Consider the following 72,089-nt stretch of genomic DNA (forward strand, 5'->3'; position numbering starts at 1 on the left):
TTGGGCTCTGTACCGCCATTATTTATTATATTACGAATACGTCTGCCAAATATCTCTAAAAAATATTTAAAATTACAGCCGCAATCATGGAACGCGTTTTTGCTACCTGTTGATCGCTACTGTTTCCTCTTAATTAATAATAATTTAATGTTAATGAATCAATACTTATTTTAAAAATACTTAATACATATTTACTACGCTGGCTTCATATATTCTCTGGATTTGTAGCTATATGCACATCATTAAAAATTAGAATTGCGAGAATTGGGATATTTTAATGATATAGTAAATAATTAAAAAACTGCTATATCTAATAAAACAAAAATTCGTTACAATTCAACAATTTAACATAAATTAAAAGTATTTGAACTATAACAGTTGCTTAAAATGTCCACCATTTTGTTCGATGCATTTCCTTGCTCGTTCTAAAATATTTCGAATCGATTTTCTAAGTACATTGGGATTGTTCTTCATTTTTCTGGTAGCTTCTTGTGACCTTGACAGAATTAATCAATATGATTTCAAAATTGCTGTAATTAAGTTATGTGCGTAAAAATTTGAGATGCACCTTTTAACGCAGTTTTTTATGCTCTTTTAAAATACACAAACAAATTTTCAAAATTTCAATATACAAGGTGTTGTTTCAAGGTCACAATTACTTTATATTTTTCTCTTAATCCGGCCCTGGATTTTTCTTGTCATTACTAATTGGGTCGTTCCAATGTGGTAAATAAATATTGATTATTTTTAACATTAGTATCTATTCATTAACTTTAATAATTTATAACTAAAAGTTAATAATATCTGCTTTTTAAGGTCAAAGTTCTTGAAAAATTCAATATAATTTCAAAATGAAAGTCATAAAATTGTCTGGCCGAAAAATTGGAGCTAACCATTAAACTTCCTTTTTTGTGCTCCCTTCAAATATGCAAACAGATTTTCAAAATTTCAATATACAGGGTGTTGTTTTAAGATCACAATTTCTTTATAATTTTTTGTTAATCCGGACCTGGATTTTTCTTATGGTTAGTATGTCGGTCGTCTGGGTTTTGAATGAGACATATGTGTACCAAATATCAAAAAAATATACAGGGTGGTTCTAAAGTTATGGCTTAGGAAAGAAATGGGCAAAATCGATAATACACCCTGTAACTCGGTTATAAAAGTTGGTAGGGCAAAAAATGTACTATATCTAGAACCGGCTCGGTGACCTCTATTCACCATTAAAGTATTTCCGTTTCCCAATGAAACACCCTGTATAAGTGCTTATTTGACCTTCCTGTCATGCTTATAATCCGGGGTTTAGTCATAATTTTTTACAGAATATTTTCATACAAATTTTTAAAATTGTATAGCATATTTTTAACGACCTTATGTTATTATTATTCAACAATTTACCGTTTAACCCTTTTATTAAAGTAAATGTACAATAATATCTTTAAAGTTAACCGAAATACCCTTTAAAACAAGATCATAAAAAGAGAGTATAATATGGAGATATATTTATAAGAAACTTTAAAATAATAAACTTTTTCTTCCTGGTAGATTTAGCTCTTAATATCCAATAAAAACAATATTTTTGAGTTGTACGACTATATAAAGTTATTATTACAATGCAAATGAGAAGTTAATTTTACATCTCGTTCGTAAGTAATTAATTATACACTTCGTCTGTGCATCCCTGAGTTTCAGTGAAAACACGCCATCAAGTTCTATTTTACGCTAATATCTTCACATCATTACAAGAAAATTTAATAAAAAGTTAAAGATAAAGGCAGTTTTTGTTTATATTCGATTCAGAGTTGGACCACCATCTCCACATAGCTATTTCAGCATCCTCATGCCTCCTCAGTGAAGCTATGCAGTCACAACTCTGAAAGGAATATAAACAATCTGCCTATTTAAGGGAAACCATCGCGATACAATGATTCCACCTTTTGAGACACAATATAGCGACATCTCTCGCATTACGAGGAAAACAACGAAAAGCCCTAGATACAAAGTTTAATACCTTTTAAACAATTAGAATAATTGAAATAAAAATATAATAAACAATATTTTAAATCCAAGACTTTTCGCTAATAAACTGCTTTCTGGCTGCATCTCGTATCTCCGGATTTTACAATATATAATCACAGAGACGACGAAAATAGGAGAAAGCAAATAGAGGACACTTAGGCAACGCATTTACCTTCTCTCCGTCTAGGAAAAGGACTGAAAGACAGTTTCTAAATACTCAAAACTGAGTAAAAATGGAAAAGATAAAGGCAGTTTTTGTTTATATTCGATTCAGAGTTGGACCACCATCTCCATATAGCTATTTCAGCATCCTCGTGCCTCCTCAGTGAAGCTATGCAGTCACAACTCTGAAAGGAATATAAACAGTCTGCCTATTTAACCCTTAAACGCCCAAGGGCGGGTAAAAAATGTCCACCTAATGCGTATTCCCTTGTAACATATTTAATACGTGTTTAAAAATTAAAAAAATATATTTATTGTTAAAAAGACAGACCTTTATCGAATGTTAGTTTGGTTCTACCGATATTTTTGAAAATAAAAGTAGCATCTTGAGTTAAATATGGGTGGGCATAAAAAGTACACCCTTGGTAAAACTTGTTACTAAAGGTTTCTATATAATTTCTCGTTGTTAGGAAGATAATGCGTATAACTATCGACGTATAATTATATAATCTACATAATTATCCGCCAATGAGGAGGTTGAAGGAAAAATGTGGAGAAAATTGACAAATCTGAATAACTGGCATTTACTTGTATGTTAATTTTGATGTATATTGTAATTTTGTTGTAAGGTATGTTAATTGTTTATATTAATATTTTAGAAGATGCTGTGTTTATTAAGCATAAGAATCTAAGTTTAATCCATTTCCAACAACTCTTAATAAATATATTAGCTATTTTCGAGGTAGATATTTTTTACCCACCCTTGGGCGTACATGGAACCTAAAAAAGGTTGGGCGTTTAAGGGTTAAGGGAAACCATCGCGATACAATGATTCCACCCTTTGAGACGCAATATAGCGACATCTCTCGTATTACGAGGAAAACAACGAAAAGCCCTAGATACAAAGTTTACTACTTTTTAAACAATAAGAATAATTGAAATAAAAATATAACAAACAATATTTTAAATCCAAGACTTTTCATTAATAAACTGCTTTCTGGCTGCATCCCGTATCTCCGGATTTTACAATTTATGATCACAGAGACGACGAAAATAGGAGAAAGCAAATAGAGGACACTTAGGCCACGCATTTACCTTCTCTTCGTCTAGGAAAAGGACCGAAAGACAGTTTCTAAATATTCAAATCTGAGTAAAAATGGAAAAGATAAAGGCAGTTTTTGTTTATATTCGATTCAGAGTTGGGCCACCATCTCCATATAGCTATTTCAGCATCCTCATGCCTCCTCAGTGAAGCTATGCAGTCACAACTCTGAAAGGAATATAAACAATCTGCCTATTTAAGGGAAACCATCGCGATACAATGATTCCACCTTTTGAGACGCAATATAGCGACATATCTCGTATTACGAGGAAAACAACGAGAAGCCCTAGATACGAAGTTTACTACTTTTTAAACAATAAGAATAATTGAAATAAAAATATAATAAACAATATTTTAAATCCAAGACTTTTCGTTAATATACTGCTTTCTGGCTGCATCCCGTATCTCCGGATTTTACAATATATAATCACAGAGACGACGAAAATAGGAGAAAGCAAATAGAGGACACTTAGGCCACGCATTTACCTTCTCTCCGTCTAGGAAAAGGACTGAAAGACAGTTTCTAAATACTCAAAACTGAGTAAAAATGGAAAAGATAAAGGCAGTTTTTGTTTATATTCGATTCAGAGTTGGACCACCATCTCCATATAGCTATTTCAGTATCCTCGTGCCTCCTCAGTGAAGCTATGCAGTCACAACTCTGAAAGGAATATAAACAATCTGCCTATTTAACCCTTAAACGCCCAAGGGTGGGTAAAAAATGTCCACCTAATGCGTATTCCCTTGTAACATATTTAATACGTGTTTAAAAATTAAAAAAATATATTTATTGTTAAAAAGACAGACCTTTATCGAATGTTAATTTGGTTCTACCGATATTTTTGAAAATAAAAGTAGCATCTTGAGTTAAATATGGGTGGGCATAAAAAGTACACCCTTGGTAAAACTTGTTACTAAAGGTTTCTATATAATTTCTCGTTGTTAGGAAGATAATGCGTATAACTATCGACGTATAATTATATAATCTACATAATTATCCGCCAATGAGGAGGTTGAAGGAAAAATGTGGAGAAAATTGACAAATCTGAATAACTGGCATTTACTTGTATGTTAATTTTGATGTATATTGTAATTTTGTTGTAAGGTATGTTAATTGTTTATATTAATATTTTAGAAGATGCTGTGTTTATTAAGCATAAGAATCTAAGTTTAATCCATTTCCAACAACGCTTAATAAATATATTAGCTATTTTCGAGGTGGATATTTTTTACCCACCCTTGGGCGTACATGGAACCTAAAAAAGGTTGGGCGTTTAAGGGTTAAGGGAAACCATCGCGATACAATGATTCCACCCTTTGAGACGCAATATAGCGACATCTCTCGTATTACGAGGAAAACAACGAAAAGCCCTAGATACAAAGTTTACTACTTTTTAAACAATAAGAATAATTGAAATAAAAATATAACAAACAATATTTTAAATCCAAGACTTTTCATTAATAAACTGCTTTCTGGCTGCATCCCGTATCTCCGGATTTTACAATTTATGATCACAGAGACGACGAAAATAGGAGAAAGCAAATAGAGGACACTTAGGCCACGCATTTACCTTCTCTTCGTCTAGGAAAAGGACCGAAAGACAGTTTCTAAATATTCAAAACTGAGTAAAAATGGAAAAGATAAAGGCAGTTTTTGTTTATATTCGATTCAGAGTTGGGCCACCATCTCCATATAGCTATTTCAGCATCCTCATGCCTCCTCAGTGAAGCTATGCAGTCACAACTCTGAAAGGAATATAAACAATCTGCCTATTTAAGGGAAACCATCGCGATACAATGATTCCACCTTTTGAGACGCAATATAGCGACATATCTCGTATTACGAGGAAAACAACGAAAAGCCCTAGATACAAAGTTTACTACTTTTTAAACAATAAGAATAATTGAAATAAAAATATAATAAACAATATTTTAAATCCAAGACTTTTCGTTAATATACTGCTTTCTGGCTGCATCCCGTATCTCCGGATTTTACAATATATAATCACAGAGACGACGAAAATAGGAGAAAGCAAATAGAGGACACTTAGGCCACGCATTTACCTTCTCTTCGTCTAGGAAAAGGACTGAAAGACAGTTTCTAAATACTCAAAACTGAGTAAAAATGGAAAAGATAAAGGCAGTTTTTGTTTATATTCGATTCAGAGTTGGACCACCATCTCCATATAACTATTTCAGCATCCTCGTGCCTCCTCAGTGAAGCTATGCAGTCCCAACTCTTTAATAAAAAGTGTTGTCCTGGTAAAAGGTATATTAGTTTGAAAAGCCCCTATAGGGCTACAAACATATAAACAACACATTTTCACTCTGTAGCAAGAGCATCATCAGTGTTACCTAAAATTAGTATAACCGTATTATTTAAAGCAAAATGTTAAAGTTAAAATGATGACCAAGGTAAAAGCAAAGTTTGGTTATATTTACAAGCACATGGTGAGCAAAAATACAAAGGTTGAAACCTTTTACAAATAGACTAAAAGTCCTATATAAATATAAGCAAGCACCCCTTGCCTAGGGCTGCTTGCGGTACTCTCTGATTGGACTAGAATATGGTTCGGCTGTGTTTTCGTTTTGCAACGAAATTGAAAATGGTTATTCATTTTTGATTTACATTTACTCTGTGTGGAGTATGAAGGGAACCATTCTCGTTGGAACTTTACCGCGCTGAGCAGATGGGACGTGAATTGTAAATTGTAGAATTCCCTCATCTTCCTTAGTCTTAGTGTCTTCCTTAGTGTAACCAGAGAAGGTTCCCATTGTTTTCATTCTGGTGGGATGTAGAATAGTATTATGTTGTTTTATATGCCATTAGAGTGAAAACTTAGTCTTTTTAAAATATTTTATTTCAAAACCAGCTTTCTCAATTGTTGATATTGATAACAAATTTGCTCTTAAACCAGGCACACATAACACATTTTTAATACTAATAACAACTTCTTTGTTATTCACTTCACCTATCACTTTTAAGTCCCCGACAAAGATTGCCTCCATCGACTTTCCTTTTTCTGCTAACTGTATTGACCTTGGCTCCGCAAACTGTCTTCTGTTTATTAGGTTCGACCTATCATTAATATAATGATGTGTGGCTCCTGAATCAGCGTACCATTCTATTTTATTAGATGTTGACAAATACGCACTCGAAGTACATAATGCAACAGATTGCGATGATGTTTGAATACCACTGTTTTGATCATTACATAACTCTTCAGCTAAATTTGCCCTATTGTCAACTTGATTTTGTCTACTTTTATTCAGATACCAGTTTTTCGATTTGTGTCTCATCTTGTTACACGTGTGACATCTTATACCACAAACATTCTTTAGATGGCCCATCTTACCACACCGAAAGCATTTAACACCTTTTTGAGTCACACTAAATGATGATGGCATAACTTTAGCTGCATTTTTATTTTTATTTGAGTTGAATTCTAATAGCCTACTCTTTACAAATTCAACTTTCAGGTCTGCTACGGATAAGGTTTGTATAGCTGTGACTATCCATTCAAAATCATCTGGCATGGATAGCAACAAAAAGCATGCAATATCTGTCTCTTCAAAAGTGCTCCCCAGACTTTTAAGCTCTCGAAAAACACGATCACACTTTGCAAAATGTTCTTGCAAATCAGTACCATAAGTATATTTCAAATTTATTAGTTCCTTCAGTAAATAAAATTTAGAGCACATACCTTTTGTGCTAAAAATAGCTTCTAATTTGGTTATCATTTCAAAGGCTATTTCTGTTTCTTTTACATACTCTAAGTGGGAGTGTGAAACACTCTGAATTATCACCATACAGGCCTTATGATTCCTCTTAATCCAATCATAATTTCTGGTACTAGCTAGTACCTCATGTAAGACAACATCCAAATCCATTGCTTTCAACACAGAGTACAGACGAAATTTCCAATTTTCAAATCCATTTTCATTGAATGAAATAATTCCGTGTTTATTTTCCATACTTATCAGTAGTAATTCCACAAGAGCTCTGAAATTCTATATTAATTTCAGAGGTCGAGTGCAATTTGTTGCGATTATTTCATGAATAAAACTGTTCAAAACCAAAATTTTATTGTAATTTATTTATGTAAGTATCATTAAACACACAGTTTTTATAAATATTTGACGATTGAAAGTCATCACTTTTTTAATTTTTAAAACTTAATTGTCATTAATGTCACTGAATGTATTTTTTCGTAGCAACGAAGGGCATCTGACGTAATATACTTAACGACGAGAGATTATCAAAAATTATCGATTTAATTCAGATTTCTGTAGCTTTCTATTGGTCAGAATCTCCTATGAATGAAATAATCAGTAGTAATTGCACAAGACCTCTGAAATTATTGAATTTTTCCCGAGTGACACTTTGACAGTTTTACAAGCCGAAGGCGAGTGAAATTATGTCAAAGTGTCACGAGAGCAAAAATTCTATATTAATTTCAGAGGTCGAGTGCAATTTGTTGCGATTATTTCATGAATAAAACTGTTCAAAACCAAAATTTTATTGTAATTTATTTATGTAAGTACCATTAAACACACAGTTTTTATAAATATTTGACGATTGAAAGTCATCACTTTTTTAATTTTTAAAACTTAATTGTCATTAATGTCACTGAATGTATTTTTTCGTAGCAACGAAGGGCATCTGACGTAATATACTTAACGACGAGAGATTATCAAAAATTATCGATTTAATTCAGATTTCTGTAGCTTTCTATTGGTCAGAATCTCCTATGAATGAAATAATCAGTAGTAATTGCACAAGACCTCTGAAATTATTGAATTTTTCCCGAGTGACACTTTGACAGTTTTGCAAGCCGAAGGCGAGTGAAATTATGTCAAAGTGTCACGAGAGCAAAAATTCTATATTAATTTCAGAGGTCGAGTGCAATTTGTTGCGATTATTTCATGAATAAAACTGTTCAAAACCAAAATTTTATTGTAATTTTTTTATGTAAGTACCATTAAACACACAGTTTTTATAAATATTTGACGATTGAAAGTCATCACTTTTATAATTTTTAAAACATTAATTGTCATTAATGTCACTGAATGTATTTTTTCGTAGCAATGAAGGGCATCTGACGTAATATACTTAACGACGGGCGATTATCAAAAATTATCGATTTAATTCAGATTTCTGTAGTTTTCTATTGGTCACAATCTCCTATGAATGAAATAATCAACTTAATTTTTTCACACACCACGCCCAGCAGCAGACTTTAATTTTCAGAAACTTAACCTCACAAGCTTCACACTGAAAAATAAACTTTAACACATTACTCTTTCTGGGCCCATAACAAATGTTAGGTTCTTCAAATAATGTTTGGAAATGTGTTAAATATATTCTTTATTTTATATTAGGCGTGTTACATATTACTATTAATGTAAAAAGGACGCGATGAATTTTCTTGATATTATTATATATTGTGTGACATGACAGTTCTTACAGAGAACAGAGAAGAGGAACTTGTCATTCACTGTTGCCAACACAACATTTTAAAGGTTTGTTCACACAGTTCAGTGTACTCTAACAGAGAGAAAATAGACTGCAGCTATTTAAAAAAAAAACGGAGAAAGCACGTATCCCTGTTTGACACAAGTAAGTATGTTAAATTCGTCACTGTTAATTTTATTGTGTGTCACGCTGCATTTCGCCTCAGTGTGCTGTAACTTTATAATGGAAATTATTTTTTGCCGGATGTTTTTGAGCTCTAAACTTGACCATATATCCAGGCTGTATGCTCGCCCCTGTTAGGTAAATTATTCCGATTCATTTTTTGCACAGACTTACTCAAAAGGGGCTCTTATAATAAATCCACAGGGTGCCAGGTGGTACCTCGGTCGGAAAATTTTTCAAACAATTTTTTAAACAAATTCAAAAAATCAGTTTTTTACTTCACACATTTTTTTAATTCTTTGTTTATTCTGAGCAAAAAAGTTTTCTTTGACTATTGTCGAGTTTATAAGCGATTTAAAATTTCAAAACCCCGAAAATTGCCACTTATTGGCTTAATAACTCCGTTAAAAATTGTTACTATTATAAAAGTCAGAAAATGACCGAATCAAAGTTTAAAGTTCCGCGCCCCCCTACTAAATCGTGAAAAAATGTTTGTTATTATTTTATTGCTAAACTGTTATTTTTATTTATACACAATGTGCGCTAAGGGCATATTAGGCGGCCGTCAATCATTGGACGGCCAGAATGGTGCATCTCTTTCGCACTCACCATTCACGGCCCCCTAATACGCACAGTGTTAATCATTAAAAATAACAGCTTGGTAATAAAACAATGACAAACATTTCTTCATGATCTTGTAGGGGGCTTTAAATCTGATGTGGTCACTTTCTGACTTTTGCAATAACAATTTTTAACCGAGGTATTAATCCTTCAAAATGTCAATTTTTGCGCTCTTCAAATTTTAAGTCGCGTATAACTCGACAACAGTAAATTCTAGAGAAAAATCACAAGAGAGCTTTTTTGCTCAGAATGACCGAAAGAATTTAAACAAAATGACCGAAGTTAAAAAAATGTTTTTTTTTAATTTGTTTAGAAAAAGTTATTTAAACAAATTTCCGACCACTGTAGCTCCTGGCACCATGTGGATTAGTTATAAGGAACTTTTTGTTAGTGCAAAATAAGTTTGTGCAAAAAAGAAACGAATCGGAATAACTCTCCTAAAGGGGGCGAGCATACAGCTGGACTAATAGAGCAGCGTGAGATAAGCTGTCAAAGGCACGCTATAGTCTTAGAGCTAGTGAACCCTCCGACTAACGGTCGTCCTGTAAGGTTAGAAATTTGTCTAGTGATAATTCATAGGACACCAAGGCTAAAAACCATGACGTGGCAGGTATCAGCGGTGCACGTGTATCTACCAGGTGAATGGAAAATTGCAAATTTAGGGGGTAAAATAAACTTTCCCCTGTAAGGTTTAAATTTAAGTATGGGTTTGAGTAAATCATTTAGAAGAAATGTGTGCAATGACAGGCGATTCTGAAGAGCATAAGACCTTGCCAGGCAAGGGGAAAGATTAATGGTTTTTCCTAAAATTATTCTTTTTGCATCGAACAATTTTTTTTAGGTTTTTTGAATCATTCCAAACAAAAAAGGTCTGTAGTGATTTTTCTCTTAAGTTAATAGTTTTTGTTATATAAGCGATTGAAAATTTTGAAAATTGCGAAATCGGCCATTTTTAACCCGAAATCGAACATTTATCTAAAAATTTCAATGTTGCCAAGGTACGTGGATATTCTTTAAACATTGACTGATGAAATCCCGAAGAGTTTTTTGCAATAAAACGAAACCGTAAATTTTCTTATTTTGTTAATGCCATACTCTGCATAGAGTACAAAGACTCGTTTCATATGGGCTCTCTGAACCGCAAAGTGGAATGTTTTCCTGGCGGTGCCTTTTAGTATGTTATACCTGGGTTAAGCAGAAAGCTTGAATTGAGTCGAAATTCATTTCGCTTACTCCCCGTTAGAGGGCGTTCTATCCATACTGCGATATAAATTATTTTAATTTATATCGATAATCTACGGTCGGAATGGTAAAAATCTGTCTTCCTTAGAGCCTCCTTGACAACAGGTAGACCTAGAAATAGTGCTATCGGGGGATGGAGGAAGACAGATGTTAATCAAAACGAAACCGTAGATTTTCTTATTTTGTTAATGCCATACTCTGCATAGAGTACAAAGACTCGTTTCATATGAGCTCTCTGAACCGCAAAGTGGAATGTTTTCCTGGCGGTGCCTTTTGGTATGTTATACCTGGATTAAGCAGAAAGCTTGAATTGAGTCGAAATTAATTTCGCTTATTCCCCGTTAGAGGGCGTTCTATCCATACTGCGATATAAATTATTTTAATTTATATCGACAATCTACGGTCGGAATGGTAAAATCTGTCTTCCTTAGAGCCTCCTTGACAACAGGTAGACCTAGAAATAGTGCTATCGGGGATGGAGGAAGACAGATTTTAATCAAAACGAAACCGTAGATTTTCTTATTTTGTTAATGCTATACTCTGCATAGAGTACAAAGACTCGTTTCATATGGGCTCTCTGAACCGCAAAGTGGAATGTTTTCCTGGCGGTGCCTTTTGGTATGTTACATCTGGGTTAAGCAGAAAGCTTGAATTATGTCGAAATTCATTTCGCTCACCAACATTTTTGTTTATTTTAATAGTATTTTGTATTTTGACAACGAAACCCTATTTGGGCTTCGAAACGTTAATAAATTCATTTTTTAGTAAAATTGTGGCTTATTTCCCATAGAAAATACTTAAATATTGTAGGTAAGTTGTACAAAAAAAAGTTTTAATGACTTTGTACAAACATTTTTTTAACTGATATTTTTCGGTTGTTGTATTACATTTTTTATGTTTCGTAATTTTCTCAAATAGAAATTCTTTGTTCTACGTCTAAGGTAAAATAATGTAGTGCATTTTAAAAATTACATCTTAAGCTTTAAAAGACACATACAAAATTGTAAATATATTTGTTTAAACATGAGTAATACCCTCTTAAAGTAGTAGTAATTCTGTAAAACTACGATGCATTCAAAAATTACATTTTTTGAGACGTCATTTCATTTGAATGAAATGTTTAAAAATTGTTTGAATAATTTAGTAAGTACCTAAATAGTAATACATTTAGCAAGATGTTTGGAAAGTAACGTTTGCAAATTTCAGAGGTCTATAAGGACAATTGTATTAGTTACACATTTTTAAATAATTTGTAAACAAAATTCATGTAAGTCTCATTTTCCGCCCACACCGTACTTATGCCCATACATTTTATTTCTATTTTTTATAAGTATAATATAGCTTCAATAATCTTGTTTCATTTCCAATTTGTAGAATTTCATTTGATCCATTAGTTAAAGAATTATATTAAAATAACTCAGCCGTGCGCTTCGCCGAACGCTAGTAAACAGTGCGCCAATGTTTGTGAGAAGAGTGACTTTATCGGTATAAATAAAAAAATATAGAAGCTACAGATTTAATTTAAGAAAAATCTATATAGAAGGCTTTTGTGTAAAATTTTCTGAGTTTTTCAATGGTCAAGTCAATTTTTTACTAAGATTTTTATTTTCGTAGTTATTTAAAAAAACAATTAATTTCGCAATTCGCAATTCATTTGTTTAATAAAAAACACTTTTGGAGTAGAACTTTTTGACATGTTGTTTATTAAACATTTCTGAATCAAATTACAGAAAGTTCTATCTTGTTTTATATTTTCCGAAGTCAAAATCTCAATTGACTCCCCTATAAACATCTAAAAAACGATAAAACAAAATGCATATTTTAGAGGTGCGCGACCTAATTTGTAAAGAATTACAAAATCGATAAATTACTAATTTAAAAAAGTACTGCACAACAAGCTTTTCAGTAAATCACGGCATGTTATAACAAGTCAACCCTTTCACAGTCAGATATGTGTAAGCAGGAAGCGGAATGAGGGAATACGCTCTAATGCCTAATTGGTACAAGAGTCTCATGCAAACTTCAATATTGTACACATAGTCGATTCAACACTGTATTAATACTTTTTTTTTCTCTTTTGAAATCAAAATGGCAGACGAATATTACGTGTTCACAAATTAAATTATTAAGTATGATACAATAGTTTTTATTATTGGTGTATCTCTGATTTAGTTTTAAATTTTTAAATTTAAGTCCGAGTGGTAAAAAGGTCCATTGGTAATGTCCTTCTTGCGTTACAAATCCAGTTTTGTGTCGGTCTGTAATTTTTAACGGAATAGACCAAAAAGCTGAATTTATATCCAGAATTGTAAAATAATTACAATTTATGGTTTTTGTTATTAAATCTTATATGAGTGGAATTGGTTGTGATTGAGGTATAATTATTTTATTTAAATCTCTGAAGTCTATGCATAATCTACTCTTTTTCCCTCGTCCCTTTTAAAAGCTAAAGTATCAGGTGCCGCAAATGGACTTTAATATTCCTCAATCAATTCATGTTTTAGTTGTGAGATTTGATTTTCTATTTCTATCTTGTCTTGGACTGAACATCTATATGGACTTTTATAGCAATATTATCAACTTGAAAATCTATACAGGCTTCATATTTCTTCACTTGGCCAGTATCATATTTATTTTTAGCAAAAATTTCAGTGCAACTATCCAATACTGTGTTTATCTGATTTCTTTGATCAGTGTTTAAGAGTTCTGTATCTATATTAAATTTGTTGGTACCTACACCTTCATTAAAGTTCACTGCATATTCTTCTTCTTCTATATTTATTTCCATTTTTCAGTTTGTTTATCTTCAAACATATTTTTACTACTTATTTTGAAATTATTTGTATTTTGTATTTGGATATTTAAATTATCATCATGAGTCAACCCAAATTTTTGCAATGAATCTAATCCTAGTATTAGATCATACTCAAAGTTTTCATTTTCAAAGATAAATGTATTTATTTTCTTCTTTATATGTAATAGCTCTGCACCCAGCCTAATCAATCCTTTAGTTTTACCTCCTCCACTTATTATTTTTATTGTGTCATAACAATAATTAGGTTTTATATTCGTCACCTGAACTAATTTTGAATTTATTAATGTTATTCGTGAACCAGGATCATACAAAAAATTGGCTTCTAATTTATCATTTAACATCACTGAAATCTCAATTAGTAGAGGAAAGCTTAGTTTTTTGGATCTTCGTTACTCAGTTCAACTCTTAGTATTGAATTAGAATTTAGGTTTTTATCATCTGTCTTTTTTTTTCATGTTTATACCAGCAAACATTATCTGCATGAAATCGATTTAATTTTCCTTTCTTCTCACAAATCCTGCACGACTTTTTTCAGTTTGTTTTATTTCTTGGCTATGGTATTATTTCCAGTGCTTAAGTTTTTCTTTTTGTTGTTTTTTCTTGTTAAACTTTCGAGTCCTCTTATGCAGTTAAATAAGTCGTCTGCATCTTTAAGACTTTCTCTGTCTATTCTATCCGTTATGTATTTTGGTAACTAGTGGCAATCAAATAAATCAGGGTCGGTATATCTATTGATCTGTTTATTTCTAGTAACAGTCTTTCTTTTTTAGGGAATATTCTAACATTGATCCTTTTATATATTTAAAATTCATAGCGTACCTTATTGGTGATCAGCTTTTATCAGCAAATGTTTCACTTAAACTTTCTTTCCATACAGACCAATCAGAATCTATAGTATGTTTGATAATCATTGAAGTGTACCAATCTACGTAAGTAACGTCTAATAGTAGTTTTAGAATTTTTATTTTTTGTATATCTTCATCTATTTTTAAACGTGTACATTCACTTTAAAAATTTTGTAACAATAATAATTTTGCATTTATTGAAAATACCTCTATTGAAAATTCTGCTGCTAATCTGATCTTATTTTCTGGATTGTTTGTCAATATTGGTTTTTTTCGATAACAACTCATGACTTTCTTCTAACTTTTCAAGTAAAAACCCATCAAATTGTACATTGTCATTATCTAAATATGTTGACTTCATTTCCTTGGTTAATGTTATCCAAACTTGTCTCTTGTCGTGTCTTCTCTGCAGGGATTTTTTTATTTTGTCAAATATTTCATGCTTTAATATTTTTTTGTGTAAATGAACTGGTTGATACTCTATAGACACAATAAGAGTTTGGTTTTGTGTATCCGTAATGGAAGTTATGGCATAAATATTTGTCTTGTTATCATCTGGATTGGCTTTTACATTAAATTCAAATCGTAATTTCTCCATTATGTAGGTATACAATTTTAATTTTTCCACATGTATACGAATGGTTGATTTATAAGATTGGATTTTTTTCAAAGCATAACACAATATGATTCTCGTCTAAAACAATGTTTATTTAATTTTTACATAACTAATATTAACTAATGACACCTAAAACATAGAATCGACAATTAAATGTTCATGCTTTACATTTCTTGTTATAAGAATTTGAATTGTCATTTAAACTTTTAAAAACTAAATAATATTAAAGCAAATTCATTTATAGCCAGGGAGGTAGTGTCAAATTTGACCGGAGCATTTTAGCATGGCTGCTTTCTTTTTATTTAGTTAGGTATTCCAAAGCTTATTAACAAATGATGTGTCAGCTGGCCCAAAACCGGGGATTTTAGACAAGAAAAGGTAAAATATGAAACTTGATGGAAAGACGCTACAACTTATGTCAAATATTTATCTACGTGACTTACAAGTCTTAATAGCCTTGCTGACTCCTCTCCTAGCTTTCACTCAGGCAATCCGGGTTCAAATCCTGGCGTTGAAATTCTTTTTTTTGTTTTTAAAATTGACATTTTATTTTGAAAAATAATTATTTTTATAATAAGGGCGTTATTCAGCGAAATATTGGATTTATTGTGTTTTGATTGATTTGCACACTTTCGATAGTTATTTTCTATTGGATATATTCCGTTTGGAAGGAATTGGCTGTAACCACTGGATATATTTTATGACAAAGCTATTTAGTATTAATTTAACTCGCTCCCCATACAGACAAACATCCATTTTTATATACCTATTATAGAGAACAGGGAAGTATTTAGATTGCTATTAAAAAATGGGGGTTGGCGATAGAAAAGTGAAAAATTAGGGTTGTATGTATCTTTTGGTTCTACATTACATTTAGAAAAAACAGTTTGTCTAAAAAATAAAAGAAAATGTCGGGAGAGGGTGGGGAGGGCAACCATTGGTCGTACTCACTCAGGAAGCTTCAGGGGTTCATTTAAAACAACTTTACTTATTAAGGTTAATCATAATATTTATGATAAAATGCATAGTTCTATTTCATAAGTTCTATACATAATTTTGTAAAAGACATACAGATTTTTTTATATTGTCTGTAAATAATACAAACGTGGTATTATAAAAATAATTATTTTTCAAAATAAAATGTCAATTTTAAAAACAAAAAAAAATCAACGCCAGGATTTGAACCCGCATTGCCTAAGTGAAAGCTAGGAGAGAAGTCAGCAAGGCTATTAAGACTTGTAAGTCACGTAGATAAATATTTGATATAAGTTGTAGCGTTTTTCCATCAGGTTTCATATCTTACCTTTTCTTGTCTAAAATCCCCGGTTTTGGGCCAGCTGACACATCATTTGTTAATAAGCTTTGGAATACCTAACTAAATAAAAAGAAAGCAGCCATGCTAAAATGCTCCGGTCAAACTTGACACTACCTCCCTGGCTATTATGATTGTAATGAAAAATTGCCAACGTCAGTGTCACCACAAAGCTTACATAAATATATTTATTAATTTATTTGCAGATAATTAGAATGATTCTTTCGAAAGAAAATCTTATTTAGCATATAATCTGTGTAAAAGACAACAATGCAAAAGAACTTTTTTCTGTTGACACTATTCCTGTTGATCAAGAAGGTGATACTGCATCCATCTCACCCATGTCCGCTAAATATTATACACTACCTTACATACATAATGTCACACCGAAACTGACACAAACTTTTATTTCTGTTGGTGACTTTAAGTTTGCTACTAAAACATATTTAACAATAAATTCAGTTTTCTCTAAACTCAAAGTCAAAACCTTAAAATACAGTATATCAAATATTGTGTATAGCATCCCTTGCACTAATTGTAATCTACAATATATTAGCCGCTCTTCGAAATGATTGAGGGACCGTATTACCTCCCACAAGAGTGACTCTAACAAATACCCAGAGAGGTGCAGCTTATCCATGCATGTCCATCAAAACAATCACATAATGAGAATCACATAATACAAGGTTCTAGCAGTAGAAAACAATTATTTTAAAATGTTGTTCCTTGATGTGGCTTTTATTTCTGAGACTAATAAAACCATTAACAAAAAATCAAACATCAGCCACTTAAGTGAAATTTACTCACATTTGCTTCACTAAGATAAAAAATTTAATACAAACAAACTACATCATAACACCGTAGTTTCTGACGAATTAACTGCTGAAAGCTGTTGGTTGTTGTTTTTCTCTTCATTTCATATTCAAATACCCACATGTGAGAATTCATCTAGTGAGAAATAAGGTTAGGGTAAACAAACTACAAAACAACATGTCACTGTTGGACACCGTCACCTATCATTTGTTCTACAATAGAACATAGAGTTTATTACCGCCAGTTTAACTGAATTTCAAGATTCTGTTTAAGATAAAAAAAAGTGACTAGAAGATAAATATCTTGAGATATCAAGAGATCAATATCAACTTGCACGAGCATCAATACTACTTATTTAATGACTCAGGATAAATGTTTCGTGGACCGGACTAGGTTTACTTATGTTTCGTGGACCTTAAGAAGGTATTTGACAGGGTCAAATTAAAGGACGTTATCCATTTATTGTACGCAAGAGAGTTACTTCTAAGAATAATTAAAACAATCGAAAATATCTACCAGAGCAACACAATAAAAGTAAAAGTAGATGAAGAACTAACTGACCCAATTTAAGCTGGCAATGGGATAAGACAGGGAGATTCCCTGAGTCCTCTGTTGTTCAACCTGATCAAGGACGAAATAATAAAAAAGTAAGAACAAAAAAGGATACCAAATGGGAGAAAAACAACTCAAAATAATCTGCTATGCAGACGACGCAATACTAATCTCTCAAAGTGAAGATGATTTACAACGTATGCTGCACGAATTTAATATGACCGCTAGAAAATTTAACATGTAAATTTCCCCAAAAAAGACTAAATGCATGGTTATAAAAGCAGATCTTATAAGGTGTAAATTAGAGCTGGAGGGTCAAATAATAGAACAAGTCATGAGTTTAAATATCTAGGCATCACACTATGCAGCTACGGAAAGCTCGAAACAGAAGTGGAGGATCAGGTGAATAAAGCAAACAGAACCGCAGGTTGCCTGAATGAAACAATATGGAGAAATAAAAACATCGGATAAGTAGTGAAAGCCAGAATTTACAAAACAGTCATCAGACCAATAATGACATATGCGGCAGAAACACGACCTGATACAGAAAGGACAAAAAGAATGCTAGAAACAGCAGAGATGAAAACATTGCGAAAAATCGATGGTAAGACGCTGTAGGATAGAGCTAGAAGTGCAAAAATATGAAGGAGATGCAAGGTGGACAACATTAATGACTGGGTGAAAAGCAGAAGGGTAGAATGGAACAGGAATGACAGCAAATAGAGTAGTAAGGACGGCGAGAGACGGTTCCCCAATAGGAAGACGATCAGTGGAAAGACCACGAAAAAGATGTAATGACAACTTACTGGAGGCACATTGAAAAACAGATAGAGTAATGTCTATATAAGAAGAAGAAGAAGAAGAAGAAGAAGAAGAGGAAAAATGTTTTAAAATCATGTATCTCGTTAACGGACCAGTCAAATCTATACCAAATCTAACCAACTTTAGCAATTCTTCAGAAGTACATATAATGCACCTATTAATGAAACCGCAACATATGTATATGTCGAGTATTTACTAGAATATATTAGGTATGACAGAGAAGAAATATTACATGAATGACTTAAATATGTTTATAGTTCTCATGAAACAAGCCAAGGCCCAAATATTTTAAAAGGTTCTGTATTCAAGAATATACATATGAAGAAGTCAGCGACAAAACTAAAGTTGGTTTTAAAAACACAATGGTAGGAGAGAACACTACGGATAATAACCCCGCACATCAGCTACTTCATGTTCAAGTACCTAGCCGATCACGATCAACAGTTTGAGCACCATTCGCAGACAGGTCAGCATTGGTCGCTAGGTCGTTTTGTACGCGAGTGGTCGCGCGTGAGATTTTCTCTACCATATCCAACCTTTGCCTTTATTTACAAAATAAAACTTTTAAAACAGATTTTAAACTTTTTTATCTACGACTGATACATAATATATGTATTATACTTGTGGTGTTTGCAATATAATGCCATATAATAATCCCTTAGGGATTAATAATGCGGGATTAATAGCTATTAATCCCTCTGGCACAACAATCACAAAATTCACCACGGAAACAAAATAATCAACCTCAAAAAGTGTCACTGTCAAACGAATAGTATATTTGACAGTTTGTGTTGAGATGGACGAAAATGAAGAATCTTTTAATTGTACACCACCAGAAATTGTAGAACTAGCTACAGCAACAGCATCTACCTTAATACCTGAAACATCGAAATCCATTTATAATAAAACGTACGCAACCTTCAACGAATGGCGTGTTCGAAACAACGCGAAATCATTTTCCGAAAATGTTCTGCTGGCCTATTTCGCTGAATTAAGTGCAAAATATAAACCGTCTTCATTATGGTCATTATATTCAATGATTAAATCTATGTTGAGAATAAACCATGACGTTGATCTGGAAAAATACGGTAAACTAAGAGCGTTTCTAAAGAGAAAATCGGAAGGATTTCAAGCAAAAAAGTCTTCCACTCTAACCCCAGAGCAAATTAGGAAATTTATTGACAAAGCTCCTGATGAAATTTATCTTTTACATAAGATAAATATACATATTTAATTTGATTTATTCAAAAACTCATATGCTTATTTGCTTCAGGTAATATTGATCATTGGAATTATGGGTGCATGCCGCTCAAACGAACTTTATCAAATGAATATACAAGACGTGAAGGATCTCCAAACAGATTTATTAATAACAATCCCCAAGTCTAAAACCAAGATTGTACGAAAATTTACCATAAACAGTACGTTTTACAATATTGTGAAGAAATACATCGATCTCCGTCCGTCACATGTGAAAATAAATTCATTCTTTCTAAATTATCAAAAATCTAAATGTACAATACAACGTATAGGAAAGAACAAATTTGCAGATATTGGTAGGCAGATTGCCAAATATTTAAACTTGCCAAATCCTCAAAGTTATACCGGCCATTGTTATCGCAGATCATCTGTCACTCTGTATATTGATGGAGGAGGCGATTTAACTGGATTAAAGCGTCATGGGGGCTGGAAGTCAACACAGGTAGCTGAAGGATACATTGATCAGTCTATGAGAAACAAGGCAACTACAGCAGATACTATCGCTAAAGAGATAAACAGTAATGTACCATCTTCTTGTTCTACAGCAATCGAGATCCCAAATATTTGTATTAAAAACTCTACTAAAGTTAATGATGATTCTCAACCAATTCAGTTTATTAATTGTACTATTATTAATTTTAATGTTTTCAACAAATAAAGTTGTTCATTAAAAATCTTAAATTAATTAATTTGTCGTAGACAAAGTAGAGTATACTACTCGCAATAATGTACTCGTAAGCCACAAGCTTGAGAAAGTTGTTAAAAAATTTTTGAGCATTTATCAATGTTCGAGGATTATTCGGATAGAAAATTTTTTGCTGGTTATGAAAACAAATACAGAGCAGAAACAATTTATTTAAACGTGCAATTAACAAAGGAACAATTAGAAAAATTTAATGAAGATCCAGACATGTTAGTTTCTATAACTGATGACGATGTATTTCCACTACGCATGCTGTTAATAATTTTATTATGATGTTCTTCGTCAATGTTCAAGTACGGTTTTATTGAGTTTGGATTGTTATGCCCCGTAATTTTTATAAGCTCTTGCTCTTGAACACCACTTTTGGCCAACCAACTGACCGCGGTCGATCTATTGGAGTGATTAGTAATTTTTTTTTCCATTCAATTCTTCCACCGTCCGATTTCCATCTAATTCATATTTTCTATCATTGCAAAAGTCCATAAACGCTTTCCATACAAATTTTTTACTGTAAACAGTATTCTTTGGTATATTTGATTCGATAATTTCATTAATATTCTCATCAGTATTACAACCAAATCGTGACATTTTGAAATATTGAATATTTGAAATGTCAAAATCGAAATGAAACGAAATGTAGGTATCCATAGCTACATGATTGAGTGAAAACAGCCCATGGGATCTGTTTTCAGTATAATGTTGGTTTTATTGGTTGTATTCAATCAGATGACCACAAATTAATTGATTTCATTGGATTTCTAATTGAGCAAAAAATTTTCAATCAAATTAAGCCAAAACATAAATTGAAACGAACGTCGATGCAGTGGCGTAGCTAGCATGGGTGACACCCGGGCGATAATCGATGGTGTCACCCCAAATCTAAAAAATAAAGATTGTTAAAATCAACGAAAATCCGATAAACATATGTTTTGAATAATGAAAAAAATTAAGAAGCATAGTTAAGGTGATACAGTAGCGATCAACAGGTAGCCAAAACGCGTTCCAAGATTGCGGCTGTAATTTTGAATATTTTTTCGAGATATTTGGCACACGTATTTCTAATATAATAAAGAATGGCGGTACAGAGCCCAATTAAAAAAATATATTAATATGTGGAAATTACTCTGTAATTAAATAGAATATTAAAAAAACGAGTCTGTACCGCCATTAAGAAGAATAAAAAATACAGTTTCTTCAAATAAACTTTTTTATCAGATGTCTAGATTTTGTGTCATTTTGGAACTACTAATGAAATAAAAAATTTTAGTAGTTCCAAAATGACACAAAATCTAGACATCGGATAAAAAAGTTTATTTGAAGAAAGTGTATTTTTTGTTCTTCTTAATGGCGGTACAGTCTCGTTTTTTTAATATTGTAATTAATTAGAGAGTAATTTCCACATATTACTATATTCTTCAAATTGGGCTCTGTATCGCCATTCTTTATTATATTACGAATACGTGTGCCAAATACCTCGAAAAAATATTCAAAATTACAGCCGCAATCTTGGAACGCGTTTTCGCTACCTGTTGATCGCTACTGTTTCCTCTTAATAAACCGAGGTTATTTAGCCTTGTTTGCGCCATTGTTGCTCGCAAGTAATTCTTGAAAAATCTTAGCTTACTAAAATTTCTCTCACATGAAGCAAGCGATACACAGCTAATCATTTAGTGGCTGTAATATTGGCCACTTGTGAATGTCTTCTGAGCCTTGGTATCTATAGCAGGTCTGCTTTTGATACCTCTTGATGGTAAAAGTCACAAAATGTTGAAACAGCTAAATTCAACTGTTCACTATTCATGAAAAGCAAATTGTGTGTCTGCACAACCTCGAACAATGAAGCCTCATCGTGAATGAACATTGATCTGGTTTCAAGTTCAACATTGAATAGGTCAAAATATTCCAACATTTTTTTTGAAGTTCGTCTTTATACTTTTTCGTCGCAATATCTATTGCTTCAGGTATAGTATGACCACGTTTTTCTTCAATATAAAGTGCACCTATTTTGGTCGCTGATTGATAAACGGTTATGCCTTTACTTTGTAATTCAATCTGACAAAAATTTATTTCTCTTAGTACATCATTCCAAAAGAAAATATAACAAAGAAATGTGAAATTACACACAACGTTCATATGGTATGTGCAGCACCTCTATAATAGTATAATAGTGCGTACATTTTCTTATTGATAATATAATTCTTCAATTGCAGCAACAAAACTATCAAAATGTTCTGCCAGTAGTTTAACTGCAGCATAGTGAGCATTTTAGCGCATTTTGGAAAGTCGTTTAACAAAAGGATTGCTATGTTTAATAAGCACTTCCCAATAGCTAGTGGAAGCAGAAAATTAAAAAATTAAAATTTGCTTCTATATTTCCGAAAAATGTTACACAAGATGTACCTATTGTGTGCAAAAGACTGCTAGCCACATACATTAATTAAATGGTCAATACATCCAACGAAAATGGCCTTTTTGTTTTTTGCTTTAATAATATCTTGTATTCATCCATGTAGCCCGCTCATAACAGCTGCATTATCGTATCCCTGTGAACGGCAATCCATAATAATCTAAACCTAAACAATCCTAAACCAATTTCAAGCTTCTTAAGCATTTCGTTATTTTAGCTTCTTTTTCCTTTTAACGGAAAAAATCCAAGAAATGCCAATTTGACCTAGACTTTTCTCGGTTAAGTGTGTTCACAAAATAATATCGAATTGTATTTTGATTCTTTTGTGATCTTTGCGATATCATTTTTTTACAATTGGGTTTTTCGGGTGTCACCCCTGAACGGGTGACACCCGGGGCGGAGCGCCCCCTCCGCCCCACCCTAGCTACGCCACTGCGTCGATGTGTATATATATATGTTATAGTCAAAGTCCGAATTTTAGGCACTCCTAGGTTTGACTAGGCAATCCTCAGGTCTGACTGACGGTCTTAGTCAAAGCCCGAAATAAATTACAGTTTCGGCATTTGACAAGTCAAACCTAGGAGGGACTAAGTTGGTCAGGCAAAGGTCGAAATTGAATTTTTTTATGAAATCGGGGTTTTACTAGTCAAACGCCTATCTAGCTTAAAATGTCGTAATTTATTAGATTAGGTTTAATAAAACGCCTTTTTTAATTTTAATGTTTATTATTTTTATGTTGTAATTAAACTAAAAAAAATAGTGTTTATTCTCACATGTTGAGACAATATAGCATTTAGAGTTACACAATATGTTAGATCTTTACACCTGCATAATTCTAAAGAGCATTCCTTATTGCAGTAGCATTTTATAAAGCCTTGTAATCCAAATTCAGAATCTTTTGTATTAGTTTCTCTTAGAAACAGCTTAACGTCTGAAACATCTTCGAAATTAAGAAAATTCTCTTATTTTGTTTCTTGAAAGAAGTGTGTTTATTGTTTCGTATTTCATACCAACTCTATGTAAACCGTCAATTATTGTTTTATCTTGCATGATAAAATATTTCGAGCATCTCCTTCGGCTGTATCAAAGCTAGGGATCGGTATTGTTACAGTTTTTCCCATCGAAATAGGAGGAATTTTTTTTAACCTAATTGTTCCAAAGCATTACCCTGGGCATAAAGACCTGCAATCGCCTATCCTGTATTTTTTTTTGATCCTTTCTGTGTGTGCACAAAGCATGCATGTAAACTTTTGTTTCAAAACCTTCATAGTGTACACGAAGTGTTCTGTCAGTGTATACAACATGTACCACCAGACTACAAATTATGCACGTGTGTGCGTCAGAGCTCTCTTTTTGGCAAATACAACACACCACATCTGAAGAAGTAATCTGAATTATTTGACAATTTTCCTCCTCTCCTAGTGACGATGGTTCAGGGGCTTTGTTAGTATTATGGTGATACTTAGTTTTTTCTCCGATTGCAATATCTTCTTTTACAGTTCACGATAAAACAATTGACGGTTTATATAGAGTTGGTACGAAATAAGGAAAAATAAACCCACTTTTTTCAAGAAATCAATTAAGAGAATGCAAAGAGAATTTACTTAATTTCGAAGATGTTCTAGACGTTAAGCTGCCTCTAAGAGAAATTAGTACAAAAGATTTTTAATTTGGAGGACAAGGCTTTATAAAATGCTACTGCAATAAGAAATGCTCTTCAAAATTATGTAAGTGTAAAAGGACTAACGTATTGTGCAAATCTAAATGCCATAATGCCTCAACCTGTGAGAATAAACACTAATTTTTTTATTTTAATTACTACCATATAAAAATAATAAATAGTAAAATTAAAAATATGATGTTTTATTAAACCTAATATAACAAATTACGACATTTCAATAGCTGATAGGGGTTTGACTAGTCAAACCAAGATTTCATAAAATTGAATTTCGACCTTTGCCTGACCAACTAAGTCTCTCCTAGATTTGATTAGTCAAAGGCCGAAACTGTAATTTATTTCGGGCTTTGACTGAAACCGTCAGTCAGACCTGAGGATTGCCTAGTCAAACCTAGGAGTGCCTAAAATTCGGGCTTTGACTATAACATATACATTTTGTATACTGTATACTATATACTACACACATCGGCGTACGTTTCACTTTCTGTTTTGACTTAATTTGATTGAAAATGAATCGTACCGCATGGGAAAAGTTATAGTGGACTGACTATACATAATAGTATGTATAATAAGATAAAAAAATGATCGGAAGTAAACCAATATTTACGATACCGCACTTTACACAGGTATAACAAGAATGCTCTGGACACATTGGTTGATGACTAGAATGTTATAATAATTTCTTTTTGTTTTCTATTTTTGCAGCGAGGGCCAAATGAACAAAATTGAGTATCCGATGGTTCAGGTTGTGATGAGTTCGGTAATGTTATTTTGGCAATTCTTGCAATCAATTTCCGTAGGCTTAAAGTTAAGTTTGAAATTGTCGAATGATTTATAAGATAAGGTTTCATCAACCATAAAGCCAATTCCTTTAAAAAGACACGACATTTTTTGGTTTTATTATTATTATCTTTATGTGCAATGTGACTGTTGATGCCGCCAATATTTAACATTGAAAAATATATGGTAAGTGGCCATCTACAACTAACCCGTGAAACAAAATATAGGGTTTTCATTTATCGACCACATCCACGGCGCCTTTTATTACATTATAAAATGATTTTATTTCAGGTTTTAAGTGCAAAAATAAAATTAATTTTTATACAGAGTTGGTGGCGCCGGTGGTCGCGCGATGAGAGAATGTCTCACAAGAAGCTTACTGACTCAACAATCTGGTGATACTAAGTCAACTGGGTCACTACCTGAGCAGACCAGTCTATTAGATTATCGAAGGAGGATAGTTAGGAGACAAGAAGTAACTACAGCGCGTATAATTTCCCAGAAAAAAGTTGTGCGCAAATTTCTGAAACCTTAAGAGAAAATCTCATATAGCGACCACTGCCGGGTTAAAGATGCGTTTTTTCATAACCATTCAGACGGTGTTAAAACGGTGCAGATAATTTTTAACCCTTAACCACTGACATGATGTATGTCATACCGTTGCCTGTTCTCTTTTGTTATGTCCTGAAAGATCCACGACAGTAGTTAAGGGTTAACTGTTTATAAAGCGAATAACGGTACTTCATACTGCACCAATTTTTTTACGTAAACAACTAAAAATGAAAACATTTAAAAAAAGGATAATTTGACAAATTACCAAGAGAATGAGACCTAAAAATCCCTTCTTAATGTCGACACCGCACCTGTATAGCCATTTGAATATACTTTTTTTGTCAAATGAGATTAACAAATAGAATTTTTTACTTTTACAAACTACTCGACCTTTTCTACCTTCTGTATGGCTGTGGTCTCAAATACACGCTTTACTCAGCCTACGGCGTCTATATGAGACAACCGGCTAAGACAGTGGTCGCTTCAATTCACCCCTCAATTTAACTTTGTTTTAGAATTACTCTTTTTTAACAATTTTCGGTTGTAAGATAGGTTCAGTCCTTCAAGCTTTATTAAAAGTAACGAAAATTAACAATTTTCATACGACATGACGCAGTACACAGCCTACAGCGTCTATTGGAGACCACCGCCTAATACATATCGTAATTATATAAAGACTAAAGACTCATATTGTGAAATATGTTTTAAATACATAGGTCTGGATCCCGCGTATGAAAAAAAAGTTGATTAATATCAAGCTGAAAATTTGTTAATAGCTTAAGGGTGTCTAGTCGGATAAACTTTGATATATGGGAACACTGGAACAGGGCAGTTTTAATTGTGGAACAGGTTAAAAATTTGGAACGGTCAGACCACGAAAACGGCACATTTATTTTGTCCGACAGAACAGACTTAAACTCTCCGAACAGAGATTAAACTCTCATGCAAAAATCAGACTGCTCTTTATCACCTGTCATAATTCATGGCATTTGATATATTCTACATGTTCCACTCATTAAAACGCCCATTTGGTGATAAATAGCAGTCTGATTTTTGCATGAGAGTTTAATCTCGGTTCGGAGAGTTTAAGTCTGTTCTGTCGGACAAAATACATGTGCCGTTTTCGTGGTCTGACGGTTCCAAATTTTTAACCTGTTCCACAATTAAAACTTCCCCTGTTCCAGTGTTCCCATATATCAAAGTTTGTCTGACTAGACACCCTTAAGCTATTAACAAATTTTCAGCTTGCTATTAATCAACTTTTTTTTCATACGCGGGATCCAGACCTGACAGAGTTGTATTTTTTATTTTAATTATTATAAACAATTGAAAAAAAAATGATTACTTTCGAGTTTACTTTATTATAAGTATTTTGTTTATTAGTCCAGGAAGCCACTGCGAATCCGCTAGGAAAAATATTCCGATTCGAATATTTTGCACAATCTTACTCAAAAGGACACCTTTTAACAAATTTGCATGTTGCCAGGACCAAAAGTGGGTCAACAATTTTTTAAATATTGCACTTTTGGTCCTGGCAACATGCAAATTTGTTAAAAGGTGTCCTTTTGAGTAAGATTGTGCAAAAATCCGAATCGGAGTATTTTTCCTAGCAGATGAGCAGTGGCTTTCTGGACTAATTCGTTACATCACTAGTCTGTACGTCTGTAAAAGAAAACAAAATTGTATTTACTATTTTAAAAAATTCCATAACAATATTAGTATAATACGGTAAGCAATCACTATATCAATCATGCTTGCAAATATAGCAAAACTTGCCTATGTATGTTTTTAACACCATCTCATGGAATACAGTAAAACATACATGGTAATGATTTTGTTTTATCAATATTAATTTCCTGGCGACGAATCGAGGTGTCATTATTATCGTATTTTGCCATCAAGCAATAAGACTAAAACGTCCATATAAACTGTCAAGTGGTGTCATTATTCCTCATGAGAAATATCGATTTCATGTTACCAAAGTTACAAAAGAAAATCTACTACGAAAGAGATGGAGGATATTACACCATCCCTTTTATAGTCCCGATTTATCGCCTTGCGAGTTTTACATCTTTACGTCACTCAAAAAGGCGGTAGAAGGAAATCTTTTCAGTTGGGCGAGGAATTACAAAATGTCATAGGAAATTTCCTCGAGCAACATGCGCATGAATTCTTTAAGCAGTGTATACACCTCTTACTGAAACAATGGGATATGAGCCTTCATTTTCGTGGTAATTCTTTGTAATTATTATTTACCAATAATTTTTTTCGCAGCAAAAGATGTGTTTCAATTGAAAATGTCTCGTGTATTAAACAGAAACGTTGAAAGTTTTAACCTACTAAAATTGTTTCCATAAAATATTAAAAGTATCGAGTAACACCTAAACGATCAGATAAATTGAATCGATATTCCTCCAAACTACTCACAGAGAATAGACCATAATTATTTGTAAACGGTAATACACACGCCATATAATAACAATTATTATTATTAGTGAACTATTTATATGAATTATTTAGTTGCATATGCAGCTTAGTATTGCATATATGACACGTTTAGACAATTACTTGTAAATTATTGTAAAACGTAGAAGCAAAAAATTGTGATTACGAGTATTGAATTCAACCGATATTTAATAAAAACTCGATTTAAAGATTCCTGAAATTTCGATTTAAAGAAATTAATTATTTGAATCTATGCAACAGTTTTCAAAGTAAATTACGTTAGTATATTTTAAGACTTTACGGATTAAGCATTCTTAAAAAATATGATTGTCGAGCCAATACTTTTGTAGAAAACGATCTTTGCTAAAAGCAGAGCTTTGCTCTGATAAAAATAAAATTGCAAAAGGTTGGCCAGGAAAAGATATTCATAAATGAGGATATCAATAAAATAGAAAGGGAAATATGTACAAGGAAGAATAAGAAATCGAGCAAAGAAAGAAATAGAAGAAGAAAATAATGTAAAAATTGGTTTCCAGAAACTGATAGTAAACGACGAAGTAAAGTTTGCGTAATTTACAATTATTTAAATTCTTAATCTGTAAACCGATTTTAAAACAAAAGATGAAGTTAATTAATGTCATTGTATGACATTGTCATTTTATGACAATAACGGTCTGGTAACTATCTTATAAGTAATGCATTCCATGCTTGATTATTACACATTTATTTACAGGGTGTTCAAAATTTACAGTTTCATTATTGGATTATTCAATGTAGCATAATATGATGGTTATTTTATTAGAACACCATGTATATTAGTCAAGGATTATACTAAACACAGGTTTTTCCTCTTTCGAATGGTATATGTTCTATAACTATTAGGAGTCATAGTTTTTGCGTAATTTACAATTTTCTTAAACGGTACATCGATATTAATAGTTATTTATGTACCAAGTCAGTAAAGTTACTCTTTATCGAACGAGTCTTATATTATGATCAGAGCGAGTGTAGCGAGCGAGGCGAATAACAGACGAGTTCGATAAAGAGTCTTTACTGATGTGGTATATACAAAATTTTATCGCCAACAATTTGATATTGGTTTTATCACTTATAGGCTATTGATTATTTTCAAAATAAGATAGCTAAAAGGAACTACAACGTTAACGGGGTTTTATTATTTTATATGGTCAATGGTCATCTATATATGAGAAAACCGCGGAGTGCTACCATTTAAAGGGGTGCGTTTTTGAGAAATGGGTGAATTAGTCCCTGGGCATAGGTTACATTAGGGTGAGTTCTATGCACTTTTGGTATAAACATACCTACATACAAATTGTTCCTGGTTAAATTTCCTATCTAAATATCGCTTTTTAAAGTCAATGATACTTTTTTTTACAAAAATATATTCAAAAGAAAAAGCACAAAGAAACCCAAAAGAAAGAAATTTTGTTTTTTGTCCCATAACTTTTGTCCACGAGGATATAGGTATAGACATTGCTTTACAGAAAAAAAATCTACATATTTTTTCTTTAAAATGTTGTGCAGTAGAGGTAATTAGGTTTTATAGTTTTCGAAATATGATTTTTCAAATTTCGCCACTCACAGCAATTTTGGGCAATTTTCCTTGTAATTTCGCTAATATTGTTCTGTAACTTTTTTCCACGTAACTTTAGGTATATGAAATGGTACACGCAATAGAAATAGAAATCAATTAGCTTTAAAATGGTCTACTGTCTAACGTCGTACGACTTTTTGTTAAAGAGATTATGGTTTTTCAAGGTTTTATACTTTTAACGATTTTTTATAATATAATATAAAAATAAAATTATATTATTATATGATATATTGTATATTATATAATATTATATTATATATAGTATATATAATATAATATTATATTATATAATATATAATACCTAATATAAAAAAAATATTATTTTTTACATTTTTTACGATTATTTTTGAAATTTCTCATTATAAGTTTTTTCTTCTACATTTAGGTACAGTCGGAAAAATGAAAGAATACCCATGAACGAACATATAAAACACACTGTATTTTCCTGTCACCGTTTCACACAAAAAATTACCCAGCGCAAGTACATGTAATAATTATTATTACATGTACTTGCGCTGGACAATTTTCTTTGTGACACAGTGACAGGAAAATACAGAGTATTTTATATGTTCGTTCATGGGTATTCTTTCATTTTTCCGACTGTATATATTATATTATATAATAAAAAAAGCTTATTTTGTTTACTTTAAAATTTTGTATTACAAAAAATTCGAGGATTATTTTTAAATAAGATATTATTTTTCAAAATGTAATAAGTACTTGCAACGATTTTTGATTTTAGGATTATTTTTTAAATTTCTCATTATAACTTTTTTTTCTTGTACATGAATATACTATTATATATTATATAGCAATATATTGTATATATTGCTGAATAAAGAGGGCTTACTTTCTGTTCTTTAAAATGGTGTATCATCTATATTTAAATAATGGAAACCGAGTGATTTTTTGATATTTTTTTACCTGTATTATTTAAAATTATTTCTTTTACAAAAATTACATAAACATTAGTCTTAGAAAATATCACTTTGGTTAAAATTATTTAAACGTTGACATTTAAAAAATTTCAAAATCAAAGTCCATCTCTTCGTTAGCATTAGCTTCAATATCTTCCTCTGACCCCTCAGTTATCTTAGAGTCCCACAATTAGTACCCATGCACATGCACCCTTTGCAGAATATTGAAAAACTAATTCCTATCTTCCTACAACCGCAGTTTTTTGTACATCCTTTGGTAGATTTACATGCTATTTTTTCAAGCAAAGCTTGTGGTGCAGGAGCTTTGACAGTACATATTGAAATTAATCCATATTTTGAAGTTTGCCCGGCCGAGTCAAGTGGATCCAAAGTATTACCTATAAAAAATAAGATTCAATCATAACACACAATCACATAAAAAAGTTATAAGGAGAAATTAAAAAAATAATCCTAAAATCAAAAATCGTTGCAATTACTTATTACATTTTGAAAAAGCATGTCTCATTCAAAAATAATCCTAGAATTTTTTATAATACACCATTTTAAAGTAAACAGAATAAGCTTTCTTTTTTATTATATAATATATACCTAAATGTAGAAGAAAAAAAGTTATAATGGGAAATTTAAAAAATAATCTTAAAAAATATAAAAACTTGTTAAAAGTATAAAATCTTGAAAAAGATAACCTCTTTAAAAGAAGTCGCACAACATTATACAGTAGAACATTTTAAAGGTAATTGATTTCTATTCCTCTTACATGTACCATTGCATATGCCTAAAGATGCGTAGAAAAAAGTTACAGAAAAATATTTGCGAAATAACAAGGAAAATTGCCCAAAATTGCTGTGAGTGGCGAACTTTGAAAAATCATATTGCGAAAACTGTAAATCCCAACGACCTCTACTAAGCACCATTTTAAAGAGAAAATATGTAAGTTTTTTTTCTGTGAAGAAATGTCTATACCTATATCCCCGTGGACAAAAGTTAGGGGACAAAAAACAAAATTTCTTTCTTTTGGGTTTCTTTGGGATTTTTCTTTTGAATATATTTTTGTAAAAAAAAGTATCTTTGACTTTAGAAAGTTATATTTAGATAGGAAATTTAACCAGGTACAATTTTTATGTAGACGTGTTTGTAAGTACCAAAAGTGCATAGAACTCACCCTAATGTAACCTGTGCCCAGGGACTAATTCACCCTTTTCTCAAAAACGCACCCCTTTAAATGGTAGCACTCCGCGGTTTTTTCATATATAGAGATTCATTGACCATATGAAGTAATAAAACCCCGTTAACGTTGTAGTTCCTTTCTATAGTACATAATCAATAGCCTATTACTTGCAATTTACAATTTAAGAACTTTTTTAGACGTCATAATAATTTTATGACAGTGATGGCAGATGATTTTTGCATGATGGCCGCTTTCGATTTTTAATCGATAGTTATCCATATTGAATAATTACTAAATCGGTAAAGTTTTTATCTATTTTATATAAATATAATTAAAAAATACTACAGAATTTCACTTTTTGACATAAATTTAATTAGCAATGTCGTAAATTTGGTACAATATTTTTAATAATTAAAGTAAATAAATTGTAAGTAAACTCAAATAAATAATCAATTACTGCCATCGACCACTTACATTCAATCTCGATTAATCGCGGCAGGTTAAATAAAACTCTCCTTTCAGTACAATAAAATATTACTTTATTGCCGCAAATGAGGGCAAATGAGTACAATAATGAATGACTTTAGTGACGGTTGGCGATAAAAATATTTATAGTCCCTCTCGATTTTTAAACCCATCATCTTGGCATCGTTGTTATGGAGTGTAGTTGTAAATAAATATGTAGATATATTTTCATTTGCTGATGTGTAAAATAATTTTTTTCGTTATTAAGTAATAATATTGAGAAAATAACTAAATACAAAATGAACCACAACTTACTATAAGTAAAAAATTATCAGTTATGTAATACATGTTCAAAATATTAATACAACAAGCTATTTTCAATTATTTGTTTACATTATTTAACATAGCTGGTGTTATAGACGCAAAAGCGTTCGAAATTCTTAATTTCATAAAAATGTCATCTGAAGTAGTAGGGTAGGAAGTGTAGCATTTAAAATATTTTTAATATAACCCCATTTAAAAAAATTCATCTTGGTCAATCCTGGTGATCTAGGTGGCCAAATATATGGACCGAATCTATCTATCCATTTATTTCTAAGTTTTATGTTGAGGTTGTTCTTAACATCACGTCAAAAATAAGTAGGAGCTCCGTCCAATTGGAGCCACATGTTTGTTTGCACGCTAAGTGGAAGGTTTTAAGAAGGATCCAAAAAACTTGTTTTAAGAAATTTAAAAAAGCTGGTCTCTTCAGATTTTCGTCAAAAAAATATGGATCGATAACGTACTCGCTCAGAATACTGCCCCAAATATTAACACTTCATCGGTGTTGGTGATCAACAGTAAAATGTTTGTTTACTGTATCATAATAAATTGAAAGCTATGTCTATTAACTGGACGAATATTATGAAAAGTACACAGATAGACTCGTCTGTACAAAATACATTCTTAAAAAACATCAGGATCTTCTCCAAATTCTTAAGTCTATAAACGAAAAGTTAAACGTTCCTGTTCTGTCTAATGCTGGTGTAGTTGAAATTTATACGGATGATTGTGGTTTTTCTTATGTATTCTACATACACTCGTTTGACTGATTTCCAATTGACTCTAAATTTTTCACGCACTAGTGTTTGGGTATTCTGTAACAGAAAGCAGGACATCAAGTTCTATATATGTATCAACTTGTATATAGTGTCGCATATAGGGGTATTGTGTGCCACTGATGAGAACTGCCGTTCTCTGGTAATTAATATGTTATAACAACATCCTAAAAATAATCTCATAAACCTATTATTGATGTTAAATAATCTGCTGTCACTAAATAATATCTCTTTTGCACTGAAAATTAGCCTCCGAAATTTCCTGCCTGGAAAATCTATCCTCTTCGTGTTTGTTTAAAATTTGGCTGCAGGACAAAGTGATTTAAAATGTAAAATTCCTACATCAACAAAAATTCGATTTAAATATGTATGTATGTAGCTCTGCCAAAACCAGCTTTGCAAAGGATTTACCTACATTATGTATAAAAGTGCTGTGGAATAAGAGATTAAAACGACGTTGGAAGTAAAAGGGATTGACCTCAATGTTATTTGTATTCTCGATTACTATTTATTGAAATAAAATATCAGAATCACTACAAATAGAATAAAAACACCTTAACAATTTAACTACTTGGCACTTCCCAACTATACCTGATTAGCTTCTATCATCTGATCATCTGAAAATATCAGTTTAGAAATCACGAAAAGTAAATGAGTTTCTTCTTCTTCTTAACCTGGGAGCAGTCGCGCCGTGAGAAAAAATCTCAAATTTTATCCTTTTCCGTAATAACTTGATGAAAATTTTGCAACATTGCTTTCCACTCGTAAGTGCCTCGAGGAGGATAGCAGTAATGCGTGGAAATTTTTTTTTGAATTTTTTTTATTCTTTTATTTTTTTTTGTGGAATTTATGGCTTTGGTGAGGACCTCCCTCTCTCTCTCTCTCTCTTGGACCATCACTCCTATAGTGGAGTATTGGGCGCATCTGCGTTTCGTAGGGCTGAGGAGCAATTAGCTTTAAAATTGTTAGAAATAGATATTTTTAACATAACAAGTAAATAAAAATATTATAAAGTAGAAATTTGTTTTAACCTTCGGAGTACGGAGATTATTTGACTTACTTAGATTACGAAGATGGGTCAAGCGTGACCCATTCTCATTTTATTTATAAGGATGTTTTAAATAGTCAGTATTAATAAACAGTATCTTTAATTCAACAAAAAACAAACAAACATAACAATTATAATCCTAAATTATTGTATTTAAATTTTTTAAGATGGTTTCCCATGGGTATATAATAGTTCGCTCCGGCGACCAGATTTTAATACCTTACAGAAAACGGGCATAGGTAAATTCGCTCCGGCCACATATTTGAATACGTATACCCGTAAACAGAGACGGCTGCGGTTTACGTGTACCTACAAACATATTAAAAATATTTTTCGAAATCCGAAGACCGGGTCAGGAGTGACCCGGCATCATAGATGTTACGTAGAGGAAAAACTGTAATTTGCATGTTCACGAATTATATACGAAAAAATAGATTGAAACAAATAAGGAGAACTTACGATCAATCGGATTTGTAAAAAAATTATTTCATAAAATATTAAGAAATAAGTGAATTTCGGGTCACGCTTGACCCAGTCTTCGTACTCCGAAGGTTAAATTCGAATATAAATTTTTATTGTGAGATTTTTTCTCTACGCGCGACTAACGACGTAACTGAAGTAATCGCGACTGCTCCATGGTTAGGGTTGTAACCCTTATTTCTGTTAATGGCTAGCTCAGCCGGTCATAGGTTCTTTGCTGTGCCAAAATAAATTGAGGAGGTCAGGGCAACAGTGGCCTAACCCCAAAAACGAAGTTTTGAGATAAATTCAATATTTGCATTCGTATTTCCATTATGTTTATGATATGGCGCTCCAAATTATGTAGCGCCATTTAGCCAAATATAAAGGTACGTTGTGTAGACCCTTGTTAATCCAAAGATTTAATGCTGCTGCTTTTATTGATATACTAATCTAAATATACTCAATTTGTGGGTTAGGCCACTGTTGCTCTGAGCGCCTCAATTGTTCCTTACCGTGTAACCACCCCATTGTGTCGTAACATGATAATTGCTATTTTAACTAAATGAATGCCTAGTGACGGTCTAATGTTCGCTTTTAGGGTTTAATTTATGTTGATATTCTGACATATGTTGATAGGAACTTATGGTCTAGCGGTTTAGAAAGAGGAAGATATTAAATATCTTAAATAAATTGTACTTACGTTGTAAGGTGTGAATATTTGTTGTTTGTTTTGAGTTGGTTATATTTGGAAGTAGTGTCGGTAGTGTCGATAGATTTGGGGTCCTGTGTGGATAGTGAGATGTATTTCTGTTGAACAATACTGAGCCTTGGATGATTTAGTACGAGAAATGGCTTCTCATTATTTCCCGAATACTCAGTAGATTTCTGTTTATCGGATGGCTGGTGTACACTGCACTTACGATAATAATTACACTCAGGACAATTATTACAATTATTTCAGCAATTAGGATTAAATATCAAATGAACAAAATATTAGAATGTTTACATTTGAAAAACATCTAACATTCGTATTCGTAGGTTATGTATGACTTGAAGTTCGTCCTCTTCTCTTTTCTAAACTGGTATTGACAGTTGTCGTTGACATTTTGTTTTTGGGTAAAAATATGGCGTCATTGGGTGGATATTCTGGTAATGTGTTATTTTTCTCGGCTATAAAAGGGTTGCGGGTGATGGAAGGCCGTACATATGCGGAAAGGCCATCATCGTGCAATATATAATCGGATTCGACAAGGTTGTTGGTGTTAAGAGTACCTGGTGTACTCTAAGAGTGCTGTCAACGAGTGACAGAAAAACGGAAGTATGTTTCGGAACGGAGTCTCGTTTTTGGGGAAGAAGGCGGAAGCGGCTTCTGATCCATCTTATATAGGTCACCCGAGAGAATATGGCCTCACGGCAGGTGTGCTAGTTTTTTTTTCGGGGTTTTAGGGCATCCCATTGGGGATAATATTTGAGAACTATCAATGTAAAGTTCAGAAGAAATTGGGAATTTTGTTGGGCATATTTTTTTCTTGAACCGCACGTATATGTGGATGATAACGTGGTGATCAATTTTTTTTGAAAGCTGGATTTCGGCATCTCTTATTTTGTCCATGGAGACAGAAGTTTTATAGGGAGACCCTTGGTGAACAAGGTAATTATTATTATATATATTAAGGGGTTAATTTTTGGGATTTCTCTGTAGATGGGAACAAATATATTTGAACATGGTTTTTTTATTGTAGAGTTTTACGGGGGTCATTACATATTTGGTAGCTTAAGACACTTTGTCCTACACTAACTGTATGTAGTAGTTTTTTTATTACGTTACTAAATGTCATTTTTTTGGACATATTAAATTCAGTAAATATTTTAAAAAAGAGCACATGTATTTTTTTGCATGTGTTTAAATACTGCATATAGTCACATGTGAATTCATTTTTCTTGGGCAGAATTTATTGATTTGCATTTCACTTTAAAAGTAAGGGGGACCTAATTTGATAGTATAAATTGATGTACTACTAAATATGTATAAAATATGTACAGTGTGATGACACAGAGTAATGGGATTTTATTCTTATTTCAAGGGGGCTTGTACCGGATGATATTTCTTGTACCGGGTGCTAACTGTAGCCGGATTTGGATGATAGTAGAGGTTTCTGTATTTGCCGGACGTTTGTCTATTTTCCTGTTTCGGATGGGAGGCACCAAAGAAGGTCTTGTGATGGAGTAACTTCAGCGGGACGATGAGTATCATTATTTTGTGGTTTTAATTATATATATTTTTTTATTGACTTATCATTGCCTTCTTTTATATTAATTTTTTTAGTCATAGTCATGACAGTGTAAAGGTACAGGAATTAATGCCTTAAAAATTCGTTTCTTTCGCGTCGCTCGCCTTGGTACCAACGCTAACGACCCCGGGGTTGATTCATTATTAGTTTATTTTTTTTTATATATATTAACATTTAATTTCTTACCTATCATATATTAGCATTCAGGGGGGAAGATAGTGAATTGACAATTTTTGGGGAGAGAGACGGATTAGCGGATTTTACTAGAGCCAAGTGGCCTAAACATTGTAAAGGGGGGAAATATTAGTGGATTTTACTAGTTTATAAGGAAACCCAGAGCCAAGTGGCCTAAATATTGTAACGGGGGGAATATTTGTGGATTTTACTAGTTTATAAGTAAACGTAGAGCCAAATGGCTTAACTATTGTAACGGGGGAAATATTATCGGATTTCACATATTGATGTCTGTCAGAATAAACACCTGTCAATTTATTTTTTTTTTGTGTGACAAACAATAAATGTTGTAAGTTCGAGGTTTGTCTTGTTATTCGTTCTCTTGCTGGGTTAGGGAATTGGGAATCGTGATTAGACTGAGGAGCAAACCAGCTGGCGCCCTGTAAGATCAGATATATAGTTGTGGAATTCCGGGAATACTGAGTTTGACCCACGACCGTCTCCACTTGAGCGAAGCCGAAGGCCGTAAAGGTTGAAGACCCGGGACAACCGAAGAACGACGACTACTTTGTAGCAGGGAGGTTATCTAGTGTCTGCGAGTTGTCGCGTTATAACCGCCTGTTCCTTACTCTTGCCTGTTGGCTTCAAATTCCTGGCTATACGGGCTATTCTCTCGCTGTCCATTCTCGTCACATGCTGATTCCGCTCCCGTCGTCTCTGTCTTCCCCACCGTACTATACCTTGTATGTTGCAGAGATCTCTTATTCTGTCGTTCGGTATTCTATCTCTCAGTGTTTTCCCAGTTATTGACCTCAGCGTTCTCATTTCTGATATTCTCAGTATCCACTTGGTTTCTGCTGTGTCACATCTTGTTTCTATCGCGTACGTCATGATCGGTTTTACACATGATTTGTATATGCGTACTTTCTCTTCCAGCCTCATATCTTTGTTTCTCCAGATGACATCCCTCAGACATCCTGACACGTAATTGGCTTTGTTTGCCTGTTTTCGGACGCCCTCTTTAACATCTCCATAACCACATGTTTCGATTCCCAGATATTGGAATCTCGAGACTTGTTCAATTAGTTCGCTGTTAATTACTAATTTGCATCTTATGGGTTCCCTTAACACTACCAGGGATTTTGTCTTGGCTGTTAATATTTTCATGTTGTAGTTCTTCGCCACTGTATTGAAAGTTTGTGCCATACGCTGTAGGTTATCCTCGTTATCGGAGATTAAAATGGCGTCGTCAGCATAACAGAGGATTTTTATTTGTTTTTTCGCCATATTATATCCTCTTCCAGTACCTTTAATGTTTTCTATGATTTTGTCCATGACTAAGTTAAAAAGCAATGGGCTTAAGCTATCCCCTTGTCTGATTCCCGAGTTGATTTCTACTTCCGATGTTAGTTCATTCTCGACTTTTATTCTGGTTTAGTTCTTCGTATTAATGTCTTTAATTATCCTTATCAACTTGTTGGGCTGATTTTTCTCCTTTAGCAATCTTAGCACATCTTCCAATCTTACACAATCGAAGGCCTTGGTCAGATCTATAAGCACGTAAATGCAGGTTTATTATATTCCAGTGCTTCCTCAGCAATTTGTCTGGCTATGAATATGGCGTCTATTTTGGACCAATTTTCCCTTTCACTATGACTAAGAAAAGTTATTCAATCAAATTCCAAGATAACGGTAAAAATATATCAGAGACGCATTTATTACTGTTTTAAAGGAAAACTCAAGTTAATTAATGCAATTTAATGCAATTTAATAGGCAAAGTAACTAACTGTTCAATAGTTCTTATCTCCGTTGACTACGGCGAGGGATATCCGCTGAGGTCCTTAGATCTTGTTTTATATATTTATTCTCGTTTTCCTAAGGCGCGCTGAGTAATATATCGATTGTATAATTTCGGTGACTTTAAAACAGCATTGTGAATTTAACCATAAATAATCAGCCAGTTGAAAGAATTACGTCCTACAAATATCTAGGGGTTTGGTTCACTGCTACTAATGACCAGACAATATAAATCAAGAGGCGAATAGAGATGGCGAGACAATCGTTTGTCAAAATGAAAAAGTTCCTATGCAGCCGGGACATAAATATAAACTTAAGAACGAGAATGTTGAGGTGCTATGTTTTCTCCGTTCTGCTGTACGGCATGGAAGCTTGGACACTGAAAAAGATAAAGATCAAAAACATTGAGGCATTCGAGATGCGGTGCTAGAGGAGAATGTGGAAAATACCATGGACAAAATGAGTAACGAATCAAGATGTTTTGCTAAAGATGGGGAAGGAATGCGAAGTCATAAAAACCATATAAACAAAAAAACTGGAATATCTAGGCCACATAATGAGAGGAGAAAAGTGCTCTCTGCTAAGACTTCTCATCAAAGGAAAAATCTCGGGAAAGGGAAATGTGGGACGTAGGAGGATTTCCTGGTTGCGAAATTTAAGGGAGTGGTATGGGTGCAATTCAATAAAGTTGTTCAGAGCTGCAGCTAACAAAGTTAAGATTACTGTGATGGTAGCCAACCTCCGATAGGAGACGGTACTGCAAGAAGAAGAAAACAGCATTTTCGGTTGCACCTCTAAAACCGGTAGTCCCAGGTCAAATTTCTCATTCATAATACCGTCCTTGGGTTATAAGCTTTCATGCAGTCTCTCATTTGTCATTCTACCTGTACAATTAAGCGAGGACTTATATTCGCGGACAGACGGACAGACAGACACACGTACAGACAGGCATGAAACGAAAGTATATATATTTGTTCTCATCTCGCTAAGCTGTGTCAAATAATATATCACTTGTACCATTTTGGCGACTTTAAAACAGTACTTACCTTCCAGTACTTCCCGTACACCACTAAATTCCTCACCTTTATTACCATCCTTGGATTATGAGCTTTAGAATAGAATACAATAGAATATAATATAATAGAATAGAATAGAATAGAATATAATATAATAGAATAGAATATAATAGAATAGAATAGAATAGAATAGAATAAAATAGAATAGAATAGAATAGAATAGAATAGAATAGAATAGAATAGAATAGAATAGAATAGAATGGAATAGAATAGAATAGAGTAGAATAGAATAGAATAGAATAGAATTGAATAGAATAGAATAGAATAGAATAGAATAGAATAGAATAGAATAGAATAGAATAGAATAGAATAGAATAGAATGGAATGGAATAGAATAGAATAGAATAGAATAGAATAGAATAGAATAGAATAGAATAGAATAGAATAGAATAGAATAGAATAGAATAGAATAGAATGGAATAGAATAGAATAGAATAGAATAGAATAGAATAGAATAGAATAGAATTGAATAGAATAGAATAGAATAGAATAGAATAGAATAGAATAGAATAGAATAGAATAGAATAGAATAGAATAGAATAGAATAGAATAGAATAGAATAGAATAGAATAGAATAGAATAGAATAGAATAGAATAGAATAGAATAGAATAGAATAGAATAGAATAGAATAGAATAGAATAGAATAGAATAGAATAGAATAGAATAGAATAGAATAGAATAGAATAGAATAGAATAGAATAGAATAGAATAGAATGGAATATAATAGAATAGAATAGAATAGAATAGAATAGAATAGAATAGAATAGAATAGAATAGAATAGAATAGAATAGAATAGAATAGAATAGAATAGAATAGAATGGAATAGAATAGAAATGTGCCTTATTGTCATGGAAAATTGTACAATTTTATTGACAAAGCTTATAAAAAGTCAAAAAAACAAAAAAAAAATAACAATACAATTTAAAAAATTATATAAATCGTCAATAGCATTAAAAATAATAATAATAATAATGAAGTAAAATAGAAACAATCAATTAAAAAATTGAAAAATTTAAATAAATTGAAAATTGCCCTAGTGTTGCATAGTCTACCTTAGTAACTAATATGTTTAAAAGTTAAGCTGCTGCATATCCACCCAAATATACACTCACCGGCACCAAATTCCGCCACCCAAAATTTTTGATGAATTTTGACAATTTATAACTTTATTGTTTGTGCTCCGATTTTCAATACTCTTGCACTAGTTTGTAGGTAAATGTATTGGTATCGTTTGGTATTAATCCAGCAATAAAAAATTTTGCTTGCATGGCATTATACAGGGGTGATTGAAAACGTTGTATTTTCTACTAATTTTAAATAGTTCTGTGGAAAAATGGAATAGCTGATTTTGTCTCATAGGCCTGTCATATTATTCCAGAGGCATCACTAAAATTTTGTTTTTGAATTATCCGAATATCTCTTTTCTTGTAAGAGCTGTACCGTTTTGTGTAAATAAAAACACTGATTGCTTATAAAATAGAGGTTGGATTGATAAGATATAAATGGCCCGCATGCAGCCCAGACCTCAATCCTATTGAACATTCCCCAGGGAAGGATAACACATCTTTATTCGATGCTAAACAGATTGAGAGCAGTCGTTGCTGCAAGAGGTGGATATACCCGCTATTGAATTGTTTGGTTTTGTTATGAATTTTGTTTTATTTTGTTAATTTTAGTGCGTTTGATATTTTTAATTAAGAAAACCTTCAAGCAGTGTTTTTATTTACAGCTCTTGCAAGAAAGGAGATATTCGGATAATTCAAAAAACAAAACCTTAGTGATACCTCCAGGATAATACAAAAGAAGTACTAAAACAATCAGCCCTCCAATTTTTTCACAGATTCCACAGATATTCCCTCCAATTTGTCCTCCATTTTTTAAAGATAGGAGAAAAAACAACGCTTCCATTAATTCCCGTATAATGCCATCTAAGCAAAAATTTTTGTTACCGGAATAATAACAAGCGACATCAATACATGTACCTACAAACTGATGCAAGAATCTTGAAAATCGGAATATAGACAATAAAGTTGTAGATTGTCAAACTTAATCAAAAATTTTGGGTGGCGGAATTTTGTGCCGGTGAGTGTAGATAAAAATGCTACTTTCAATCTACTTGCTCTAAAATGCTACTTTTTAAAAAATGCTATTCTTCTTGGTATAATGACGGAGGAGTTGTGTTTACGAACGGATGAACGGACGGACGGGCCGACGGACGTGGATAATTCAACGTTTTCACTCTTTTTAAAAATTGTATGAAAACAAAATATTATGGCCTGTATTAAAAAGTTTATAATATAATAACATTACCTTGGCTCAACTAACCCAATTCCGACTTTTTCTCCAACTATTCTGTTAGATGGGGATATGATAATGTATATTAAATTTTTGCTTAATCTCCTAATACATTTCTTTACTTCAATTGGCAACTAAAAAAAAGGATAAAACAAAGAAACATGTCCAAACAAATTTAGTTTAAGGAGTCTGCAAGAAAGTACGTAATAAGATAAATTAGCTAATAAGCCTAATGGTTACATTTCCAACTTCCCGTGCCGCATACGCAATAACTGCTAATTTTGAAGAGTTAATGGACAACTGTCACGACATCCATGAGAAAAGTGAGCTTTTAATTATTAATCAAGTAGGAAACGCTACCGAATGTTACAGAGTAGTTTCAACAGTTTTATTGACACGGTAACTGAAAACCAACTAAGTTTCCGAACTTTCGACTACGTAAAAAATGTTGGAAAATGTTCGAAAAAATATATATGTATGTTATTAATTAACCCATTAACGCCCGAGTTTTTTTTCAAATTTCAAAATTCTACTTATGCGGCAAAATAAAATAATACTGAAACAGATTTCAGACAAATGAATAAATGGACAATATAGTCATTGAAATGTTAAATGTTTATTATTATTTATATGTATAAACTTACGTGCATAGAAATCGGCCCACCTAAAAATTTGGTCATTTTTGAAGTCTTGTATTTCCTAAACCTGTTGGCCGATTTAAGAGATTTTTTTAGTATGTTATAGCCTTATTCTTCAACAATATCGATGTAATATTATTATTGCTAAACAGGTAAGTGTTATTTTATACCAGGTCTAAAAATGATAGTTGTTTTTTCCTCAAAGTTCGGAATACCCTGTGGAATATTCTAGCGAATATAAAATATTTAAATTAAAACTCAACTGTAGCCTTAGGCTTTGTTAACATTTCACTTTTTGATTCATTCGCTTATGTTGGATAATAAAAAAAGTTAGGTATTTTAACAACTAGCAATGTTCTTCATCAATACAGGGTGTTTCTAAATAAGTGCGAAAAACTTTAAGGGGAAATTCTGCATGAAAAATAATATCCGTTTCATTTATAAACATATGTCCGTAAATGCTTCGTTTTCGAGATACGGGATGTTGAATTTTTTTTACAAACTGACGATTTATTTACTGCTCTAAAACCGGTTGAGATATGCAAATGAAATTTGGTAGGTTTTAAGGTTTTAAGGTTTTTGTTCATTTTTTGGCATACAACTAAAAATTTTATATTTACCTTTGGCGTGCATTCAGGTCATATTACCCGGTCATATTAACCGTATGCACGCGAATGGTGAATATAAAATTCTTATTAAAAAGGGTTCAAGGCAGGTTTTGTTCATATTCGATTCAGAGTTGGACTACCATCTCCATATAGCAACTATTTCAGCATCCTTATGCATCATCAGTGAAGATTATGCAGTCACAACTCTGAAGGGAATATAAACATTCTGCCTCTTTTAAGGCAAAACTTCGCGATGCAATGAACCCACCTTTTGAGACGCAAATCAGCGACATCTCTCGTATTACGAGGAAAACAACGAAAAGCCCCAGATACAAAGTTTACTACTTTTTAAACAATTAGAATAATTGAAATAAAAATATAATAAACAATATTTTAAATCTAAGACTTCTCGTTAGTAAACTGCTTTCTGGCTGCATCCCATATCTCCGGATTTTACAATATATAATCACGTAGAGACGACGAAAATAGGAGAAAGCAAATAGAGGACACTTAGGCCACGCATTTACCTTCTCTTCGTCTAGGAAAAGGACCGAAAGACAGTTTCTAAATACTCAAAAACTGAGTAAAATGAAAAAGATTAAAAAGGGTTCAAGGCAGGTTTTGTCCATATTCGATTCAGAGTTGGACTACGATCTCCATACAGCAACTATTTCAGGATCCTTATGCATCATCAGTGAAGATTATGCAGTCACAACTCTGAAGGGAATATAAACATTCTGCCTCTTTTAAGGCAAAACATCGCGATGCAATGAACCCACCTTTTGAGACGCAAATCAGCGACATCTCTCGTATTACGAGGAAAACAACGAAAAGCCCCAGATACAAAGTTTACTACTTTTTAAACAATTAGAATAATTGAAATAAAAATATAATAAACAATCTTTTAAATCTAAGACTTCTCGTTAATAAACTGCTTTCTGGCTGCATCCCATATCTCCGGATTTTACAATATATAATCACGTAGAGACGACGAAAATAGGAGAAAGCAAATAGAGGACACTTAGGCCACGCATTTACCTTCTCTTCGTCTAGGAAAAGGACCGAAAGACAGTTTCTAAATACTCAAAAACTGAGTAAAATGAAAAAGATTAAAAAGGGTTAAAGTCAGGTTTTGTTCATATTCGATTCAGAGTTGGACTACCATCTCCATACAGCAACTATTTCAGGATCCTTATGCATCATCAGTGAAGATTATGCAGTCACAACTCTGAAGGGAATATAAACATTCTGCCTCTTTTAAGGCAAAACATCGCGATGCAATGAACCCACCTTTTGAGACGCAAATCAGCGAAATCTCTCGTATTACGAGGAAAACAACGAAAAGCCCCAGATACAAAGTTTACTACTTTTTAAACAATTAGAATAATTGAAATAAAAATATAATAAACAATATTTTAAATCTAAGACTTCTCGTTAATAAACTGCTTTCTGGCTGCATCCCATATCTCCGGATTTTACAATATATAATCACGTAGAGACGATGAAAATAGGAGAAAGCAAATAGAGGACACTTAGGCCACGCATTTACCTTCTCTTCGTCTAGGAAAAGGACCGAAAGACAGTTTCTAAATACTCAAAAACTGAGTAAAATGAAAAAGATTAAAAAGGGTTAAAGGCAGGTTTTGTTCATATTCGATTCAGAGTTGGACTACCATCTCCATATAGCAACTATTTCAGCATCCTTATGCATCATCAGTGAAGATTATGCAGTCACAACTCTGAAGGGAATATAAACATTCTGCCTCTTTTAAGGCAAAACATCGCGATGCAATGAACCCACCTTTTGAGACGCAAATCAGCGAAATCTCTCGTTTTACGAGGAAAACAACCAAAAGCCCCAGGTACAAAGTTTACTACTTTTTAAACAATTAGAATAATTGAAATAAAAATATAATAAACAATATTTTAAATCTAAGACTTCTCGTTAATAAACTGCTTTCTGGCTGCATCCCATATCTCCGGATTTTACAATATATAATCACGTAGAGACGACGAAAATAGGAGAAAGCAAATAGAGGACACTTAGGCCACGCATTTACCTTCTCTTCGTCTAGGAAAAGGACCGAAAGACAGTTTCTAAATACTCAAAAACTGAGTAAAATGAAAAAGATTAAAAAGGGTTCAAGGCAGGTTTTGTTCATATTCGATTCAGAGTTGGACTACCATCTCCATATAGCAACTATTTCAGCATCCTTATGCATCATCAGTGAAGATTATGCAGTCACAACTCTGAAGGGAATATAAACATTCTTAGTTGTATGCCAAAAAATGCGCAATAACTACCTCTTAAAATCTACCAAATTTAATTTGCATATCTCAACCGGTTTAGAGCAGTAAATAAATTGTCAGTTGGTAAGAAAAAATTCAACATCCCGTATCTCGAAAACGGAGCATTTGCGGACAGATATTTTTAAATGAAACGGTCATTATTTTTTTTGCAGAATTTTGCCTTAATTTTGTAACACCTATTTAGAAACACCCGGTATTGATGAAGAACGTTGCTGGTTGTTAAAATACCCAACTTTTTTATTATCCAACATAAGCGAATAAATCAAAAAGCACAATATTAAGAAAGCCTAAGGCTACAGTTGAGTTTTAATTTCATTATTTTATATGTGCTAGAATATTCCACAGGGTGTTCCGAACTTTGAGGAAAAAACACACTATCATTGTTACACCCGGTATACAATAACACTTACTTGTTTAGCAATAATATTATTACATCGATATTGCTAAAGAATAAGGCTATACCAAACTAAAAAAATCACATAAATCGCCCAACAGCTTTAGGAAATACGAGACTTCAAATATGACCAAATTCTTAGGTGGGCCGATTACTATCCACGTAAGTTTATTTAGTTTATATGCCTAGCAAATATTATTCACGACGACGTTCCCGATAAAACAGATGTTAAAGATTCCCTTCATTCTCTTCTTTGTAGCACGTTCTCTCTAGCACTTTTGATTAAAAGTTAACGGCGTTCTATCGTTTGCTTTAATGAAATACGGGCCTAATAAGTCATGAGCGAAAACAGCACACCAAATGGCACAACGGTCACTGTGAGGGGGACCCGACGATTACGTCGGGGTGTTGAATCCAAGGAACCGTGTTGTCTGCTATTCAAATGTTATAATTTATCATGCTTATAAAAATAGGATTACTACGATAGTAGATCTTTTCTATATTGTAGTATGGAGTTGAGTTGTGGACTCTGACAGACGCTACCTTCAAGAACATTGAGACTTTCTAAATGTGGCTTTATCAGCAAATATTATATCAACTCCATTACTAATCAGGGAGCTTTATTAAGAATACCAAAAGAAAAAGAGCTCTTATTCAGCGAATCATAGTAAGCAGCTACCAAATTGGCTTCTGTAGACAGAAGTCAACAATAGACCAGATATTTGTTCTGCGACAGATCCTCGAAAAGACAAGTGAACATAACATCGACACACATCATCTCTTCATAGACTTCTAAAGCGCATATGACAATACAAACCGAGAATTCTTAATAAAAGCAATGAAAAATTTAATATACCAACACAAACAATAGAACTGATAAAAGAATCTCTAAAAGTAGAAAGTAAAATCCGGATACAAAACGAACTAACGGAAACAATAGATGTGAAAAAGGGACTACGCCAGGGAGACGCTCTATCATGCATCTTGTTCAACATCGTACTCGAGAAAATAATGAGGGACACAACAGTCAATACTCGAGGAACAATAATTAATAAAAGCGTCCAAATACTAGCATTTGCAGATGATGTTGACATAATCGCAAGATCAAGAAGAGAAATGATAGAGGCATTCAATCAAACAGAACAAGCTGCACAAAATAATAGCCTTAAAATCAACCAGAACAAAACAAAATATATGCAGGTAAGTAAAAACACAGAAATAAGGCAGCCACAAAATATAACAATAGGAGAATACAACATTGAGGGGGTAAAAAATTTTACATACTTGGGATCCCTAGTCACATCTGATAATAAAGTAGCAGAGGAAGTGAAGAGGCGAATATTTATTGCCAATAAAAGTTACCATGGCTTAATTCGGCAACTAAGATCAGACAACGTCGCAAGGAAAACAAAATGCCAAATATACAAAACCTTAATAAGACCGGTACTCACATACGGCTCAGAAACCTGGACACTCACTAAAAGAGAGGAAACATTGCTAGTCACCTTTGAAAGAAAAATCTTGCGACACATATATAAGGGCACAAAAGAAAATGGAATTTGGCGAAGAAGGTACAACTTTGAACTATACGAAATATACCAGGATCCGGATATCATAACATTCATTAAAATAGGACGGCTGCGTTGGATGGGACATGTAGAAAGAATGGAAGAAGGCGAAATACCAAACAAAATATTCAAACAGATGCCAGTAGGAAAAAGAGCAAGAGGAAGACCGAAGCTGAGATATTTAGAACAAATAGAAAATGATATAAAAACCTTAAAAATAAAAAACTGGAGAAAAAAAGCACGAAACAGATCAGAGTGGAGAAGAATCCTGGAAGAGGCCAAGACCCAGAAAGGGCTGTCGAGCCAATGATGATGATGATGATGATGATGCATGCGTCCAAATAAATAGTACTGAAATATATTTCGGACAAATGAAAAAATGGGCAATATAGTCATTGAAATATTTAATGTTTATTATTATTTATATATTTAGTGTTCATGCTCTGCAAATATTATCTACTATGACGTTACCGATAAAAACAGATGTTAAATGTGCCCTTCATTCTGTTCTCTGTAGCACTCCTGATTAACAGTTAACGGCGTTCTATCGTTTGCTTTAATGAAATACGGACCTAATAGGTCATGAGCGGAAACAGCACACCAAATGGCACAGCGGCCACCGTGAGGGAGGGCTCGACTATTACGTCGGGGTGTTGAATCCAAGGAACCGTGTTATCTGCTATCCAAATGTTATGATTTATCATACTTGTAAAAATATAATTACTACGATAGTATATCTTTTCTATACTGTTGTGTGAAGTTGGGTTGTGGACTCTGACAGACGCTACCTGCAAGAACATTGAGACTTTCTAAATGTGGCTTTATAATCAATTGAAGGGGTCGGGGCAATAAGGGACCTAAGCCTCATTTGAAAAGTTTTGAGTAAATCACGTTTAAAGTTTTTGACAAAATCCTGAAATCACATTTTTATATTTTATAATGTTTACCTTAATTCCTTACATGCATAATAAATTCTTAAATATATTTTTTCAAAGGCAGATATAAAATGACACTGCATCTTTTAAGAAAAAAATTATTAAACAAATAAATGTGGCTTATAACCTTTTTGAAAATAACAAAATCAAGAATATACCTACAATATTATTTTTTATTAAAAAAAATCGGTTTCATCATTCCTGTCTACTTCCTCTGTTTCATCAACTTGGTTATAGTCTTGTTCAATGATACTTGTACTGATTCCAATAATACTGAGATAAAACTGCTGGTTTGTGAGAGGAATATATTGTAAAAGTTTCTTTATATCCTGAATTTTTTTGATGTTCAGTATTATTGGTCCTCTATATGTATATTTTTTAAGCTTTTTGTTGTCACCAAACTTTACAAGTCTCTTACCAACATTTACTTCATCAAACGCTCCATTTAGGGGGTGTTTAATGAATATGGAATTTGGGTGTTCGCTATCGAACCAAGAAGGGACCAAGCCACCTACTAAATAAAATACTTTTTTGGTCTTAAAACGTGTTATTGACAAACGAATTTAAATAGAATATTAGTGTTAATGGCTCTTTATCAATAAAAAAATTTAAAACAGGTTATTTGGGGCTACGTTTTACTAAAAAAGTAAATTTAATGTTATTATAACTTATTAAGACAAAAGCCACATATTCTACAGCAAGAAGGTCTCAAGCCACTAAAATGTTTACTTACCTTTTTCGGAGAAGATTCATAACTTTCACTGGAACTCGTATGCGGAGAATATTCTCGATCCTTTACAGAATCGTCAGAGTCAAAATCCGAACCAGAACTACTGTATTTTTCCTTATAAAATAATTGTTTTTCTTTCAACACTCTCCGATCATGTGTCGCCATGTTGATTTTACTGTGGCTTATGACGTTCTTGCTTAAAAATTTTCCATGATTTTGCAAGTCGGCAACAAGGTCATTATAGCCTGGTGGCCACATTTATTGCCCAATAGCCGTAAAACTTCGCTGGTGGCTTGAGACCATTGTTACAGGGCCCGTTTTACTAAAATCTTCAAATTTCAAAAAATGTGGCTTAGGTCCCTTATTGCACCGAGCCCTTCAATTATTATATCAACTCCATTACTAATCACGGAGTTTTATTAAGAATACCAAAAGAAAAAGAGGTCTTAATTACAATAAAAACAGCCAAAATCATCGAATACCTCGGTCACATCATAAGCAACGACGAGAGATATAGATTGCTGCAACTAATTTTACAGGGAAAAGTAGAAGGAAAACGAGAATCATAGACGAAGGATTTCTTGGCTTAAAATCTACGTACGTGGGTCAACACAACAACCACAAATCTTTTCAGAGCAGCAGTGTGCAAAATATAGATTTCCATGCTAGTCGAAAACATCCGAAATTGATAGGCACTACCAGAAGAAGACTAAAATCAAAGCCTAGAAGCTCCGATGTCAGCTGTTGGGTTAAAATCAAACAGTTCAAGTCTAAAATCAAGAAGAATAAAAACCGTGAGGAAGATGTCTGATATCTTCGATGTAGAGTATTTTTCAGTTTCTTTTATATTCAATTTTAAACATAGTTTCAAAAGTTATGCATCACTTGAAATCATGCTCATTTTCATAGTTGATTTCTTCCAGAAATTATTAAGGGGATGGGTACGTATTTTCGGTTGCAATGTTATTTAAATGGGGATTCATTTTTCATTCATTTTAAATGGTATTTTAATGGGGAATTTCTGATTCGGTTTCTTTGAGGATTCCTATTCAAAAATGTCCCCTTTAAACAGATCTGAAGGGTGCCGGGCGGAATTTTTGGGCAGAAATTGTTTAAACAATTTTTTTAAACAAGTACAAAAGATCACGTTTTTTTGATCCAGAACATATATTTTTGAGTTTCGTGGGTCGTTCTGAACAAGAAAGGTATCTTTTTAAATTTTCTCAGAAATTGATAGTTTTCGAGTTAAAATTAGTATTTTTGAGGTTGACAGATACTTAAATTGAAGACTAAAATATTCAGCTTCAAGATTCTGAAGAGTGATCGCGTCTAACTTTAATTCATACCGTTGTTTTTTAATTGTTAAATATGCATGTTTATCCGATTGTTTTGCCGGTGCGGCGCGCTCCGTTTCAAAAATCTTCGATTTTCCTCCGAAAAATATTTTTCTAGATTCTTTGGGACATTCTAAATAAAACAAGTTTCTTGGCATTTTCCGCAAAAGTTAATAGTTTTAAAGTTATAAGCGATTTAAAATTCGAAAATGCGTTCTTTGTCATTTTTTCTAAATATTCAGCTTCAAGATTCTGAAGAGTGATCGCGTCTAACTTTAATTCATACCGTTGTTTTTTAATTGTTAAATATGCATGTTTATCCGATTGTTTTGCCGGTGCGGCGCGCTCCGTTTCAAAAATCTTCGATTTTCCTCCGAAAAATATTTTTTCTAGATTCTTTGGGACATTCTAAATAAAACAAGTTTCTTGGCATTTTCCGCAAAAGTTAATAGTTTTAAAGTTATAAGCGATTTACAATTCGAAAATGCGTTCTTTGTCATTTTTTCTAAATATTCAGCTTCAAGATTCTGAAGAGTGATCGCGTCTAACTTTAATTCATACCGTTGTTTTTTAATTGTTAAATATGCATGTTTATCCGATTGTTTTGCCGGTGCGGCGCGCTCCGTTTCAAAAATCTTCGATTTTCCTCCGAAAAATATTTTTTCTAGATTCTTTGGGACATTCTAAATAAAACAAGTTTCTTGGCATTTTCCGCAAAAGTTAATAGTTTAAAGTTATAAGCGATTTAAAATTCGAAAATGCGTTCTTTGTCATTTTTTCTAAATATTCAGCTTCAAGATTCTGAAGAGTGATCGCGTCTAACTTTAATTCATACCGTTGTTTTTTAATTGTTAAATATGCATGTTTATCCGATTGTTTTGCCGGTGCGGCGCGCTCCGTTTCAAAAATCTTCGATTTTCCTCCGAAAAATATTTTTTCTAGATTCTTTGGGACATTCTAAATAAAACAAGTTTCTTGGCATTTTCCGCAAAAGTTAATAGTTTTAAAGTTATAAGCGATTTAAAATTCGAAAATGCGTTCTTTGTCATTTTTTCGAATTTTAAATCGCTTAGAACTTAAAAACTATTAACTTTTGAGAAAAATGACAAGAAACTTATTTTATTTAGAATATCACAAAGAATCTAGAAAAATATTTTTCAGAGAAAAATAGGAGATTTATGAAATGAAGCGCGCCGCACCGGCAAAAAAATCGGATAAACACGCATATTTAACAATTAAAAAACAACGGTATTGTCCTTTTCATGATCATTTTTCAGTGCGTAACAAATGACAGGAAAATGGGTAAGTCCGTGATAATACACATTTATGACATTTAGTCTAACATGACAGTTTAGTTAAATCTGACAGTTGTCACATTTTATTTTCAATTTGGATTAAAAACAAATCAAATGTGTTTCTTGCATTTATAAAATGGTATTTTCTTTGATTTGTAGTCTTATAAATTATACAGATTATATTTGTAATATTATTATCTAATTTAAAAAAAAATTATTTTTTTATTATGGCACCATCTATCGACAACTAGAATAACTAGAATAAATGTTATAAAAATGTCACCGACGAAATGTAATCACCGACGTGCCTTTTTTTCTGTCACATACAATTTAATGCGTTAGAAAGAAATCGAAAAACTGTGACGCACTGAAAGATGATCATGAGAAATACTGTATAAATCAAAGTTAGACGCGATCACTCTTCAGAATCTTGAAGCTGAATGTTAAGTCTTCAATCTAAGTATGTGGCAACCTCAAAAATACTAATTTAAATATGAGTTTTAAGCCTCGAAAATGCGTATTTTCGCATTTTTCAGATTTTAAATCGTCTATAACTCCAAAACTATCAACTTCTGAGAAAAATTACAAGATACCTTTCTTGTTTAGATTGACCCAAAACATCTAAAAATGTATGCTTCAGAGCAAAAAAGATGATCTTTTGTATTTGTTTAAAAAAAATTGTTTAAAAAATTTCTGCCCAAAAATTCCGCCCGGCACCCTTTAGATTTGTTCAAAGGGGACATTTTTAAATAGGAATCCACAAAGAAACAGAATCAGAATTTTTTTTCAGACAGGAGCGGTCTCACCGCATGGACTATAAGTATTTTTGAAAAATTTAAACACAGAATGAAAGATTACGTTCTTACCGAGGGCAGAAAGTCCCTGAAAACTTCTATAATGTTTATTTTAATAAGTTACAGGGGTGAAAAACTGAGAGAAAATGTAGTGTGATTTTTAATTTCAAATATCTCATTCAAAAGAATCTTTTTATATATTCTAAGGGATATTCGGCCCTCGATAATTTATAGTTATTTAATTATTTTAGTTTAATTTTAATTTAAAATAATTTAGTCTTTCATTCTGTGTTTAAATTTTTTAAAAATATTTATTAGTTTTTTCAGGATTCGAAAAAAATGGACACCATGTCCGTAGTGATATTTTCTAAATCGAACATTCGCTATCTTTGTCATATAACGCACTGAGTCAAATAGAATATAGACAGTGACAGTATAAAATATTTGCCATGGCATCGGCAATATCATGAGTTGTTGATTAAATAATATTAATAGTGTATTTGATAAATAATTGATTTAAGACGTGAACTAAAAAAAGTTGTTTATTGTTTATTATTAGTGGAAGATCCAAGCACAAGCAGACAATACATCAGGATATATTCTGTGATCCAATTATTTTGTTGTTAAAGATGTTCAAAATTGTAAGCGTTCCACAGTAACAATATATTATTAAAAAATCACTGTAACACTTTTACTCTTTTCTCGATTGAGTATTAGTTTTTGTTGTACATATATATTATTACAATCACTGAACACATAGTTAGTGAAAAAATTATCAGTAGTCATTGCACAAGAGCTCTGAAATTATTGAATTTTTCCCGAGTGACACTTTGACAGCTTTAATTTTACGAGCCGAAGGCGAGTGAAATTATGTCAAAGTGTCACGAGAGCAAAAATTCTATATTAAGTTCAGAGGTCGAGTGCAATTTGTTGCGATTATTTCATGAATAAAACTGTTCAAAAACAAAATTTTATTGTAATTTATTTATGTAAGTGCCATTAAACACACAGTTTTTATAAATATTTGACGATTGAAAGTCATCACTTTTATAATTATTAAAACATTAATTGTCATTAATGTCACTGAATGTATTTTTTCGTAGCAACGAAGGGCATCTGACGTAATATACTTAACGACGGGAGATTATCAGTAGTAATTGCACAAGAGCTCTGAAATTATTGAATTTTTCCCGAGTGACACTTTGACAGTTTTAATTTCACGAGCCGAAGGCGAGTGAAATTATGTCAAAGTGTCACGAGAGCAAAAATTATATATTAATTTCAGAGGTTGAGTGAAATTTGTTGCGAGTATTTCATGAATAAAACTGTTCAAAACCAAAATTTTATTGTAATTTATTTATGAAAGTACCATTAAACACACAGTTTTTATAAATATTTGACGATTGAAAGTCATCACTTTTATAATTTTTAAAACACTAATTGTCATTAATGTCACTGAATGTATTTTTTCGTAGCAACGAAGGGCATCTGACGTAATATACTTAACGATGGGAGATTATCAAAGATTATCGATTTAATTCAAATTTCTGTAGCTTTCTATTGGTCAGAATCTCCTATGAATGAAATAATCAGTAGTAATTGCACAAGAGCTCTGAAATTATTGAATTTTTCCCGAGTGACACTTTGACAGTTTTAATTTTGACAGTTTAACTTTTAAATTATGTCAAAGTGTCACGAGAGCACAAATTCTATATTAATTTCAGAGGTCGAGTGCAATTTATTGCGATTATTTCATTAATAAAACTGTCCAAAACCAAAATTTTATTGTAATTTATTTATGTAAGTACCATTAAACACACAGTTTTTATAAATATTTGACGATTGAAACTCTTTCATACTTTTTCATAGCAACGAAGGGCATCTGACGTAATATACTTAACGACGGGAGATTATCAAAAATTATCGATTTAATTCAGATTTCTGTAGCTTTCTGTTGGTCAGAATCTCCTATGAATGAAATAATCACATTTATTAACTGAATTATTACGCAATTATACAAATAACAGTTATCCAAGAACATTCAAAAGCCATCTATTTAAAGTCGATGATGACATTGCCAAGTAGAATGACATTATAGTAATGTTTACATATCCATACCAGTGTGAATTTTACTACACGTAATTTGCCGTGTAATGACAGAAAAAGTAGTGATAGCCGTAAAATACTTGCGAATTAGGTACCGATGGCAGTCGGCAAAGGTTTACAGTTTGGCAAAAGTTTACCCTAACTTTTTTTTTGAACTTATACCGGGTGGAAAAAAATACGTTTATCTGATGGTAAGTTTGGGACACCCTGTAGGAAGGACAAGGTATAAAAGTGTGGGTATACATCGAACCCTTATTGAAGTCTTATGTTTTGTGAACATTTCGATTTTTGAATAGGTATCCCTGAAATCTTTAAAAAAATAGACGGTTTATTCTTTTTAAGATGACGTGTTTAACCGAAACAAAACTAAATTAACAATAAAAAAATACCTGTTAACAAACCTTTAAGAGGCTACATCAGCGCGTCATCAACGGTCTGTTTTTTTTTCGAAAGTTCTGCGAACTTTCAAGAGTGTGGTAACAGGGTGTCGACAGTACGACAGTGATAGTGATACTATACTATTAAAAAGGCACAATATTGTGATAACAATAATTATTATACTTATAGGCGCACTAAATGTTGCCAAGTCAGTCAAGTTCGATTTCTTGCTATAGATAATCGATTTTTAGTTATTAAAATTTGACACAAAATCTAGATATGGGATATAAAATTATGTATTTTATTTAATGATAGAGTAATTTCCACATACTAACATTTTTCTGAAACTGGGCTTTGTACCGCTATTATTTACTATATTTACGAATATGTATGACAAATATCTCGACAAAATATTGAAAATTAAAAATGCAATCTTTGAACGCGTTTACCGCGCGCAAATATTGCCTCTTAAAAAAAAGGCACATAACGTTAACAATTCTGGTCGACACCTTCAGACTTATTTGTCGACCAAGTGAACGGTATGCATAGCGCAATATAAGAGAGACAAAATTGTTTAATGGAGGCTCTGTGCTGTTTGGGGTGGAATTTCCTTGAAAGTAAGTACGGATTTGGTGCTTACGTAAAACATGTTCACAAAAGAGACCACAACGTAATTTCGATATATACCGACATTTGTACCTTTTCCTCCCTACAAGGTGTCTCAGATTCTTGTTTCGGGTAAAACACATGTTAAAGAATAAAACCGTCTGTTTTTTTCTGAAGACATCAGGGATATTAAAAAAAAAACAAAATGTTTACAAAAGATAAGACTACAATACGATTTGGCTGCATACCCACACTTGTACTTTGTCCTCCCTATAGGGTGTGTCAAACTAAACATAAGAAAACCATTTCTTTTCTTTCACCTGGTATAAGTACAAAAAAGGATTTTTGGTAAACCTTTGCCCAAGTGTGTTAATACCAAAGAAAAATCTGTTCATGGAAAAATCAACTATGAAAATGAGCATAATTCTTGAAAGTGCTTAAGGTATACCCTATTCCACGAATATACGCCTGTGTTGGATTATTTCGACAACGAATATTTTATTGTGCAAAATACGAAGGACGAAAATAAATTGCAAATTACATTGTTGCTTAATGGAATAATTATTAGAGCCATTTAATTTCTTACTTCTTATGTTGCACACTGATATATTCGTTATCGCGATAATCCAAAACAGGCGTATGTTGGTGAAATAAACCATATTGAAGGTATTTAACAAACTCATGCGTCAAATTCAAGGATGGGAAAACCTACCGGTTTAAACCTAAAACCGGTTTTCTTACTTCGCAATAACCGGTTTTACCGGTTGTTTTTTATCCCGGTTATAACCGGTTTTTTCTTTTTAAAGTAAAAGTCGGTTATTAGGTTTTCACGGTCACTAGGATTAGGTTAGGTATTATTTTGGATCCCAATCATAATTATTATTCTCAAGTAATTATTCCAAACAAAACCATAATTCAAATTTTATTTTATTTTATAAATACAGAAGCAAACTGAAAGTGCAATCTCATATCAGCCAGAAACAATTTATAAGTTTTATTATAATATTTCCGTGAAAAGGTATTTGTAATCATAATATTTACATAAGAAGTGATCTGGTTGAATTAGACCCAAACATCATAGTCTAGGCGCCAAATAGAGGTCACCGTGTCATTTTCAATTCTGATGGACAATCTCAAAGGTTTCTTATGGATTTTTGGCTGCTGATTACGAATTTCGAGGGGGGATTTCGATCAGAGTGGTCAAAAAATTGTTATAAACAATTTAATTGTTTATAAATTGTTTATAAGGCTGTGGCTCATAAACTAAAAGAGGTAAAAAAAATGTTTCAAATAAAATTGGTTCCTTAATAAAAAACGAAGAAACCACCGTTTACTAAACTTAAATCCGACAATTAGAACTCAAGATATTGTAAAATTACTGCACAATGCAAATTGCAAATTGCAAAATAAGTATTTTTCGAAGCTTTATCGATCGTAACTCGGCTTCTGCGCATACAAATGAGCCTTGTAAGGTGTCCTTTTAAAGCTTAATTAAGAGGCTTCCAAAGAAAGTTAGTTAAATTATTAGATCTTCATTTGTTTTTAAGTTATACCAGTTTGAAGTTATAATTTTCTTAAAAATATTGTACATTCATTTGTTTATAAGGGTTTCAAGCAAATTTGATCTATAAACATTTATACTTCAATTAACAATAATGATATAAAAACTCAAAAGGAACAATTTGAGCTTACGAAACTGTTCGTAAGTTTATTTTTGGCTAAGATGTCGATATTTTAATTGCGCGCTATGAGGCGCAAGATTGGCTAACAGCGTAAAGGTTCACGTGCTAAGTTCTCGATGCAAATTAAAATTTCTATGTATACTGTATACATACGTTATCCATTTATATTCCAGTTATATTATTTATATCTAGTTATATTCCAGTTTTGCTCAATTTGATTTAGTATTTAGCACTATTAATGAAGTTCAAGGTATTTCGAATAGGAGTCATTTAAATATTTCAAAATTACAACGAATGGAAATCGAAGAGGCTGATCTAAAAATTATGATTCATGTGGACCATGCTATAGACGAAAATTTTGAGAACATATTCATTGCATCATCTGATACAGATGTGATTGTTTTGCTCTTAAATTTTTTCAAGACTTTATGGCTAAAGGTTTAAAGGTAAGAATAAAAAGAAAAAGTTATTCAATTATTATATTATGAATACAAACAAATCTTTATTTCAGACTTTATGGGTTCGTGCGGGAACTGGTAAAACTACAAGAAATATACCAATTCATTTTTTGACTTCATTTCATGGTGAAGAACTATGTCAAGTACTACCAGCTCTGCACCATCTTACTGGTGCAGATTACACCAGCAAAGTCGGCACAAAAGCTAAAGCATTAAAAGTAGACCCTGAAAAATATTTACAACATTTTGGCAAAGGTATAACTTATCAATTTTCAATAATCTGCAATACTTTGCTATCTCGAAAAGTAATATTTTATCAAAAAGAATAAATATTTTAAAATAGGATATTTACATCATAATAAAACTATCATATAGTAATTTTTGAGAAAGCATTTTGTTACACTGATACGTTTTTATTAGTTAATTTTATTTTTACAATATTTATTTATAGATTGCTCGGAGTTATCTATTCAAAAAAACCTTAAACTAGCGGAAGAATTTTTGGTAAAGGTTCTGAACCAGTCAGAAAATGTGAAAACTTTTGATGAATTACGCTTTTGTTTATATGACATGGAGGCGTTGCGTTTCTCTTGTTGAAGGTATGCCACCAACATCAAACTCAATCCACTTACATATAAAACGAGTATATATATCATTCATATATATATATATATATATATATATATATATATATATATATATATATATATATATATATATATAAAATAGATGAAATAGAGAATGTGGAAAAATCCCCTTACGAACAATTCACACATCCACCATTTCGGGCTGGGAAAAATTTTTTGAATAGAATCAAAGATCCAAACACCAGTTCTTAGAAATGTGTTTCGCCCTCTTCAACCTCTCTGGGCTCGTCGGTAAAGACAAGAGGCTGAATATCTTTAGACACATTCTAATCAAAAAACAACATTCGAGACCTAGACATAGAAGGTGCGTAAGTCTACGTTTTTTTTCAAAGATCTACATCTTATGTTTTTAAATATATATATATATATATATATATATATATATATATATATATATATATATACATCCCGCTATCATTATGTCATCTTTTCATGTTGCAGTCATTTGGCATCACTAAGAAATACTATCATTTTCGAATTTTAATTCGTGTATGTTTGTTGAGCGCATTTTTTAATGCCCTGTATCGTTCTCAGTTTTCTAAAATTTTGATTTTAAAAATTTAAATTATATACAAAAATTTTTACACTTCACAGCCATTTTGACTTCCACCACATAAAAATGTGTATTTGCGGTGTATTTGCCGTCAATCGATGTTGCCACGAGTTAAAAATATCGAGCGTTTGAGGCCAGGTAGAAAAGGTATATTATGAACTATATAAAAGGTGGGTTCTTTACCTGTTCGGCTGGTAAGGGTCCAAATATTTTACGAGTTGAATTGTGTTTATTTTATTTCATCTGTTAAATTATAATTTTCTCATAACGACTTAAAATATTTGTTTGAAAAATTAATTTTGTGTCATTCCATTTCAAATCACTCAATTTTGGAGCAAAAAAAAATTTGGACCTCCGATTTGTCTGAAAATTAGTATATAGCTTCTGCGGGACGTAAAAATAAGATATTTAAGGTCAAAAAATCTTCTTCTTCTTTTTTTCTCAAAATGTTATTTTATTCGATTTTACAGTGATTTGGTGTTTATTTATACAAATTTCCATTTTCTCTCGTAAAGTATCAATGGAAAACATAATATTTTAATAGAAGGGACTCAAAAATGTCATTATATGGCATTATAACAAGTTACTTTGATTCAAAACAAACTTTTGATCAAATTTTATAGTGTAGAAAACGTTAAAATACCGTTTTTTACATTTTTCTCCATTCCCAAAATGCATCATAATCGATTTGGCTGAAAATTTGCCCACAGATAGACAAAATATAGGACTTTAAGTGGTCATAAGGATTTGAATTATATTACAATACCCAAAAAGTTACATGCAATATTATAGTCAAAAATATAGGCGTCTACTGTAAGTAAAATTAACTCGAAAATATCGACCTCACGACAAAAATTTTTAAAAAGAAATTGTAATAATTGTAAATACGATTTATTTGGAACAATTTCAATTCCTTCCATTTTTGTCGAAAAGTTAAAAATGGCGGAGATATTGAGCAAAACAGGTTCTCCTTTAAAATCAAGATGGCCGCTAACGTAACGGAGGAATTCATTCGCGATTTTAAATTTAGGCTACTATTGACTCCCCTAAAGATCAGAAAAATAAATTTTTGTGCAGCTTGGCATTCAAGGTCAAATGCTATCCCGACTGGACTAATATATACTTTTGAGTATGATATTACTGCATGTAACTTTTTTGGTATTGTAATATAATTAAAATCCTTCTAACCACTTAAAGTCCTATCTTTTAGCTATCTGCGGGCAAATTTTTAGCCAAATCGATGATGATGTATTTTGGGAATGGAGGAAAATGTAAAAAACGGTATTTTAGCGTTTTTTACACTATAAAATTTGATCAAAATCTTGTTTTGATTCAAAATAACTTGTTATAATGCCATATAATGACATTTTTGAGTCATTTCTATTAAAATATTATGTTTTTCATTGATACTTTACGACAGAAAATGCAAATTTGTTTAAATAAACACCAAATCACTGTAAAATCGCATAAAATAACATTTTGAGAAAAAAAGAAGAAAAAGATTTTTTGACCTTAAATATCTTCTTTTTACGTCCCGCAGAAGCTATATACCAATTTTCAGACAAATAGGAGATCCAAATTTTTTTGCCTGAGTGATTTGACATGGAATGTACCTTTTACATTTTCATTTAATTTACTTACGGTTTTTGTTCAGAATTTTGAAGAAACGCTTGGTTTGACATAAAATTTGGGACACGCATAGCTAATATGTTAAAGAAAAAAAGTGATATTGTGCCGATATGTGCTTTTGATCTGGAGGTGAGTTTCGTCCGTTATCGGGGATGAAAACAAATACGTTCAAATAAGTCCGGAATTGGATAAACTGACTAATTCTAAGCAACTTCTATTTTATAGAGTTTTTCACTAAGTCAATACTTTTAGAGATATTTGCGAGTGAATATGTTCATTTTTCAACAAAAAAAAAACACGTTTTTAGACGGTTTTTCGCAAATAACTCAAAAAGTAGGTACCTACTTTATTGAAAAAAAAAATAGCAAATAGCAAATATAGCTGATAGAAAAGTGAAAAAATGGTATATGTGTCAGGTCTGTAGACCCAGTAGAAGCAGAGTTATTGCTAAGCTTTGTTTTAAAACCAAGAGGAGTAGGTAAACTAACCCTAATAGCACACGACGTCCTCTGGACGTCCAAAATAGGTCCATTTTTGGTCCTAACGTCCATGGACTATAAATGGACGTTCTTTGGACGTCCGGCGTTGGACGTCCTTCGGTGGACTAAATATGTACGTCCTTCGGACGTCCGACGTTGGACGTCCTTCGGTGGACTAAATATGTACGTCCTTCGGACGTCCGATGTTGGACGTTCTTCGGGTGGAATAAATATGAACGTCCTTTGGACGTCCGTACTGGACGAAATACGGACGTTTGCTGATCGTCCATATTCGACATATTATACGAATTACGGGATAAAATAGCAAAATAATTCAATAAAATATTAACTTAATTATGTTAATAAAATAGTTTACATCGAAAAGATAATTATATTTAATTCAAAATTGCACAGTTTAATATTCTAAACATGTTTTTGTTTTTTTTTTTTGTAAAGTGTGAAAATCTTATTTGTAAATTATTTGTTACAATGTTTTATTATTCTAGTTACCAAGATGACATAAGTTTGCTAATTAATTCTAGTAAGCAAAAATATAATTTTTATCAATGTATCTGTACTAAAAATGAATCTTAAGAGCATCTTTTTGAAGTTGAATATACGTGGCCGTGCCCAAAATAGGTCCAGTCTTAGTCCTAATGTCTATGGACTATAAATGGATGTCCTTTGGACGTCCGACGTTGGACGTACTTCGGGTGGAATAAACATGAATACGGTGGACTAAATATATACGTCCTTCGGACTTCCGATGGTGGACGTCCGATGGTGGAATAAATACGAACGTCCTTTGGACGTCCGTACTGGACGAAATACGGACTTTTTGTGGACGTCTGAAAATCACCCCCACTACTTGGTTCCTCTGTTCACAAAACTATAACGATAGGCGATAGATTTTCGATTCACCCACCGATATCAGTTCGAAGTTGGAGAGTTGATCTCTCAGTCGTTGTCGTCGTTAGGGCTCCCGCGTAGAGTTTTATTCATTAACCACTGATTTTCATAATGTAAGAAATTATATTATATATGAATTAAAGTATAATATACTTATACATATACTATATATTACGTAAAACTATGAAGACGCTGTTTCACAACATAATACAGAGTCCGACCGCCTCATCGGGCCATTTAGGACATCAATGCATAAGCCCATCCAATGGATTATTATGTGCCCCTTTGACATAGGCGCACAACATTTTAATCTACCACCCTGAGGATTCCTGCTCCTGGAGTTTTTCTGAAGTGCCGAAACAGTCTATGTTCCTGATTCCTCGATCAGATGAGGAGTTTTCGGAGCCATCAACCCCAGACAGCTACTGGAGCTCCACGTTGCAGCCAGTCACTTCTTGGTAAGTGAACGCCAAAGAGGAAGCATTCAGACTCTGCTGCTACCACCGTCTGGACATAGCCTATCGATCCCTGATGGCCTAGAGGACAAACTCACCGAGAATGATGGAAAAAACCACCAGCCAGGACAACTGGTATCCAAACATTGGTATTATTTACGTTTTTTATTACATTTGCATATTTTTTCATGCTCTTTGATATATATTTCTTATTCTTTCTGGTATATTTTTCATACATTTTTCAATCTTATGGGTGTTTGGTAAAAAATAGGCCATAGCTTCACCTTGGATTACTGAGCTTAAAATAGGTCGATTTAAGCTAACTTACTTTAGTACGAAAGATGATAATAACCGAAATACAGGGTGTCAAATTTAAACTTTTATTTTATTCTTGATTATTTCCTGGGCAATACATCAATTTTGGTGTTGAATTTAGATTTCTTGTCCCAAAAAAACCCCGCTTACCAAATTTCGTGATATTATCCCATGTTTGTTAGGAAATATTCAAGAATAAATAAAATAAAAGTTTAAATTTGACACCTTGTATTTCGGTTATTATCAACTTTAGTACTAACGTAAGTTAACTTAAATCGACCTATTTTACCCTCCGAAATCTAAGGTTAATCTATGGCCTATTCTTTACCAAACACTCTGTATAAGTACATATTTGTATTCTAGCCAATCTTTTTGATTTAAGTATAGACTTCCTTGAATTTTGAATTACAATTGTTAAAGGAAAGTTTCGCTACCGCGGTCGCCTTTTGTTCGTCTTAACTTATTACCTCTACCCATAAAGTTCTTTTGTCAAACAGATTGGGTTGGTTATTGTACCTAGTAAGCAAAAAGTATTTATCTCAGTATTTTATAATCTATTTATAATATTGAATTATCTAAAGACAGAAAGCGAAGGCGGATGAAAAAAAATTAGACAAAAGTTGAATGATTATTATAATATTATAATATAATATTACACTATACAGTGAGCACGTAAAGGTTGGAATAAATTCATTTTCTCGAGAATGGACGATTTTGGAAAAAAATCCTGAAACATGTCAATTTTTATTTTTAAATTACGACTTTTTGGCATATATATTATACTAGTGACGTCACCCATCTGGGCGTGATGACGTCATCGATGAATTTTTTAAATGAAAATAGGGATCGTATAATAGCTCATTTGAAAGGCAATTCAATTCTCTATTCAGTAATATAAACATTAACATAATTATCTATACAGGGTGTCCAAAAAAAATTTTTTTGAATTAGTTTAATTGACATAAAAAGAAGAATGTGCGTAATTTATTTAATTCAAAATACATTTTACTGCTATCAGAAGACAACAAAAAATGTTTATTTGGCAAATAAATATTGTTTTTTGCTTAAATTCAATATTAAAGCAGCCACCCACCAGCCTCGTGACAGTTTGAATATTTAATTTAAGCGAAAAGCCATGAATATTTTTCAAATAAACATTTTTTTGTTTTCTGAGAGCAGTAAAATGTATTTTGAATTAAATAAATTACATACATTCTTCTTTCCATGTCAATTAATTTAATCAAAAAAAAAATTTTTTGGACACCCTGTATAAATAATTATGTTAATGTTTATATTACTGAATAGAGAATTGAATTACCTTTCAAATAAGCTATCACACGACTCCTATTCTCATTTAAAAAAATCATCGATGACGTCATAACGCCCAGATGGGTGACGTCACTAGTATGATATATATGCCAAAAAGTCGTAATTTAAAAACAAAACTTGACCGGTTTCGGGATTTTTCTCCAAAATCCTCCATTCTCAAAAAAAAAATGAATTTATTCCAACCTTTACGTGCTCTCTGTATCCACAGACAACGACAGTTCTCACCAGTGGCGCACAACACTCCTACAAGCGACACTATATATACACGAAATTTTCGATTTTCTAAACCTGACTGAATTGAAAATTGGGCCAAATCCCATCTTAAAGTTTAGGAAAAGACTCGTCCATCCATATGTTACCTCTCCATTTTGGTCCAAGGGTGTGGATTTTACGGCCCTTCCCATTTAAAGCCTGTTTTTCGTTCTCGTCCCCAAAACTCCCAAAAATTTCAAAAATTTAAGCCGGACCTTTGCGGCTTCTGATAGCACAGATCATTACCTTTCCAACGCATGTTTAATTTTGAAAATCGGTTATACCATTCAAAAGTTATCGAGCTCAGAAATATGACTCAATTTTTATTTAAAAAATGGAAAATGTTTGTGGATATGTATGTATGTATGTATGTATGTGTGTGGAAAAGTTACACCGATCTGAATTTTTTTTCTGTGTTTCAAGAAGGTGTGAGGGCCGATTCAGAACCGGTCTAATTTTTGACTTCTGACTACCCGTAAGCCAGCTAGAGGACTAGGTAGATACAAAATAGCATATTTTTTGGGCGTATATATCTTTGATTCAAGGAAAGACAGGAAAACCGCAAATACACCAAATCAATAGGGTTGAGTTAAGCTTTCAAGTGGCGCCTAAGCGATCAAGCTGAGACATACACACTGCTCGTCATAGCCAAAAAACTGAAAAATTAAACTTTGAAAATTTTGGTTTTTCGACAATTACTCAAAATTTCAACCTACGAATTGCGCCAATAACTGAGCGTTTGTAGAAGGACTCAGGACGCGTCTAACGGTGTATACCTCATATCTGGGAAAATTCGAATTTTTAAGTTATAGGCTTCATAAGTATAATCAAATCTATTTCTTATGGGAAAAACGGTTTTTCAAGCTCAATAATTCCTGTAATACGTTCAGTTATCATACTCGATCTTGGATGCTGGTCAGATACTACTTGTCAATACGTTTCAAATTCATGTTTAGTGATCAACATTAGGTAAACCGTTCAGAAGTTATAGAGCTCCAAAAGTATAATTAGTCCAGGTACTGAAATTTTTCACTTCGCAATTTTTACAGAATGGATAGATTTGCTTGAAAATTTGACAATAAGTAGTGGATAGTCCAAGGATCAAAATCTATATGATGCCGAAAGACGCTTTTACCATGGGGTGGTTGCCACCTCATCTCGAGGGTGGAAATTTTTTATTATATTTTGACCGCAAATGCTGGTAAAAATATTAATTATAAGCAAAAAATGTTGATTATACATTTTTTTAATAAAATTAATAGTTTTCGATTTATTGGTTATCGAAGCTGTTAGTTTTATATCGAAAAAATTACCAGAGAATGGCAGTTCTCGCCAGTGGCGCAGAAATACACCCCCCTACACGCGACACTATTATATACACGAAATTTTCAATTTTCTGACTGAATTGAAAATTGTGCCAACTCCCATCTTCAAGTTCAGAAAAAGACTCACCCATTCATATGTCAACCATCCATTTTGGTCCAGGGGTGATCCAAGATTTTACGGCCCTTCCTATTTAGGTCTGTTTTTCGTTCTGGCCCTCAAAACTCCCAAAAACTTCAAAAATTTAAGTCCGACCTTTGCGGCTTCTAACAGTACTGATCATTACCTTTCCAACGCATGTCTAATTTTGAAAATCGGTTATACCATTCAAAAGTTATAGAGACTAGAAATGTGACTTAATTTTTATTTAAAAAAGGGAAAATGTTTGTGGATATATATGTACAGTGGAACCTCGATAACCCGGATTAATCGGGACCGCGGCCGATCCGGGTTATCGAAAATCCGGGTTAGCCGGAGAATATAGTAAAAATTAATAAATAACCTCCATTATAATTACAAAAACATGAAACACATATGCACAGTACACATCTAAATTACGTATAGTTGTATAGAGTGTAGAGTTTTGTTCATTTCTTGGTAAAAAACTCAGTCATACTGTAGAGATGTACCGACACCATAATATGGTAGGTCTGGATCCCGCGTACGAAAAAAAAGTTGATAAATAGCAAGCTGAAAATTTGTTATTAGCTTAAGGGTGTCTAGTCGGACAAACATTAATATATGGGAACACTGGAACAGGGGAAGTTTTAACTGTGGAACAGGCTAAAAATTTGGAACGGTCAGACCACGAAAACGGCACATGTATTTTGTCCGACAGAACAGACTTAAACTCTCCGAACAGAGATTAAACTCTCATGCAAAAATCAGACTGCTATTTATCACCAAATTGGCGTTTTAATGAGTGGAACATGTAGAATATGTCAAATGACAGGAATTATGACAGGTTATAAATAGCAGTCTGATTTTTGCATGAGAGTTTAATCTCTGTTCGGAGAGTTTATGTCTGTTCTGTCGGACAAAACAAATGTGCCATTTTCGTGTTCTGACCGTTCCAGATTTTTTACCTGTTCCACAATTAAAACTGCCCCTGTTCCAGTGTTCTCATATATCAAAGTTTATCCGACTAGACACCCTTAAGCTATTAACAAATTTTTAGCTTGCTATTAATCAACTTTTTTTTCATACGCGGGATCCAGACCTATGGTATCATAATATCATATTATGATGCTGCAATAAATTTATTTTAAAGATTCGCCTTTATCAATCCTACCTAATGTTTCTAGTTTCTTTTCCATTGTCACAACATTTTTACGTTTTGTTAACATTACAGTTTTGTTACCATTACGTAGACAAAAATCAGGCAAACACAATCTGAAGCACGATTACAGAACGGAAGTGATTAAAACAATGTTGTTATTTAAGAACAGACTAAGGCCATTGTTTTAAAAAAGAATTTTTAAATAGTCACGTCTATTTTAAACAATGCTAAGACAGTTTGACATAAATAACGGAAAAGGAATACAGACAGGTGCCTGTTCTTTCCGATAAGCTGAGACGGTCGCTCTGCCTGCCGCCGTGTGCATGAATCATTTTTACTGTTGTACATACTTATATGTGTTCAAATTACACAAATACACATTATCTCTCAAATATTATTTGACCTACATACATTTTTATTTGATAAAATTGTTAAATTGTTTATTTGTTAAATTTTTGTCTGATGAAAATCGGTCCGGGTTAGCCGGACTTCCGGGTTATCGGGGGCCGACTTATCGGGGTTCCACTGTATGTGTGTTTGAAAGTTAAACCGATTTGATATTTTTCCTCTGTGTTTGAAGAGGGGGTCAGGGCCGATTTAGAACCGGTGTAGTTTGTGACTTTTGACCACCCATAAGCCAGCTATAGGACTTGGTAGGTACAAAACGGCATATGTTTTGGGGGTATATATATTCGGATCAAGAAGAGCCAGGAGAACCGCAAATACATCAAATTAATAGCGTTGACTTAAGCTTTCAAATGGTGTCTAAGCCGTCAGAATCAGACATACACACGGCTCAGTATAGCCGAAAAACTGAAAAACTAAACTTTGAAAATTTTGGTTTTTCGACAATTACTCAACATTTCAACCAACAAATTGCGCCAATAACTTAGCGTTTATAGAAGTACTCCAGACGAATTTAACGGTGTATATCTCATATCCCGGAAAATTTGAATTTTTTAGGTTATAGGCTTCATAAGTATGATAAAATCTATTTCCTGTGGGAAAAACGGTTTCTCAAGCTTAATAATTCCTGTAATAGCTTCAATTTTCATACTTGACCTTAGATCCATCAGATACTACTGGTCAATACGTTTCAAACTCATGTTTACTGATCAAAATCGGTTAAGCCGTTTAGAAGTTTTTAAGCTACAAAAGTATAATCCAATTAACGATTATTCCCGAAATGGTTTATGTAGTTGTAGTGGTTACGACGCTAAATTTGATCTGGCAACGGGCAATCCGACTTCATTTACCGGCCATCTTAATTTTTTTTTCAATCTATTTCGAATAAAAAAAATCTAGTGTACATTCGATGGACACTAGATAATTTGGGAGATAATGCAACAAAGGTGACCATTTATAAAGCTTGACGTGTAATAGAGGAACATTGCATTCAACTTCATACATTTAATTTATAAATAACTTTGAAAAACTCCTGATACAAGAATAAAAAACCGCTAAACGCCGTAAAAATGAGTGGCGCATAAAATATTCCAGCTACAAAAGATCTGATATGAATATTACGTGGCGCGAAAATGGATTTTCATTTGATGCAAAACAAAATTCTAGTTTTATTTTAAAAGATTTTTCCATAATATTTGCTAAATTTGAAGTAAACGCGCCACAAAATAGTTTCAAAATTCAAACTGTATCAAAGTTACTCTTTTGTGGCGCGTTTACTTCAAATTTAGCAAATATTATGGAAAAATCTTTTAAAATAAAACTAGAATTTTGTTTTGCATCAAATGAAAATCCATTTTCGCGCCACGTAATATTCATATCAGATCTTTTGTAGCTGGAATATTTTATGCGCCACTCATTTTTACGGCGTTTAGCGGTTTTTTATTCTTGTAATAAGTATACATAGATAGAATATCTTCTTTTTAAGAAATTATCCATTATCTCCAAATGAGCAAGCTGTCGATTTGAAATAATATGTATATGTATAATATAGAGCCCATTACGCACCACCTTAAAAATTGAGCATTTTTGATGTCTCGAATTTCCTAAACCAGTTGTCCCATCTAAGTGATTTTTTTTATAATATTATAGCCTAGGCTATAGGTTACCTCCTTAAGCTTGTCATGCACGGGGAGCTATATACTGTAATATATATTATATCACATCGCTCTCTATAGTAATGAGTGAGCCTGCACACACGGAACCATTAGTTCCGTGTCTCCAGGCTCACTCATTTCTATAGGGAGTGATATGATATAATATACATAATATATTACAGTATAGCTCCCCGTTCATGACAAGCTTAAGGAGGTAACCTGTAGCCTAGGCTATAATATTATAAAAAAAATCACTGAGATTGGACAACAGGTTTAGGAAAATCGAGACATCAAAAATGCATCATTTTAAGGTGGTGCGTTAATTTCTTGGAGAAGTGTAATTGTAATTTAATGTAAATAATGTAATATCCAATAATTGTAATTTAATATAAGATGTAATATAAGTTCCATAAAAAATGTATTTTTTGTTTCCCACAATACATTCTCCACAGGTCTAAATATCGTCGCTAGACGTCCACCGAACGTCCTCTCAGGACGTTCGGCAGCACGACATTGGACCAAACTGGGACGTCCTATGAAGGTCCAATTGACGTCCACCGAACGCCCCCTTGGACCAAACTAGGACGTCCTGTTAAGGTCCAATTTACGTCCCCTAGGACGTCCGATTAAGGTCCAATTTACGTCCGATTAAGGTCCAATTTACGTTCGATTAACGTCCAATTTACGTCCGATTAAGGTCCAATTTAGGTCCCCTCGGACGTTAGGTGGACGTCCATTGGACATTTGGCAATGTGGCTTTGGACCAAACTAGGACGTCCTGTTAAGGTCCAATTTACGTCCCCTAGGACGTCCGATTAAGATCCAATTTACGTCCGATTAAAGTCCAATTTACGTCCCCTCGGACCTTAGATGGACGTCCAATGGACGTTCGGTAGCGCGACATTTTGACCAAAATAGGACGTATAAAGGACGTTCCTCGGACGTAAACGGACGTCCTTAAAGTCCGTAAAGGACGTCCTATGGACGTCCATTGGACGTCCTTGTGCTATTAGGGTAAAAAGACAGATTCACACCCAAGAAAGTCACTAGAAATATCTTCAGATACATCTTCTTTTTTGGTTGATCATATCGGCCTTTGACGGTAATATTGACTAAAAATCTAAAAATAAAAGGAATAACGCAGAAAATGCAAAAATCGCTGATAAAATAAATAAACTAACCTATGAAATGCCAATAGTGTTAAAATTTTATAAATGTCATTATTGTCAAAATTTGATATGAGTAAAATTGCCTGAGGTTGTACCAATTACAAACAAGGTTTACGGCGCGGGAAATTTGAATTACTCCTCTTGGTTTAAAAACAGACTATAGTGAAAAATAAGCTCTTATATGTCAAATTCCAAATCGAATATTTTAACGTGAAATAAAAAAAATGAAACACTTTTCTGGGAAAACTTATTACAACTTTTTTAAAGTGTTTAAGAAAACGTTTATTTTTATTTTTTTAAAAAGTTTCTAGCAGCAAGAGTAAGCAAGTTACGCTCAAAATACAGTTGTTCCTTATTTTTTGGTTAAAAATATCGTAAAAATCTCCCTCTAATTAACAGCCCAAATGGAATTAATCGTTCCCACTTCACAAGTAACTTTATGTATTGTTTGTGTTTGTAAGTTTCATCAGTTCAAAGTGCTTATTTGTGAAAAAATTTGGTTTTAAAGTAAATTTTAAATCTTTAATTTTGAAAAAAAAGACTTTTTTCAAAATAACTTTAAAATTATTAGTGATACCAAATATCTTAAAGAGTAAAAAATGTAGGTTTTGCTTTTTTAAATATTTGGGATTTTTTGATTTTCTGGAAGACAAAACTTGGTTAAGATATGGCTGTTTAAAATTTGCATATACATACTCGTGACTAGTGATTCGTTCGAGCCCTTTCAACAAAACCCCTTTCAAAAATAAGCATTTTTAACCAATGCAACTTACAGATCATATACAGGGTGTCCCCGAAAATAGTGCGTTCCTTAAAGGTATAGATAGAAAGCACAATGTAGAGCAAAAAATTCTTATAATATTTTCAGCCGTTTAAAACTTTTATAGAACAAAATTTGCTTAGAATTAAAATTAGTCAGTTTATCCACTCCCGGACTTATTTTGAACGTATGTTTTTTCACCCCCAAGAAGGGGTGAAAGTCACATCCAGGACAAGAGAACATATCGGCATAATCTCATTTTTTTCTTTGGCATTTTAGCT

The sequence above is a fragment of the Diabrotica virgifera genome, chromosome 8, assembly GCF_917563875.1.
Source record: "Diabrotica virgifera virgifera chromosome 8, PGI_DIABVI_V3a".
Lineage (NCBI taxonomy): Eukaryota > Metazoa > Arthropoda > Insecta > Coleoptera > Chrysomelidae > Diabrotica > Diabrotica virgifera.